Genomic DNA, 70,745 nt, shown 5'->3' on the forward strand with positions numbered 1-70,745 from the left:
TCAACTTCAGAACCAATGTAAATGTTTCCCCATCCTATCCTAAGTTTTCTGATTATAAGATTTTTTACTGTTTGCTAATGTAAACAATTAAGGCATTCATTGTGGATCGCATTCTTGCACAATTCCTGAGGATTTTACAGGTAACTGGTTCATTAGTTTTTCTGAACTTATTTTCAACTTTCGTGCTTACTTTTATTCGCGGACTTCAAATACGACAACCTCTGAGGTTATAACAACGTCAAGAAGGAGCCTTCCCAACTCACCTGATTAGCCCCGAAATTCCCGTTGAGTCGTTTTGCTGTTCTCATCTCACTCAGAGGCCTCTTCAGAAAATGGTTTAGGGAACCTCCAACTACTCCGTTTATCTGTGAATTGTAACAAAAGCAATCGCCAGAAATTCAATTAATGGATGTTTGTTCATTTGTAATGTTATTGACTTGCTCAAATCTTCCTTTTGGTTACGCATATTATAAAAATTGCACAAATAACTGTTATGACGTTGCCTTCAGTGAACGGATCAATCAATAATTGGTTGTCAAGGCAGAGGAGTTGTAATCATTTATGCAGAAAAATCAGCAGGAAGTACCGGAATGTAGACAGTGTCAAAAGTGTGGCAGAGCTCTGAGACTTTCGACGGACATACATATTTCTTCTTATGCTAACATAAAGTTGGTAATGTTAATATAATTATACCCTGGGAATATTAGATTGTTAAGTAAAGTACTTTTTTTATTAACATTTTTGTGTTTTGGGGTGACCGAGCCCTTAATGCCTACGAAAGGTTCCCTAAGTGTTTTCATCCACCAGCTAAAACATATGTGATAAACATAAACACCAAATTCCAGAGATGGTAAAGGGCAGACATGATACAGTTACTGTCAGTAGACACATACTTTCTATTTGAAACGAAGTCTGCTCAAAATGAATGCTATGCATCAACTTCTGATATTTCCATTCACATACAAATTACCGTTTCAAACATGAAAGGGTGAGCAAATGATCACACTTGTCGGTATAGCAGCTTTCGGGACCATTTGAATCTAAGACGGCGACTGGCGAACCGACAAATAGTAGTCTAAAACAGCTGCAAAACCCTTCCACACTCCCCACCCAAAACACACACACACACACAAATCACCCCACCCGCAAACCCTACCTCTAAACCCCATTCATACCCCATGAGAAAAAATAGATCAAAGAGGACGATCTACTTTTTACTGGGCACACATTCATCTGTCCAAAGCCTTTTCAAAAGCAGAGGATTAGTTGAGGACTATATGCTGCAAAAATAATGTCCTCGCTGATTCTTCCAAAAATTTCATTCTGGCTCGAGCTGTTCCTGATCACGGGAAGTCGGGCTCATTACGCTGTTGGCTTTACGCTCCATTGACATGCAGGCGCCGCCACGGTCTAGGTAATATTACCTAGACCATGGGCGCCCCTAACCATTTTCTAGAACTTCACGAGCAAGGTGAGAGAAGTGAGGGGTCACAGTGAGGCCCATAAAACCGGTGGAGTCAATAAAAGGAGAAAGCGAGAACTTTGAAAGACCACTGGAAAAGGACTGAAAATAGGCCAACGAAATTATTTTCTGTTGAGATCAAAAGGATATTGTAGTCTTCATATGCACCAAAAACTTAATTTAAAAAGGTGAAACGCAAACATGGTGCTCAATGAATGCATACAGTTAACCAATATTATTTTTTCTATTGCGTTTTAACCTTTTATTCACTATATCCCACAAGGGGACGGGAGACGTTCTGTTTCAAAGCTTAAAAACGTCGCTTATGTAAATCTACTTTGTGGGTTTTTCTTAATGCCAAATTGGGGAGGCTTGTTAATTATCTGGTATCCAATCATTAATTTCTACTCTCCTGCCCTGTTCTCCTCTGGCAAGCTTTCTGGTATTTCTTAGTTTCTAAGCACCCTTTAGATATTTAATCAGTCAGCCTATTTCTAGCTGTTTAAAGCCAAGTTTCAGCGAGGTAAAATAACGAGATTTAAGAACATGCAGTAGACGTTTCAGAAGACCTGAACGCCTTGTAACGCTCGATTGTTTTAGTGTGACGTCATACTATTAGGTATTAGCTAATTTTGTGTCATTTTAACTGAAACTATAACAAATTCTCACCTCATCCCCCGGTCAGAAAGTTCTCCTAATTTCTCGATAAATTTCCTCCCTTACATTTTTCCCAACTGAGTCAGAAGGATCACTGATCGAGAGCTATTTCCCTCGTAAGCCGTAACTCACCTTGAAATAAGTGAACAAAGACGTGTACAGTTGGATAGGATGTCTCAAAACGGTGAACCAGAGTGAGTCCCTGTGAAGGATCTTCTGTAGTTCGTAAGCGTCCATCCTCGTGTGCAAACCAAACATGTTCACCATACCAGACGGAGGCAGTAGCCATTTCGGATACTTGAAAAGTCATTGAAATACAGATTAGCGGCCTCTCTCTCTCAAATACATAGCTGATCCCTTCTTTAAATACTAACAATTCATGTGATATTCGGTAACGTCAAAGAGTAAAAGGAGTCCTCTTGATGACAGATCTGGTATGAGAATGGCTCTAAGCTACATGAAACGAAGCAATTACAGTTATGACTAATGTGGTAGCTTTTTTTGCATTTATTCCGGAGTTACTTTTTATCCACTGGCTAATTTTCAAAAGGATACCGAATCTTTTTGCCATTTATTGCCACAGCTACATATAATGGTAAACGCAACACCCATCTGTAGTGGATAGTATCACTCATAGTTTCAGAAAGTCTTAGCCCACCCACGCTCGCCCCCCACCCTCAGGATACGCAGACTAGGCTAATTAGAAAAAAACATACTTTTTGTGATTCTTTAATGATTACCCATAGTCAAAGTGGAAACAAATCATCATTTGCCGATAATGTTATGTAGGCTTCTATATTATACGATTGTTGGCGTACGCTGGTGCCCGGCGTTACCACCTCCCTTATCCTCCCTACCCCATATCTACCTGGGGCGGACAAAAAGGTTTGTAGAAGGAGGGTGGATGTGTCCCCTACCTCCCGTTCCCTACCTACACCGCCCCACCCAGGGGGGATAAACTGGTTTGCAGGGGGTGGATGGCTGTGTCATGTCTCCCCTGCTGCCACTCGGGGAGGACAAACAAAAAAAATCCACTTGGATTTTATCAATATAGATATTCAGACGCCAATTAGTTGATTTTTTTTTATTTCAACACTTTCAGCTGACTGCACTCGTGTGGAAAGTAATCATCAGAAATCACTATAGTTAAGTGTGACTCTGTGTTTTGCATTATCCAAGATTTATTTCATAGCAATGCATGGCAGCATTCGATACTTTTTCCCACCTTAGCTATTGAAAATTTCTCCATCTTCATCTACAGGTTAGAAAAAAAAAGAATAGTCAAATTGGAAAGGAATTGTTCACAAGACTGAATGCTGATCTTACTCATAATCAATAATTTTTTTTTTCTTTAGCTTAAGAAAGAGCGCAAGTATTTTACTCGTTCATATGAATTAAGGAGGTTCCTTATTTGAATTCTTTTTTGAGTTGCGAATATTTCCGTATTACGGTAAAGTGGTTTTCTGTTATCGGTGAGATAAGCATTAAGAAATTAGTTCCAAAAAATCAATCTAAACGGTAGTTTCGTTCGTTTGCCAATGTTTAATACTATATAAGTGGAATCTTTAAAATTTAACAGAAATTTAGATTATGTAATCTGAAAATGGAACTTGGTGTTCTTCAAGTTGCTTCCTACGTTTATTACCCAACTTTCTAAGGAAATTAATTTCCAAAAAGCTGAATGTTCTGTTTGTTTAGCAATGTAGTACTAAAAGATCTACTATTTCGAAAAAGGTTATCTGGTCCAAAAATCTTATTCTAGACGAATACACGAAAAAGACAGAAGTTTCATGCCAACTACCGTAACTCATTAAGGTTGTTCACTACGCTGTATTGCTATAATATCGTCTTCTAACACTCACTTGCAAAATTTCTGCCCTGAATCGGGCTGGACTGCCAGCATAGACGCCCTCATATGGAACAGCGACAAAAATCGGGTCTTCTTCTCTCCAACGGCTGGCAAGATGTGAACCATTAACTTGCTCGTCACTTGATTTTCCCAAAGCCATTTCATGATCCGCTTTGACCTTTCCAGTCAACTCTGCGTCGGAGAACTGGCCACAGGTTATAGTTTCGTGTCTCTGGTTGTGAGTGCAGGCATACCTAAAAAAAAGAAAAAAAAATCGTAGGGTAATCAAGCAGCTATGCTGTCTGGGACAAAAAGCTAGGTGTCGGTCATCTGACTAAATTTCATAAGTCTAAGAAGGCAAGTGCTCTAGGCACTAATTTCCTACGTTTTAAGAAAGCATTGAGTGTTACTTTTAAATTCTATGAAGAAAGGGGATCTCAGAGCTATTAAAAGTGTAAAAAATTTAAGCATTGAATCTATAACTGAAATAATATTTTGGGGGTCTAAATAGTCTGGGGATATAGGCCTACTGGGCCACTCCTTCTGAAACTGTGTTATCAAGCACCGATAAAACAGGAAGGACCTCAGCCCAAGAACTCTAAAGAGAAAAAATGCTGCCCACATGAAATGTTTATTCACTCTTATATGAATTGCGTATGAATCAGTAAGGGTGTTCTCTTTTCCAGTAATCCAGTTTGGTTTATTTAAAGTGATATCTTATGTAATGGCAAATATATCCTGTGTAAACAATCTCACTAGAAACTAACATACACTTTTTAAATTAAACTGTTTACGTCGAAAATCACATAAAGCCGCCAAAGAGCAGCCAGACTAAACCATGATAATACTAACCTCATTGGAAATGAACGAACTAATTAATTCAGTTGAGCTTAGGTTACAATCCATGTCCTGTTTCCCCCCTTTATTCTCTCTTTCCGTTTTCCTTCTCCCCATTCCATGATCTAATGATCTACTCGACTGAGCTTGACTTATATTGATTTATTTGTTTGTTATCTAGTGACGCCACGACCCAATGATCCAGTGATTCGGTCTCACCTGAAGAGGATGTTCTGCATCGTCGAAGACGCACACTTGTGAGTTTTCAGGTACATAATATTAAATAGCGGCTGACATTTCAGGCTGGCGGAGTCCGTCTGGATTTTGCTGTTAATGAAAAGATATACTTTAACCATGAGATTAATGATCCCATTTATGGCCTGTGTTGAGTGAGACAAAGGATCAAATGGCTGCTCTTTATTGATGAATATGAAGAACGAAAATTATCTGTAATAAAGTGTTAATCGAATGCACATAATAAGGGCTTGGACTGGCTCTCTCTCTCTCTTTACGATGTGCCTACCGATACCAACATTATCACAAATGACATTACTTCGTAAAATCAAAATGGGCAACGTGTGATATTTCTTTGCTTTAGTACTATCTCTTACATTACCTCCTCATTCCGACTGAGATGAAAGAAACAAAGTTGGGCTTTAATGAACACAGTAAGCATATATGGCCACAAACAGCTTTTTATAGCATTAATAAGATATTACACATATTACAGACCTACCAACCTTCCCGCATTTAGAAAAAATCTTCCTCACTTTATTTGTTTAAGTTCGTAATTGTTACTAATTCTTATTTTTCAGTCAATATAGTTATTTCCTCAGTAAGGTTACCAAGCTAGTTCTGATCTTATATCACAGTAGCTGATGAAGAAAGGGTGTCCAGTGTAGTCAATAAGAACTTCACCTCTCAGAGAGCCAGTCTTAATATTGAAGGGACACTAGAATCACTTATTCCCTGTAAAACGAATGAGTTCGCCCATAAGGTTTGCTATGAGTATAAACCAAACAGTGAATTACTTGTGAAAGCTATAAGTCAGCAACATATGCTTATACTCTAATGTTAAAAAATTAAATCACTCTATAATATTCTACCCATAAAATACATGCAATAATATGTACAACAGGCTATAAACAGCCATTTTCTCGTATGGACATAAATATGTATTTGTATTTTTCTTTGATTTTGGTGCATTTATTCATGAAATTGTGCATTTATGTCCTTAGTAGATAGATAAAATGCAATATACTGTGAATTATTGAATGAATGTTATTAAAATACTGACATTCTGCCTTGGATTTAGGAATCTCCCGTTTTGTGTGTGTGTGTGTGTGTGTGTGTGTAAATCTGCAGCATTTTTGTTATCATCTCCAATAAAAGTTTCAGGTAGGGTTAACAGGTCTAATATTATGAATGGTATTCCTGGAATATGAAACGAGTTGCATACGTTACTATTTATTAAAGATGAGAGAAGCAGATATAATGATTTACAATTTCATTTAAAGAACACATTAAAGATTAAGCGAAGCAAAATCATATTTAGGAGCATAGTCGAACAGGTTTTAAATCAAAGTAAACAAAAGTTAGTCTAACGCATGCATCACATTCTCTTGTATTGCTCATAATTAATTTCCACTGTTCTACCAGAGAACGAAAATGTGAGACAACTTCAATAGTGATTGGTAGCTATTTCGAGATCTGTTGCAAAACTAGGCCTAGAAAACCCGGAATTCCTTATCATTTTCTGGGACGTATTTTTATCAGAAATATACACATGGTAAATTCATTGTCAGTTTTAACTGAAGGGTGGTGATTAATACAATGATTCTGATTATAAGAAGGACCGAGGAGCCAAGTTCCAAATCGCCTCATACATCACTCACCTCCACCTTCTCCTCCCTCCATCCACCCTTCACTGGGACCCATTGTTGTTGAGAGTAATTTCTTAAATAGAAGTATCAGGAACTACGGAATATTCAAAGATAATGAGCAATATAGAGTTATTCATACATTCAGTTTGTCTTACAGAACTTACTGATTCGTTAAATTCTTGATAACAAGGAAAATGGTCTAGCAACTGCATACCTGAATGCCTTCGAAACGAAGTGATGTGAAATGGTGCCATCAACTTTCCTCCCACGCAAGTGAAAGAACGGGTCCTGGGCAGAATCGCTTTCTTTCATGAGATATTCGGTTTCCATCCATAAGAAGAACGAACCCAGTGCTAAAATGAAAATTATCACCATGCCGCGGCGCTTCCTCGCGTTTCGGTACGTTTTTCCTAAGTCCACAATAACTTCAGTGATGCAAATTCCCATTCTGCATTCCTTTACATAGAAATGTGAAGAGTTCAAGTGTCACAGTGTCCTACAGGATCGCAGAGCTCTGAGCTAAGAGATTGCATTTGATGGCTACAAATAAAATTTGTTTGGATCAACTCTCTCCATCATTACTTTTCGTAATCTACTTTGAGTTTTAAAACTGTTTTCAAAGATGAATGACACGCAAGGCTTTTTCAGATCAACATAATTCGAGCAAAGTGGAGGCGACGGTGAGACGCTTAAACTCGCACTGTGGTCGTCACGATAAGGGAAGGTTACACTCATATGTCCTAATTATTCTCTCCACATCTGTGTAATTTGGAATCATTTGAATCGGCGAATGTATGAAATTTGGATTATTTGGCCCGGTGCTGTGGTAGAGGAGCCATTCACCGACCATATGGCAATGAAAATAAATTCATTTTCAGGGGAAAAATCACGCTTAGATATGCGTACAAATGTTACAGAAACTATCTCACAGTAATTTATTTTTTCAAATAAATTAACTAAAAGTTAATTATTTAAAATTCGTTAAAATTAGCATTTATTTTGGTAAGGCCATTTAAGGTTGCATGGCAACGCCTATAGGTATCCAAAATATCGGCAATGACGTTATATTACTCGCTGATAAGGTTAGCACGTCAGGCTATATATTAGACCCATCTCTGTCGGCAAGTTCTTAATTTTCATTATTGTAGCTGCAAGCCAATAAATCTTTATACTGCTTCCGGTAATGTCTCGTGCTACTATAACCTTCAGAGTTTATTTTGGCAGGTCCTTCCAACTCCTTGTGGCCCACCATTATTTCCATCATAAGCTCCATTAATCAGAGTTTATCGATTCTTTATTCAGCTCAGCGCCCAGACTTATGAGCTACTTCAAAGAAATGACTTTGATTTCTTGTTATGTCATAAGTTCTCTCGCCTGTTAATTCTTTAGGTAATTTACTGAACAATATAGTTACAGTGTGTTTATAAGTCCCCCTTGCCAATAGTTCTGTTACATTTCAGTGTTTTTAGTCTGATTTCATCTATGATTACAAGTATAGTTACGTAATATGACTCAGGTCTCCCAAGCATTTTGCACCAATAGTCAGAAAAATATGTTAGTCTGTTGCAAGTATCCATGGATACATTAAACATAATTGTAATGTATTGAGAAAACACTACTCTCTCATTCTACTATGTTGAACCTTCTGGGAGTTGTTGTAGAAAAATCTCCCGCCATCCACAACTGGGAAGCCAGCATAAGCATGGGTCTCCTTACTTGTAATGATATACCATAATAAAGTACGTGAATGACCACCCTGTCTTCTTAGGACCTAAGTACTAAAAGACAAGAATGCAACAGTGGCGACGAGGAAGAATCCAGTGTACGAAGAGGTATGTCACATTGAAGGAGAGTTAGTGTACCAACGACAGCCGGCCGTATCTAGCCTAGCATACCAGTTTAGGCCTGGCCAACGTCCAGACTCCAGTATTCGAGTAGCCTGAATTCAGCTGTATTTGTTGGGGACTACCGAAGTTCCATACCCTGTCAGGAAGGATGGCAGCAGCAAGGAGACCGACAATTCCCGAGTTTAACCCAGATAAGTTGGAATTATCTTGTTGGCTGGATCTATTTTAACATGAATTGTGAAGTAAATGAAGTAACAGAGGCGACAGCAAAAAGGGCTTTGTTGCTTTTTCTTCAGTTGGAGTAGAGACATTTCCACGATCTGTAAGTTAACAGCACCGAAATTGCCGTCTGCAGTTCCATTTGATGACCTAGTAAATCAAACTAAAGTCGCATTTTATAACAAAACCAAGTTATCATAGAGCATTGTGTGATTTTCCTACAGAGGAAAGAAGCAAAAGTAGTGAGTCCGTGAAGGAATATTATGCAGAATAAAATGTTAGCTCAACAGTGTGAATTTAATAGTGATTTTTGACCGAAGGTTGAAGGAACAATTATTGGTTGGTATTGATAATGAAGTATATTTTAAGGTTTTATTAGCTGATCCTTTTGAGTTTAAATCAATCTCCTCTCGTGAATTACTTGCCAAGGTTACCAATTTAGAAACTGCTTATGTTACTGAATGTAGTCCTACTTCAAGTCTTTTATAGATAATAGGCCTGCAGGTAAATGTTAACAAGGTTAGGCATAAGGTAATTAGGCCTAGGCCTAATTCTAGTGCAGACTCTAAAGGGAGAGGTAAAAGTGATTATTGTAAAGTTCAAAGTAAATGTATTCATTGTGGGCGCGATAACCATTTAGCTAATAATTGTAGATTTAAGAATGCTAAATGTTATTCCTGTGGCAAGGAAGGCCATGTTAGTACAGTGTGTCCCAATAAAAAGGCTAGAAATAAATCTAGGAATGTTAATACAGTGCATGATGTAGAGGAGTCTACTAGTAAGGATATTCCTGTTAATGAAAGTTTCCATGATACTTATGATTTATTGAAACTTTTTGATGTTAATGTGAATTCTATTGATTTTGTCGATGATTATGAGGAACCATATAGAGAAATTTTAAGGTTAAATGGGTTTCCCCTAGAGTTTGAATTAGACACTGGCAGTGGTGCATCCACTATTTCACGGCCATGATGCTACATAAATTGAATTTAACCCCATTACCAACAAGGAAACGCTTAGCAAATTATGATTTAAAGCTGAAATGCAAGTGTACGGTGAAAATAAATTGTGATGTTTGTGTTTTAAAGGCCAAATGGTCCAGGGACAAAAGTTTTTTGTTGTAGATAATGATTTAAATTTAGCAGGCAGGTCTTTGATGAAGAAATTGAAATACCAGTGGGTACAAATTGATAATGTGTGTGATGATAAATTTAAAGGTCCTCTTATTACCCCAAGTAGTGCATCTAGCCTAAGCTTGATTGTGTGAAAAAATGGGTTCAATGAGTATCAGGTGGTGGAAGGATCACCCATTACAAATTATGAATGTCAATTAATGTTAAAAGAAAAATGCTGTGCCTAAGTATTTTAAAGCTAGATCTGTTCCTTATCATTATAAATGTAAAATTGAGAATAGTTTGAAAGAACTAGAAAGTAAAAATATAGTGAGCAAGGTCGAGCATGCTGGAGATTGGGCCAGTCCTATTGTTCCTGTAATGAAGCCTAATGGTGAAATAAGGATTTGTGTAGATTTTAAGTATCTCAATACCCAAACCAGTGTTAATACCTTCCATTACCGAGATTGGATGATATTTTGGCAAATGTAGGTTCTTGTCAGTATATTTCGAAATTGGATTTGAAAAAATGCATATTTACAGGTATCTGTGAGTGAAAATTTTCAACAATATTTGATTATGAATACTCATTTGGGATTATATAAGTTTCATAGATTGCCTTTTGGGTTGTCGTCAGCACCAGGTATATTTCAGAGGTTTATCTCTGAATTATTGGCAAATATTGAGGGTGTTCATGTAATTTTTTAGATGACATATTGATTGTCGGAGCTACCAAGGAGGAACATGACAAGAGTTTATGTAAGGTTTATCAATTTTCGCAACAGAGAAATGTTAAATTGAATAAAGATAAATGTATTATTGGTTCTAGGGAAGTACCTTATTTAGGAGGAATACATTTTAAGTTGTGATGGAATTAAACCTGACCCAAAGAAAATAGAGGCAATTTTGGAAGCTCCAACCCCCCTCACTCGTTCAGTCTTTAAAATCATTTTTGGGGCTATGTACTTATTACAATAGGTTTGTACCTCAGTTCAGCTCTATTTTTAATGTCCTTTATATAATTTAACCCAAAAGAATGTGGAGTTTCATTGGGCAGCAGTTCATGAAGAAGCTTTTCAGAGTATTAAGGAAGCTTTGGGAAGAGCTGATATTTTGGATAATTTTAACCCCAATGCTACCATGATTTTAGAAGTTGATGCTAGCCCCTGAAGGAGTGGGAGCTGTTCTTAAGCAAGAATATAAGGATAGAATTTCTACTATTTCTTTCAAAAGTAGAAAATTATCTAATGCTGAGTGTAATTATTCTCAAATTGATAGAGAGGCTCTATCCATTATTTTTGGAGTCAAGAAGTTTTCTGATTATCTTTTGGGTAGGAATTCGTTTATCAGGACGGACCATAAACCCTTGACTCATCTATTACCCTAGTAAGTCTATTCCACAATTATCTAATGCTCGTATTCAAGGTGGGCTTTATTTGCTATAGGTTTTGATTTTAAAATTGAACACATTAAGGGAGTGCATAATACAGTGGCAGATGCTCTTAGTAGGCTACCATTGTGTAGAGATGATGCTGATTTTCATGTACCAGGAGAATATGTAAATTTGATTAATATTTTGGATAAGAATTCTTTTGATGTTACAATGGTAAAAGAATGTATAGAAAGAGACACTGTTTTATGCAGAGTACGAGATTATGTAAGGAAGGGGTTCCCAAGGAAAAGGTGATGGAAATTAGTATGTTACCTTTCTATAAATTGAGAAATGATCTTTCTTTGCATGACAATGTATTACTCTATAGGATCGTATTTTGGTTCCTGAGATGTTGAGAAAGCGTGTTATGGAAATGCTTCACGAGGGCCACCAGGGTATTGTTGCCATGAAAGCTGAAGCAAGGTCTTTTGTATATTGGCCCAACATGGACCAAGATTTAGAACAAATAACTTCCAACTGTGCATTATGCATAACAAATCTCAAACATAAGGGCATTTCACCTTTATCTTGGCCGTCAGTAGATAGACCTTGGTCCCGCTTGCATGTAGATTATTGTGGACCCATTGACAACAGGCAATATTTGATTATTATTGATTCCTTTTCTAAATTTTATTGATGTCTATGCTTGCAAGAATATAACTTCAGAGGGTACCATACAATGTTTAAGGTCATGTTTTGCTAATTATGGTATTCCTGACCACAATTGTATCTGATAATGCAACTTGTTTATGTCTAGGGAGACTCAGAATTTCTTTCAGAAAAATGGTGTTAGACATTGTTCAGGAGCACCATATAATCCAAGTACAAACGGGCTTGCAGAACGGGCTGTCCGAATATTCAAAACTAATTTCAAAAAGTTTGATTGTAATTTGCCTGTAAAAACCAGAATGGCCAAATTTTGTATACCTATAGACGTACAGTACAGTCCTTCTACTGGCTGCTCCCCAGCTGAATTATTGTTTGGAAGGAAATTTAAGGGGTGGTGGGCGTCCATTAGATGTTATAATGCTTAAACAAAGAGATGAGTGTTATGTTCATGAGTCTAAATTCAGAGTTGGCGATGCAGTATATGCCAAGAATTTTGGTAAAGGACCAGAATGGGTGGAAGCTAAGATTATCAAAGTTCTTGGTGAAAGAAATTATTTGGTTTCTGTAGAGGTTAATGGTATTTTGACTTGGAAGCGTCACCTTTCACAGTTATTTGAGAGAAAAATGTATAATACTAGAGTAACTGATGAACCGTCACTATTAGAAGATACAATGATTCCTTATGTTTCCTGTAGTTTCTTCTCCCCGTAATGTACAAGGATTAGAAGAAACAAATAAACACTATTCAGAACTCGGGTATGATTTGTAATCCCAATGTAGAAGTAGTAGGATCAGAGAACAGTATTGTGATACTGGTGCCATTGTAAGAAAATCTACCAGAGTAAGTAAGAAACCTAGGAGACTCATTGAACAAATTTAAATTTTTGTCTGTTAACCTAAGGGGGGAGGAGTGTAATGTATTGAGAAACACTACTCTCTCATTCTACTATGTTGAACCTTCTGCTGAGTTGTTGTAGAAATCTCCCGCCATCCACAAACTGGGAAGCCAGCATAAGCATGGGTCCTCCCTTACTTGTTAATTGATATACCATAATAAAGTACGTGAATGACCACCCTGTCTTCTTAGACCTAAGTACTAAAAGGGACAAGAATGCAACAATAATCTTGGAATATTTTTGGCCTCAAGAGGAACATTCCTCTCCTAAACATGTTCTGCAAAAACTTCAAAGGCATCATTGCATTGCAAGAAACGTTCCTCTGGCCACATGATCTTGTCATCTGCGATTCAATACATGAAGACTTCAGAACCTTCTCGACTTCATCGATGCAAATTACAGATCAAATCGTACGGTCGCCCAAAAGGGGGCCTTTCTTTCCTGTGGTACAAATCGTTAGACAACATGGTAAATGTGAAGACCTACAAGGAGTGGCAGATTGCTGGGGCTTCAGGTGACTGTAGGGGACTCTAAAATCCTAATAATTAATGTTTATATGCCCTGGGAAAATAATAATTTTTATCAATACAGCATGATTCTAGATGAGTTACACAGTATTATTCACGAATATCATGCTGATCGTATTTGTTTATAATCGGGGACCTTAATTCTCATCCCACAAAACAATTTTATAATGAACTCACTCGCTTCTGTCAAAATAATGCTCTCCATAGCGATGTAGTGCTCCTCCCTCCCTCCTCTTATTCATATGTACAAAATAGAGTTGACGCAATTACAACCTCCTGGTTGGACTATTGCATCACATCACAACTTCATGATTCTATTTATCACCTTCAGTATTCGCTACGATCTTGCAACGGGCTCCGATTACATCCCATTACAGGTGTCTTTCAGTACCCCATCCCTACCTTCCATGAACCCCCTAACCGACCGCCCACCAGCTGAACTGGGATTTTAAAAACCAACAGAAAACCAGATACTTTTGAGCGACCACGGAAACCAGGTTGCGGTCAATAGTTCAACCAGCAGACGCCTTACCTTGTACTAACACAAATTGTAGAAATGACCACCACAGGAGGAATCTGAATGAATTCTGTTCGAATATAATTTCCGCTATGCTTGCTTCTTTGGGCAGGGCTACCTTTAGATTTCGCCAAGGTAATTCTCGTTATATACCTGGATGGAATGACTTGGTTAAAGATCTGTTTACATATTCACGAGAAATGTTTTTACTGTGGAGACAAAATGGTACCCAGAGGGAAGGACACTCTGCATTACTAATGAGACAGGCGAGAGCGCAGTTCAAACTTGCTCTTAAGCACTGCAGATTAAATGAAAAACAACTAAGAGCCGATGCAATGTCTAGAAGCTTAGAATCCGGTGATTACCCCCGTCTTTGGAAAGATATCCAGTCCTTACATCTCAAAACTATAAAGCTGTCAAAGAGAGTAGGGGAAGCAGTCGGTGACGAGGCTATTGCAAGTATGTGGGGAGATCACATCAGCAATATCCAGAATTGCATAAATGATCAAGACTCCCGAAGGGATGTAGATAACCTCCTTACTGATAACATTCAATTTCATATGCAGAATGTGTTACGCCAGGTAACATAGGCGATGCTATAAACAGCCTGCCTAACAATAAATCGCCCGGCTGTGATGGTCTTCCCTCGGAAGCTTTCAAATTCTGCCATCCGATAATTTACATTTTGCTAGCTGCCTTATTCGATGCGTGCATAATTCACCAATTTCTTCCAGACTCCCTACTCTTAGTTCACTTGATACCATTAATCAAAAACAAGCTAAAGGATGCAGCTGAACTGATTGCAATCACAACGATTGCGTCGAAGATACTTGAGATGGTTCTTCTAGAGACTTCTCCCCTTTCTACACACCACTGACAACCAGTTCGGATTTAAAGCAAACTACTCAACCGACACCTGCATCTACGTACTGAAAGAATTGCTGAACTATTACCTATCATCAGCCTATCCTGTTTTCCTATGTTTCGTGGACGTGAGAAGAGTATTTGACAGAGTAACTACCTGAAGCTCTTCCTGAAACTACATAAAAGAGGCACACCCCTATATCTAATTGGCATTTTATATTGCTGGTTCTCCACACAGCAATTATGTGCCAAGTGGAGTAACGTATTGCCCCACACCTTCGGCTCCCTAAACGGGCTTCGGCAAGAGGGGCATTCTCTCTCCATACCTGTTTAATACGTACACAGATGCCGTGAATGTCAAACTGAACCAGGATCCATACAGAGAGAACTGAACTCACTCCTAATCGGATGCACCGTCAATGGAACAATTATAAACAACCTCTGTTACGCCGACGATATGGTTCTGATTTCCCCTTCTGTGCAAGGTCTCCAACGACTCATCGACACTTGCCGCCAGTATGCAGAGGAATTTGATATCTTAATACAACGAAACCAAGATCCAGAGCATGTCGCTGCTCCCGAGATCGCTTAAGCAAATTGCTGAACCACAAATTTTCCTCGGAAATCATCGGCTGGAATTCGTGCACGAATTTCCGTATTTGGGTCACATTATCGCGGACGACCAATAAGATACGGAATACTTGGTATAGATGCGTCGTAAACTATGTGCAACTGGCAACATGATTGCAAGGAGGTTTGCCTTCTGTCACGAGACTTGAAACTGCTGCTCTTCGGCTCGTATTGCTACAGCATCTATGGGTGTTCCCTGTGGACGAACTACACCAGGGAGACTACATGACATTTTAAGACGCCTCACAAACACTCCTCGCTACCACTCCGCCACACAGATGTTTACAGAAAACCACTTGGACAATTTAAAAATCATTGTAAGGCGAAAAATTTTCAGTCTGATCACCCTATTGCGAAACAGCAGTTCTTCGCTCATACAAAGTATCCTAAGTAGAGAGGCAAGAAGATCTAAATTGTGGGGACGATGGGAAAATGAGGCGTTTGTTCCCTAAAAGACTCTTAATCTCTGTTTTTGCAAAATGTCATCTTCAGAATCTGTCACTTTTATTGTATTGCTATGATTATTGTCATTACTGGTATTTTCCTTTTTTCATTGTTACTGTGATTATAATCATTGTAGTTTTTGCATTCAATTTTTTAACTATTCTCAATCTTAGTACGAGTATGACCATTAGTTTGATACCTTCTTTTATACTACCTCAGCAAATATTGATATTGCCGATTAATCTTTTTTCATCATGTTATCTTCTGTATCTAGACTATGTTATATTCCATGTAAATGGCCAGCTGAAAATAAAAAATTATTATTATTATTATTATTATTATTATTATTATTATTATTATTATTTTATTATTATTATTAATTATTAGTTATTATTATTATTATTATTATTTCAGGTTCAATTGAGAGAGAGAGAGAGAGAGAGAGAGAGAGAGTTCTTTGTGACAGATTTCGGAGCACTAATTAAGCCAAAATAATGTAGGTTTTCTGAGTAATTACTAAATTTACGTTTAGTATTCTATAATTGAAGACATTCAGTTTAAAGGCTATAGGCTATACTGCATTAAAAAAAATGGGATGGCCCCCAGGGCCATGTCCAGAGTTTTTTTTATGGGGGGCTCGTTTTTCCCAAAATTGGACCTTTTCTTTTATAATTGTTATTGCATATATAGGTATATACAAGATGAAATACTTGGAAATTTTATTTTAGTTATATTAAGAAGAAAAATTGGGTATGCGGTCTATGCCCTTTTACCCGATTAGATGTTTAAAGTACTGACTTTGGTTAACAGAATTTTACTTATGTTAAAAGTTTGCACTGAAATTCAAGAATATTTCTTCAGTTTTACTGATTGATTCATTTATTATGTTAGCAATAACATGCATATTACTTTATTTGTTGTTATATATATTATTTATTACTGTGTAAGTACAGTTCAATGAAAAGGATAGTCACAGAAAATCTGGACTTCCAGAAATTTTTTGGGGGGGGTTGTTTGTTCGAACGCCCCCTGGCACCCTCCCCTTCGGTACAGGCCTGTCCATTCCCGTCTAGTATCTAGACCAAAGATCAAGACGGCAAAGGCCTTCCCCCACTCCCACCGCCGCCCCCACAAGAAAAAAAAAAAACGGCGAATTCCGTCAGTCTACGGATTGTTGTAGGTGGCGGCGTTCACTTTGTTCAAAAAGGCAACCTGGGAGTCGACCGAAGACGAGGTGGAGGAGGAAGGTGACGTTTGACAGATCATGGCAGCTTCCTCCCCCGAAAGTGATCTCGGAAGCATAGAATGCTTTCAGAATTACACAGCTCCGGAAGTGTTCGTGCAAGGGCTAGCTGGTCAGATTAATCAGCAAGATGTCGAGGCCATTATTAGGGCGCAGAAGCAGATGTGAGTACCATTACCGTATGCTACCTTGGGTAAAAGTGCTCTAGGCTCAGTACCTTAATGGTCCTTCTACCTATTCACGTTCATGTACTAGGCTATTTAATTTTAGTGTACCTATACGGCTACCCAAAATAAGCTAACAGTGAGTGTACGTGTTAGCTAGATGAGGTGTTTGATAGCAGTAATCCACTGAAATTGTAACAGTTTGGTGTATGATAGCTACTACTAGGTAGGTATAGCTAGGTAGGTAGGTACTACCTACGTATCATAGGCTGCTACCTTACCTACCTAGCTAGTTCATCGTTTCTCGGGCTACCTAGCTAATGGGTAGGCTAGCATAGGTACTAATGATATTTGATGTCTCGCTAACCTAGGCCGGTAAAACTTTACGTTAGTTACGCTGCCTGATTTCTGCTAGGGACAGGTTCCTCATACATAGGTACTAATAACCTTTCCTATAATGCTAGGTCCTGACCTAACCATTTCTTACCTACAAATCCAATTAGGGTAAATGACCGAACGGCGACATTGTATAGGACGGTAATGTGTAGTCTGCTACTCCGACATCAATTGCTTAAACTAAGGTTACAAATTTACATCAATAACCTAACCTGCACTTAGGTACTCTGGGAACGGTGGCTCTAATAGCCAGTGATAGCATAACCAACGCGATTAGGGTAAAAAAACCCATGGTACAGGGGTGGACCATGTACAATCAATGTGTACAACCCCAAAAAAAGTACATTATAACGCGTCCTGACATCTGAGATGGGCATCAGATGCGACTTGTTGTTGGTGAGAAATGTAACTAAAGACCTCTACTCCGATGTCAGGACGCGTTATAATACTTTTTTGGGGGTTATACACATTGATCGTACATGGTCCACCCCTGTACCATGCGGTTTTTTACCCTATATGGTAACCACGCAATCATACGCATGGCAGAGTTGTGCCAGTATTTATGTGTGTGTGTAGGAATGTTGGAAAGTGATGACACACCCATAGGATAGGTATACAATTACTCAAGTTTGTCATGGACATGTTCCTCAGCCATTAGCCAACACCCCATCCAAATCTCCCATCACTCCCGTGCAGGCACTCCCGCTTTCGTACTTACCCAAAAAAGTACTATGTACTTCCTATAAGACTATTAACATATCTACACAGACATAGCGGCCACCTCTCTCGGAACACAGCCACTTAGAGAAAAAGCACTCGAATTATGCCATTACAGTGGGCCCCCCATATTCGCGGACTCATGGATTCTCAGATTTCTCCCTGGATCATATGTACCCATTACATATTCGCCAGGCATTTGCCTATTTGAGATATTTTTCTATGAGAAATATCCAGAAATTCCTGTTTTTTTTTATTTTATCAATTTCATCATAAAATGCACTTTTTGTGATAAAACTATTAAAAAACCAGGTATAAAAATTTTTAGTGGGTTTTTCTTGAGTTTTACCCACCAAAATGGCCGTTTTCAGTGTTTTTATAAGGGTTCCAACTATTCGCAGATTGTAACTATCCATGGGGGGTTTTGGTACACATCCTTGCGAATATGGGAGGGACCACTGTATTTTGTAATTTAGCAGGAAACACTTACTTCGAGAGGAGCGCAGATGTTTTGGTATGCTTTCTGGATAGACCACAACTCTTGACTGATGCTCATGGCAATGAATTCAAGTACTTTTTCGGTCATTTACTCTATGTATACCAAGCTATGTAGGTACCTAATATAATCATCACAACCTAACCAAAGGTGCTGAGTCCTTACCTGAGTCCAACCTCCTAACCTAACCTTAACCACTGTAAGCTAAAGGGTAATATACAGGGATGCTGTGTTTTTTCTCATTAGAAGGACTTTTATCCCCCCCCTCCCCCTAGCATTCCCCCATCCTGTGTTGAGATGTGGTCCCATTAATTATAAAGGAAAAGTACAGAAATTTATCTCAACCTTCCTTGCAGTCTGGGTCTGGTTAAACTGAACACTTCTACCGTGGCTTGGTTACCCAGTCACCAATTGGAATATGAACCTCATTTTGTTTATGTTTATGTCTTTTGTTTATGTTTATGGTATTTACCATCTTTTGCTTGTAGATTCATTTCCAAGGGGCCTAGTAGTCTTCAGTTTTACCCTGGGTCCTAGCTGGAAAGAGGCATCCCATATTTCCCTTGTAGCATTTTACATACAGTTAAGAGGTAGTCTATGGCTAGAAGGTACACATGCCCCTCATGTCTTGCTTCCATCAAGTCATTTAAGTTAGATGAGATATTTATCAAGGAAAGGGATCTTAATGGACAGAACTTACCATTAACCATTAAATCGCGAAATATTTTGATGATAAGCGGAGAACTTTAACCTTATATTCCTAAACCCCTCCATTATAAAAACTGCCAGAGTTGTGGACTCTGAAAAAATGCCACAACAATCCTGAATGTGCATTTTGTGGATCAAGTGACCACACAACCAAGTGAAAAAGCAGGACTCCAAAATACTTTATAAGCTGCAGTCAAATCCATCATGCAGGATCTAAAGTTTGCACATACTGTATGTACAACTCACAACAAATATGCAAGAGGGAACAGTAATGACCATCAAGGAAGCAAAATTGTTATGGAAAGTTGAGGGTTTTAATAACCCATCTAGATAATCAACATACAAAAGGGCACCTGATGAAAATATTGGAAGAAGTTACTTGGAAAATAATTGTAAAGTACTGCAGTGGAAAATAATAATAGGTAAGGGAGTCCCCACCTTGAGATGCGCCGTAAGCCGGAAATTGTCAAAAATCCTAAGAAAACCTTACTTTTATTGTAGTGTCTTACCGAACAATTATAGAGCCGTGATTTCCACGAGCGGCAGGATACTAAATTCAAATTTAGCGCGTCGGCGTCGCCAACACTGGTGGTGATGACGTCATCTCCCTCCACTCGCGGGAGAACCAGGTACAACTGCCCAGGTGAATTCAATTCTTTTCCTGCCGGCGTCCGGTGAACATCGGTGGTCGGTGCGGTTGGATAACTTTGCTTCGCTTTTTTCTTGTGGATTTGATCTTCGGAATTGGTGAAGTACTCTTTTTTGGCGTTGTTGTTATTTTGCTTTTTATTTAGGCGTTGCCATGTCGGATTCTAGTCCGTCGGGAGTTAGGTTTTGCATCTCAGGATGTAAAACTAGATTATCCAAGCTAGAGTATGATTCTCACACTAAATGTGTTAAGTGTAGGGGACAGGTTTGTTCAGCAGATCGAACATGTAACGAGTGTAGTGATTGGACTGATTCTCAATGGAAGTTTTTTAGTTCATACTCGGAGAAATTAGCTAAAGACAGAATTAGAAAGCAGCGCCTTAGGGAAAGTAGACTTAGCTCTGCTTCGTCTTGCGATGCATCTGTTCCTTCTGTTTCTCCTCAAATTGTTATGTCTCCTTTGTAACTACAACTCCTATTCCTCCTACTAATCCCACTTCTCCGGCTTCCCGTGTAGTTTCTTCCGACACCATTGCCAGTCTGGAATCGAGGTTAGATCAGAAATTTTCGGTACTAGCGAATACGGTTTTGCAACTTGGTAATTCAGTTAAGACGTTTTTGGAGAAAGCGGCCTCAGGTGTAAGAGTGTAGTTGAGGGTGCGTCTGTCTGTCCTGACACGTCTCCTAGACAAAGGTCACTGTCCAGCTCCCCCGCACCGGGGAGAAGACATACCGGAAGTCCAAGGGAGTCGATCGGGATTTGCCCACAGACAGGCGCCTCTCTTGTTGAGCCTGTTGCGCCTCAACAGGGCTCGGTTAAGCGTTGGAAAGGTGTTGCGGTCAGACGCCTTTCAAATGATTCAAGCGATTCGTCTCCGGTCGCACGGCGCTCTTGGCGAGATTCGCCCGTTTCGCGTCCCTTAAAGAGGCGTTCAGGCGCCGATTCTTCGCCTCCTCCAGTCAAGCGGTATAAGGAGCCTGAGAGTAGGGTTACGCCTCGGCCGTTTAGCGGCCTCGTTCGTCGCCTCAATCTGTGCCTTTTTCGGCTCCATCTACTAGTAGAGATTGTGGTTTTAGCGCTGTAGCTAGCAGTTCTAAGGGTGTTTCTTTAGGCGCTTTTTCGTCTGTTACGCCTGATGCGCCTGTTTCGCCTCGAATTTCGGCGGCTCCGAGCGAGGCGCAAGTAGTTTTTCCGCCTCCTGCTGAACATTTAGGCTCTTCCAAGCCTACGTTAACTGTTTTTTGATTCGTCTCTGGCGCCTTTGCGCAAGCAGTTAGAGATGTAACCAACTGGATGAATGAGTCCAAGGGTGGTTCGAAACCTTCAGATCCGGTTGTAGTTCCGTCTACTTCTTCGGCGGTATCGGAGAATGAAGAAGAAGTAGAGGAGGAGGATTCACATCACCTCTCGTGTTATTCACGTCTCCTTAGATTTCTTCTGGTATCTTATCCAGATTATTTTGAGAAAGCGGCTCCGCGCTCCCCAACTTCGACTTTTTTGATGAGGAGGAAAAAGGAAAACTGTCAGACCCTCTCCTCCCAAAACTTGTTCTATCTAAAGCGGTTAGACATTCGTTGAAAGAGACGGAGAAATGGATGTCTATGAAAAGAGACTTAGGGAAGGCTCTTTTTGCTTACCCTCCCTCTAAGTTGCTTCGTAAGAGGTATAGGTTTTATGTAACTGGGGAAGCTCCTTCTCTGGGAGTTTCTGCCTCCTCCCAGGGAGACTTCTCCAGTTTAATCGACTCCTCTAGAAGATCTGCTTTCGCCGCAGCGAAAGTTTTCTTTACAGCGACCTGAGTTGGACCACGTTGTAAAGAATCAATTTAAACTTTTGGAAGTCTTTAGCTTCCTTGATTGGACTATTGGCGCTTTAGCGGCCAAGATCGAAGACTGTCCTTCTCTTTCCCAGGAGTTAGCGGAGGATTGGATTGGTGTTCTGTCCTGTGCGGAAAACAAAATCCATTAGGGATGGATGTGATGAGTTAGCTTCGCTCATCGCCTTTGGTACCCTTAAGAAAAGGCAACTTTGGTGCTCCTTTGCTTCTAAAAGGGTTACGTCCCAACAGAAGTCTGCTCTCTTGTTTGCTCCTTTTGTGAAAGATAACCTCTTTCCAGACGATGTAGTGTTGTCAATTTCGTCTGCGCTAGATAAAGAAATCTACTTCGGATTTACTGGCACAGTCTACTAAGAGACCTAAAGCTCCTGTGGAGACTGTTCCTTCGGTTTCTCCTCTGGCCCAAGCGCCTTTTCGAGGGAGAAAACCCAAGCGCTTCTTTCGGCCGAAATCGAATTTGCGACCTCAGTCTAAGGCCTCGGCCAAGGTTAACAAACCTTCCAAATGAAAGCTCGGTTCTTCATGCACCAGTGGGAGCCAGGCTGGCTCTGTTTTGGGAGGAATGGGAAAACGAGGAGCAGAAGCCTGGGTAGTGCAAGTACTCAAGTTCGGCTATCGTATCCTCTCGTTTCACCTCCCTCGCTCTCACCTGTGCCAATTCCATTCCAGGCATACTCTCCGGGCTCAGACAAATTTCTGGCGCTAGCCGCAGAAGTGGAAGCGCTTGTTCTCAAAGAAGCGATAGAACAGATAGAAGGGGATTTTCCTCCAGGCTTTTACAATCGCCTTTTTGTAGTTCCCAAGTCATCAGGGGGCTGGAGGCCGGTTTTGGATGTGAGCGCCCTGAACTTGCATGTCCAGAAAACAAAATTTCATATGGAGACCACTCGGTCGGTTCTGGAGTCCATCAGACAGGGGGATTGGATGGTCTCTCTGGACATGCAAGACGCTTATTTTCACATTCCGATACATCGCGAATCTCGGAAGTACCTGAGGTTTCATGTTCGAAGCAAGGTGTTTCAGTTTCGGGCGCTTTGCTTCGGACTAGCGACCGCCTCCCTCAGTTTTCCCTTCACAGGGTTCTATCCCCGAATAGGAAGCTGGCTACCACATGATTAGGAGTAAGAAATCTCCCTCTATCTGGACGATTGGCTTTCTTCCGGTCGGAATCAGAGAGTCGGTGCATGAAGGACCTTGGAACAAACTCTGGATCTTGCCAGAAAGTTAGGAATTCTGGTCAACAAACAGAAGTCCCAGTTGGTTCCATCTCAGAGCATCCTTTATTTGGGGATGATTCTGAATGCTCAAGTTTTTTTCGGGCTTTTCTGTCCCCGAAGAGGGTTCAAGGCTGTCTGGAGACAGTTCAGGAGTTCTTGGACAAAAAGGTAAGTTCTGCCAATCAGTGGATGAGGCTCCTGGGCAAATTGACGTCAGTGGAGAAATTTGTGACGTTGAGAAGACTGCACATGAGACCTCTGCAGTTTTTCCTGAGAGCCTCTTGGTGCAGGAAGACACAACCAGACTCGATTACCTTTCCTGTCACAGATCAAATAAAAGAGGACCTAAGGTGGTGGCTCTCTCGAGCAAGGTTGGAAGAAGGGTTAGATTTACGACCCATCCTCCCGAACCTACAGTTCTTTTCCGACGCATCGGACACAGGTTGGGGAGCCCTACTGGGAAATCAACGGACTTCAGGAGCTTGGTCGGAGAAGGAGAAGAAGTTCCACATAAATGTAAAGGAACTGTTAGCAATTTTCTTAGGGCTCAGACAGTTTCGGAGCTTAGTAGAATGGCGAGTAGTGGCAGTGCATTCCGACAACTCCACGGCTCTCTCGTACGTGCGGAACAGGGGGGGACTCAGTCTTTCTCCCTCCTGTACGAAGTAGCCAAGGATCTCCTCCTGTGGTCAAACGAAGCGAAGGTTATTCTAGTCCCGAGATTTGTTCCGGGAAAGATGAACGTCCTGGCGGACGAGTTAAGTTCGTCAACAGCAAGTATGTTACCTCTGGAGTGGACTTTGGACAACAAGATTTTGTCAGAAAACTTTGGCGCCTTTGGGGACGACCGTCATAGACCTGTTCGCGACATCGAGGAACAACCGTCTCCTCTCTTTTGTTTCTCCAGTCCCAGATCCTCTAGCTTGGTCGTGGACGCATGCTGTTGGATTGGTCGGGTCGGAAGCTTATGCATTCCCTCCGTTCGGTCTAATAAGAGAGGTGCTGAACAAGTTCATGTCGCACAGCAATGTAACGCTAACGTTAATCGCTCCCTTTTGGCCCAGGAAAGAGTGGTTCCCGGACCTTCTCCAGTTGTTAGTAGGGACTTCCCCAGACTTCTTCCTCCAGAGAAGTGGCTTCTCAAACAACCTCACTTCAAGAGGTTCCACCAAAACTTGTCCGCTCTAGCTCTTGACAGGGTGGTTCAGACTGTCCGGAATCTTGTCAGAGCGAAAGGATTTTCAAGAAGAGCTGCAGAAGCTATCGCTCGTTGTAGGAGAGAGTCTTCTAACAAACTCTATCAAGGGAAGTGGAGAATCTTCAGAGAGTGGTGTAGAAGTGCTAAAAGTCTCTACTTCTGCGACCCCTCTTTAACAGAAATAGCAGATTTTCTTCTATTTCTTAGGAACTCTAAGAAACTGGCTCCTCGACGATCAGAGGATATAGAGCCATGCTCTCTTCGGTTTTTCGACATCGAGGTTTGGATATTTCCTCCAATTCAGATCTGTCGGACCTCATTAGGTCTTTCGAAACCACTAAGCTCCGCAAGATACAGTGGCTTGGAACTTAGATGTGGTGCTTAAGTTCCTCATGGGGGCCACCGTTTGAGCCTTTGAAGTCGGCTTCACTCAGGAACTTGACTAAGAAGGCACTCTTTCTTATTGCACTAGCTTCTGCTCAAGCGTGTCAGCGAATTGCACGCTATAGACAAAAGAGTCGGTTTCTCTCAAGGGCAATGCTGTTATTTTCGGTATCTTTGACCTTTCTAGCCAAAATGAGAATCCTTCTAATCCTTGGCCGAGGAGTTTTGTGGTAAGGAACTTATCTGATTTGGTTGGACATGAGGAGGAAGAAAGGCTCTTATGTCCAGTCAGGGCTATTAAGCAGTATCTGTTTGCCACTAAGGGTATCAGAGGACAATCTTCTAAGCTCTGGACCTCGGTTCAAAATCCCTCTCGTCCTCTTTCTAAGAATGCTATATCGTTCTTTATTAGAGAGCTTATCAGGGAAGCTCACTCGCAGTCCGAGAACGACAATCTTTCCGTTCTGAGAGTTAAAGCTCAACGAGGTTAGAGCAGTGGGCAACTTCTTTAGCATTCAGAAAGAATTTATCTTTAGCTTCGATTCTTCAGAGCACGTTCTGGAGATCGAATTCGGTTTTTGCGAGTCATTATCTCAAAGAGATAGAAACGGTTTTCGAGAATTGTAAAACGTTAGGTCCGGTGGCGGTTTCTGGCATGGTGTTGGGAGAAACGGCACAGGGGTCGTCACCTCTATGCTAACTTTTCACCTTGAATAGGTTGTCGAGTTCAAGGGAAGCTGGGGGTACTGAGTTACCTGGGATACTCACCAGTCTGTTAGGTCAGATTTTACAATGGTTGGGTATATATGTTTTTAAATCTGGTGTTGGTGACAAATGTTTTGTATGATTGAATTTCTGGTCTTAGCCCAGGGCAAGGGCAATCTTTGTTGTTACTATCCTCCGTCAGTCAGCCTTGACTCGCTTGAACTACGGAAGGATTCCACTCCTGTAGAGGCTAACTTTGGTCAAATTCCAATTCCTCTACAATAGTAAGAAGAGCACCGACCAGAGGCAGTAACAGTCTGCTGTAGCTCTCTTACAAGGTAAGGTACAACAGACACCTTGAGTGTTTACTGGTATTGCAATAAATGTAACCATTTAAAAATTACTAGTGTTCCATGAATCCCACCTTCCCATAAATGTGTAATCAGCTCTATAATTGTTCGGTAAGACACTACAATAAAAATGAAATTTTCATTATTAAAATGAAGTTTTATTGTATACTTACCGAACAATTATGATTACCCACCCTCCTCCTCCCCTTAGGTGGACGGACGGGCAGAAAGAATTGGATTCACCTGGGCAGTTGTACCTGGTTCTCCCGCGAGTGGAGGGAGATGACGTCATCACCACCAGTGTTGGCGACGCCGACGCGCTAAATTTGAATTTAGTATCCTGCCGCTCGTGGAAATCACGGCTCTATAATTGTTCGGTAAGTATACAATAAAACTTCATTTTAATAATGAAAATTTCATTTTCATACAATCAACTTACCTGTCAGATATATACATAGCTAAGACTCCGTCGTCCCCGACAGAAATTCAAATTTCGCGCCACTCGCTACAGGTAGGTCAGGTGATCTACCGGCCTGCCCTGGGTGGCAGGACTAGGAACCATCCCCGTTTTCTATCATATTTTCTCTAGTCGACCGGTTGGTATCAACATTGTTGTTATTACCTCCTGACTTAGATTCATTTTTCAACATTTGATCAACGTTTTTCGGCTTTTTGGTGACGTATTTGGATCGTGTTTTGGCATTCGCTACTGTGGACTGTTTTTGGAATAACTCTTTTGGATTTTTCTCAGTATGTCTGATTCTAATGTGAGTGTGAGAATGTGTGTGAATGTAGGCTGCAGGGTGAGGATACCGAAAGCTTCGGTTGATCCTCACACTGTATGCCGTAAATGTAGGGGGTTTCAGTGTTTCTGCTATTAACACTTGTAAGGAATGCGAGGGTTTGAATGCAGAAGATGGAAGACTTTGACTTTCTTATTTGAAGAAGTTAGAGAGGGATAGAGTTAGACGACTGAAAGGTGTGGATTCAAGCCTATTGAGCTTCTTTCACGGATAATTTCTAACCCTACTACTGTAGATTCTCCATATAAATCTCATTCTCAGAGTGTCTTTTTTTCGGATTCGGCATCGGAAATCGCCAATCTGAAAGCGACTATTCGAGACATGAAGTCCAAGATGGCGGACTCGAAAGTAAGGCTAGTGATAGTGAACATTTTAGTGAAGTGAGTCCTATCAGTGTTGTGGAGGGGGCGTTTGATCGTCCCTGCGGCGCTCCCAGGCCTAGACTCTTCCAAGCTCACATGCCCAGAGGAGAAGGAAAGTCGAAAGCCTTAAGGAGGTCGTGGGGAATCCCCAACGGTCAGACGTCCCTTCAGCTAGCTCTGCTTCATGGCAGCCAGCTCAAGGGCGCTATAGAAAAAAGCGTCAATTCCGAGTGTTTCTCGTCCTCTCCCTCTCCCTCACCTAAACGAGGGTGGAAGGAGTCGAACTTATCGAGACCGCTGAAGCGTCATATGAAGCAAGACATTGATTCAAGCCCAGAGCGCTTCTCGGATGACGCCCCGTCTGCTATTAAGAAGGCGAAGGTGGCGTCAGCGTCACCTGACGCTTATGAGGAAGTACCCCATCATGCTTCTTCCCCGAGTGATGACGAGAGGCGTCATGCACTAGACGTAGGAGAAGCGTCAAGAAAGATAATTATGGCAGTTTCAGGAACAAACTGTCATCTCTTGTGGGAGTTTTAGCGCCCCGTCGGAAGGAACGTGACGCTTCCAATTAAGAAGTCTCGTCCTCTCGCACCTGCTCGAAGAACGGGGGCTGACGAGAGAGAGAATCGAAAGACGTCTTTTAGAAGTGAAGCGTCTTTTCAAGCGGATCTTAGACGTGACGCTCCGTCCAAGATTGTGACGCCGAGTAGGAAGCCCTTAGAGAGCGAAGCGTCTTCCAGACTTCGAAGGCGTCATCAAGACTCAACAAGAGACGTCATACATGACGCTCGGAGAGCGGGAAGCGTCATACAAAGACGTCTTCTAAAGCGTCAAGAGAAGCCGCAGGTTGTGACGCCTTCCAAGTCGATCAGAAAGGGGAAAAGGAAAGACTTTCATTCCCTTAGCCCCTCTCCTATCAGGAGTTTGTCTCCTCCAGAGGAAGAAAGCTCTGAAAGGAGAACGGAATATCAGAATTATCACGAGTTGGAAGAAAACTCGGATGATGACGATCATGGAAGAGAGGGCTTGTCTAACTATAAAGTGTTGACTACCCTGCTTCTGGAGGAATACGGAGACGAGTTGACTCCGGCTGCTCCTCCTTCTCCGCGCTCGCTCTTTTCGAGTGCGAAGGCGAAGAAGCCTTCGTCTTTTCTGAAGATGAAGCCCACCATCTCGATGAAGCGGGCTTTAAACGCCTTAGACTCCTGGATGAAGTCGAAGAATTTAGTTTCTGCCAAGAAAGAACCTAGCACTTCTATGCAGCCCTTTCGAGGTGGTCCGATCTCCAGACCTACCGCAAGAAGGAAGGCTCCAGAGAAGAGAGGTAGGTCCGCCTTTCGTCCCTTTAAAAAGGGAAAATGAAACATTTCTCCTCCAAACACCAGTAGGTGCCAGGCTCCTGGGATTCGTGGAGGCCTGGACACTGATAGACGCAGACGCGTCTTCACTAAATATCATAAGGAAGGGATATCGTATCCCTTTCCTGAATACTCCGCCCCTAACGTCAATACCAAGGGAACTATCAGCCAAGTACAAGGACCCTGTGCTGAAGGATACTCTTCGATCGATGGTGGAACAAATGTGGGACAAGAGTGCAATAGAACTAGTACTGGATCAAAACTCCCCGGGGTTTTACAATCGCCTTTTTCTAGTGGCGAAAGCCTCGGGAGGCTGGAGACCAGTACTAGACGTCAGCTCTCTGAACAATTTGTTCAGAAGGAGAAGTTCTCCATGGAGACTTCTGCTTCAGTCCTAGCGTCATTACGACAAGGAGATTGGATGGTGTCTCTAGATCTCCAGGACGCCTACTTTCACGTCCCGATCCACCCTTCATCGAAGAAGTACCTCCGTTTCATGACGGGGGGAAGGATCTTTCAGTTCAGAGCCATTGTGTTTCGGCCTGTCCACAGCTCCTCAGGTCTTCACAAGCCTGATGAGGAATGTGGCGAGATTTCTTCATCTCAAAGGAGTGAATGTCTCTATGTACCTAGACGACTGGCTCATCAGGGCCAGATCGGAGAGACAGTGTTTGGAGGACCTAAAGTTAACTCTGGATTTGACCAAGGCGTTGGGATTGCTTGTGAACCTCGAGAAGTCTCAGCTGACCCCCAGACAAGACCTAGTCTATCTGGGGATTCGGATGGATTCTCGGGGTTTTCGAGTTTTTCCTTTCGCAAGAGAGAACCGCAAAAGGTTTGAGGATAATCTCTCTCTTCCTTACAGAGAGGCAACCAAACGTCCAGCAGAGGGAATGGTTTGATCCCCTTTTTTTTCTGGGGACGCTTTCCTCGCTGGAACAATTCTTCCCTCTCGGAAGACTTCATATCCGTCCCACTTCAATTCTTCCTCAAGAAGTCTTGGAGCTGGAAAAACGGACAGCTGTCGGACGTTTTTCCCATTCCAGTGGAGATGAAGGCACACCTACAGTGGTGGTTGCTACCTCTGGAAGAGAACAAAGGGATCTCTCTAAGAACACAGAACCCAGACCTAGTGTTGTTCTCCGACGCGTCGGAGACGGGTTGGGGAGCGACATTAGGCTCAGAGGAAGTGTCAGGCACCTGGGAACCAGCACAGGTTGTCCTGGCACATAAACTGCAAAAGAGCTCTTCGCCGTACACCTGGCCTTGAAGAGCCTAGAACCTCGGGTGAGAGACAAGGTAGTGCAAGTAAACGTGGACAACACCACCGCACTTGCCTACATTCGGAAACAGGGAGGGACACACTCCTCGTTCCTTTACGAACTAACGAGGGACCTATTACTTTGGACGTCTCACAGGAACATCTCCCTGCTGACAAGGTTCGTACAGGGAGTAAGGAATGTGAGGGCGGACAGGCTCAGCAGGAGGAACCAGGTCCTTCATACAGAATGGACTCTGCACGAGGAAGTGTGTCTCGATCTCTGGTCTCTGTGGGGAACTCCTCATGTGGATCTCTTCGCAACATACATTTCAAAAAGGCTCCCAGTGTTTTGCTCGGTCGTGGAAGACCCAAGAGCAATTATGGTAGACGCCTTCCTGCTAAACTGGTCTCGAGTGGACGTTTTACGCGTTTTCCCCCATTCAAAATCCTGGGGTTTAGTATTGAAAAAGTTTGTGGCGTCAAAAGAGACGAGGATGACTTTAATAGCCCCCTTTTTGGAGCCCTTTTTGGCGCCCAGGAATGGTTCACGGAGGTGGTAGAGTGGATCGTAGACTTTCCAAGATCCCTACCAGAAAGGACGGATCTTCTCAAACAAAAACCACACTTCAAAGAGGTACCCTCCACAAAACCTCCCCGCTCTCGCTCTGACTGCCTTTCGACTATCGAAAGACTTGTCAGAGCGAGAGGTTTTTCTCGCGAAGTGGCAAGCGCGATCGCGAGAGCTCGCAGAACCTCCACTACGAAAGTATACCAGTCGAAGTGGGAGGTCTTTAGAAGGTGGTGTAGAGCCAAGAAGTTGTCCTCCTCCTCTACCTCTATAGCGGAAATTGCTGATTTCTTGCTATTCCTGAGAGTAAAATCTATCTATCCGTATCCACAATAAAGGGATACAGAAGTATGCTCTCGGCTGTATTCAGGAACAGAGGTTTAGATCTGGCAAATAACAAAGATCTCCACGATCTCATAAGATCTTTTGAGACTTCAAAGTCTAACGGAACCAGTACCTTCCGAACTGGAACTTGGACGTAGTCCTCAAATATCTGTCTTCGGATAGATTCGAGCCTCCGCATCTGGCATCATTTAGAGACATAACTAGAAAATGCCTATTTCTTTTATCGTTAGCGACGGCAAAAAGAATTAGTGAGTTACAAGCTCTGCATGGGGGGGGGATAAAGTAGGATTCAAGGGAGACTCGGCGATTTGCTCGTTTAAGACCCTGTTTTTAGCGAAAAACGAGAATCCCACGAATCCCTGGGCCTAGGTCATTCGAAGTCAAAGGAATGATTCAGTCTCGTAGGCAGAGAAAAGCAGAGAGGTCTCTATGCCCTGTTAGAGCTCTGAAGTTCTATCTTCAGAGGAAGCGTCAGTTGGGAGGCTCTAGACAAGGTCTTTGGTGCGCGGTAAAAGACCCCACAAGACTGATGTCCAAGAATGCTCTAGCGTTCTTTGTAAGAAACGTCATTACGGACGCTCATAAGGTCTGTCCTGACGAACAATTCAAACTACTGAGGGTAAAAGCTCATGAAGTAAGAGCGGTTGCGACGTCTCTCTCGTTTTATAAGAATATGTCGCTTAAAAACATTATAGATACGACCATATTGGAGATGCACTCAGTATTTGCATCTCATTACTTGAAAGACGTGCGTGTGACGTAGAGAAGTGCTTTTCTCTAGGTCCTATCGTATCGGCAGATACGATTCTGGGTACGGGAGCCGACACCAATCCTTAAAAATGTATATACTGTTCTTCTGTTTGGATATGGTCGAGAATCTCTTCGAACAATGGAGGATTCAGGCTCGCACGGGCGGCCGTCTATGTTGTTCATAAGAGAAATTCTCGTCATATCCAATTAGTTGAGTATAATTTTTTTTGAAAAATTATGTATGTGTGCGTAGTGGTTTTTGAGTACGGTTGTTGTGACGAGTTCGGGGATAACTCGTAACAATCCTTAGTTCTAACACATGGTTTAGGATCAGGTGGTCGGGATTGGTTTTGTGTCTCCTTCATAAGGTGTATTGTCATATAAGTGGATCAGCACCCATTGACAAAGTCCTTTTAGGCTCTGATGAGTAAGTGGGTAAGACCCCATCGGCAGACCCACAAGACTCTGGCCATAGAGCACATATCTCGCTAAAGTTTCTTGAGGTGATGCAGACTACTGGGCAAACACCCACCAAGTCTACCACCTATCAGGTAGGAACAAGGTTTTTTTTATTTATACCTACAACATATGTTGTTTACCTGTCTATTCCATATAGTAGCTGTCTCTTACCCTCCACCGAAGGGTGCCAATCAGCTATGTATATATCTGACAGGTAAGTTGATTGTATGAAAATGATATTGTTATGTTACAATAAAGTTTCATACATACTTACCTGGCAGATATATACAATTAAAGGCCCACCCAGCCTCCCCGCAGGAGACAGGTGGAAGAGAGAAAATATGATAGAAAACGGGGATGGTTCCTAGTCCTGCCACCCAGGGCAGGCCGGTAGATCACCTGACCTACCTGTAGCGAGTGGCGCGAAATTTGAATTTCTGTCGGGGACGACGGAGTCTTAGCTATGTATATATCTGCCAGGTAAGTATGTATGAAACTTTATTGTAACATAACAATATCATTTTTAATGCTTGGGTGTATTAAAAACTATGTAAACTGCATTTTTATTGCATTTTTCATAAGGAAAAGAAAACTTCAAATATTGATTAATTTGAATTTTTGGAGTCCTATTTCTTCCATCAGATTGGTGTCATAAGCGTCGTAAACCTAGGAATAATTTCTGATGAATATAATTGAAAAGTGTCATAACCTCGAAACATCGTAAGTTGGGGACTGCCTGACTGCAGTCACCCAAGAATCTGTTATGTTTAGAGAAAATTGTATGACATTACCTTCACTGTACTTGACATCTTGTGTGGCATTACCTGCACTGTACTTGACGTCTTCGGGCAAAATGTCAAATAATGTTCATTAATACTCTAGACAAAGGAAAGTGACCAAGAACACAATCTTGTTCAGGCCTCAAGAGATTATCAGTGGCATATAAGTCATTATGCAAGGATCACAGCTCATTACATGAAGATTTTACTTTCAGTAGGAACAAATTGCAAATGAAGGGTAATTTGGACTTTTTAGGTATACAGTGCCCCCCGCCCCCCCCCCATATTCGTGTTCTCCGAATTCGCGGACTCACACATTCATGGATTTCTCTTTGGAACATTTCCCCCTGTTATTCGCGAGAAGTTCACCTTTTCACAATATTTTTCTGAGTACGTAATATCCACAAATTCCAGTTTTCATACATTCAACTTACCTGTCAGATATATACATAGCTATACGACTCCGTCGTTCCCGACAGAATTTCAAATTTCGCGGCACTCGCATACAGGTAGGTCAGGTGATCTACCGCCCTGCTCTGGGTGGCAGGGCTAGGAACTATTCCCGTTTTCTAATCATAATCTCTCTGTCGCGGCTGTATCAACATTGTTGTTACTTCCTCCTGACTAGAATTCGTTTTTCGCAAAGCTTTTGATCATCTCTCGCTGATATTTGGTGACGTACTTGGATCGTTGTTTGGCATTCGCTATCGTGGACTGTTTTTTGGACTTGGTTTTTGGAATTTGTGAATATGTCTGATTCTAGTGTTAGTTTCAGAGTGTGTGTGAATGAGGGCTGTAAGGTGAGGATTCCGAAAGCTTCGGTAGATCCTCACACTAGTTGTAGGGGGTGTAGAATGGTTGAATGTTCGATTGAGAATACGTGTAATGAGTGTGAGAATCTGAATGCACAAGAGTGGAAGAATCTAACTTCTTACTTGAAGAAGTTAGAGAGAGATAGAGAGAGGAAGGCGGCTTATAAAACCCGCAGTATGTCTGCCTCTCATGATTTACTGTCTAGCTCTGTAGCTTCTTCCTATGATGATAATAACCATTCTGTTTCAGCCCGTTCACATCTTGCTAATCCCTCTAGTTCTGCTTCGGAAATAGCAGAACTTAGAGCTTCCCTTCAGAAAATGCAGGAAAAAGTCGCAGCATTGGAAGGTAAGGAAAGTGAATGTGGCAGTGATATTAGTGTCCCCAGTGTAGTGGAGGGGGCGTCTGGTCGTCTCTGCGACGCTCCCAGGCCTAGACCTCTTCCAAGCTCCCTGGCCCGGAGGAGAAGGAAAGTCGAAAGCCGTACGGGGGTTGTGGAGAATCCCCAACGATCAGGCGTCCCTTCGGCAGAATCGATCGTATCGACTGCCAAAGACCGCTATAGGAAAAGCATCCTTCGAGAGTGCTTTTCGTCGTCGAGTTCGCCTTCGCCGAGAAGAGGATGGAAGGAGTCGAATCTTTCCGTCCTTTGAAGAGGAGTAAGAAAGAGCACGAGCTCAATTCGAGTCCCGAGCGCTTCTCAGAAGGAGGAGCACCTTCGGTAATAAAGAGAGCGAGAATACAGTCAGACTCTGGGTCTGGAAGAGATCCTAGAGCGCCTTCCAGATCTCCCTCTCCTTATGCGGAAGATTCCTCAACCAAGAAAATTTTGAAAAATATGCAAGAGCAATTAGCCTTGTTAGTAGGAACTCGTTATAAGGAGCCTACTCGTAAGAAGGATGATAGGCTTCCTATTAAAAGATCTAAATACCTATCTCCTGCCAGGCGCGACGCATCCTTCAGGGAGTTGTCGCACAGGCGGCCATCTCTGGGGGGGGCGGTGCGCTAGACAGGAGAGAGGTAAGAAAAGAAGCTACTCCTGTCAAGAGTAGGGCGCCAACCAGAAAGCCAGACTCCGAGTAGGCGCAACGAGCCAGTACAAGATTCAAGATCTTCAATCAAGCGCCAAGAGTTACCTGAAGAGGAAGATCCTGTTAGGAGTAGAGCACTTGTGAGAACGGAAAAGCGCCTACTAAACATCAGACACATGCTAAGGATCAAGAGTATTCGGAACGGCGTACTCCTACAAGACACCAGGAGTCGTCGGGCCTAGATACTCCTCCCAGGCGCCAGGAGTATTCTGAACTAAATACTCCTCCCAGGCGCCAGGAGTATTCGGAAGCTTATACTCCTCTCAGGCGCCAGGAGTACTCTGCACTTAATACTCCTCCCAGGCGCCAGGAGTATTCGGAACTTAATACTCCTACCACACGCCAGGAGTATTCTGAACAAAATGCGCCTTCTAAAAGCCAGGAGTATTCGAGGCGCTTTGCGCTGCCAGGCGCCAGGGAGTATTCCAGGCGCGTTACTCCTCCCAGGCGCCAGGAGTATTCCGAAGCTTATACTCCTCCCAGGCGCCAGGAGTTATCGGATTCGGAACTTAATACTCCTACCACGCGACAGGAGTATTCTGAACAAAATGCGCCTGATAAAAACCAGCCAGAGTATTCGAGGCGCTTTGCGCCTGCCAGGCGCCAGGAGTATTCCAGGCGCGTTACTCCTCCCAGGCGCCAGGAGTATTCCGAAGCTAATACTCCTCCCAGGCGCCAGGAGTACTCGGAACTTAATACTCCTACAACGCGCCAGGAGGATTCTAAACAAAATGCGCCTACTGAAAGCCAGGAGTATTCGAGGCGCTTTGCGCCTGCCAGGCGCCAGGAGTATTCCAAGCACGTTACTCCTCCCAGGCGAGATACTCCTACTGTACACCAGGCGCATTCCTCGGAAGAGCCTGACACTCGTAAGAGAGTAAGAGAAGAGTCAGTAGAAAGAAGAGAACCTTCTCCTTCCGAGCCTATCAACCCAGAAGATGCCTCGGAGGACGAAATGAAGGAAGGATCTTCTAATTATAAAGTTCTTTCGTCCCTTTTGTTGGAGGAATATGGAGACTCTTTGACGCCAGCTGCTCCCCCTTCGCCACGCTCGCAGTTTTCAAGCACGAAAGCACTCAAGTCTTCCTCTTTCCTTAAAATGAAGCCTGCCATTTCTATGAGGAGAGCTCTACAATCTCTTGACTCCTGGTTCAAGAAGAAGAAGGAGTTAGGAAGGACGGTCTTTTGTATGCCTCCCGCTAAACTACAGGGAGGAGAGGAATTTGGTATGAAACGGGAGAGGATATGGGACTATCTCTGTCCGTTTCAGCTGAGTCAGACTTCTCGAGTTTGGTGGATTCGTCGAGAAGGCACGCCTTGAATGCAGCGAAGGTTACATGGGGGCTTTCGGAAACGGATCACCTCATCAAGGGACTTTTTCATACTTTAGAAGTTTTTAACTTCTTAGATTGGTCCCTTGGGGTTCTGGCCAAGAAATCTCAAGAAAATGAACAACTCGACCCAGAAACCCTGAATTGCATCCTCGCCTGTATTGATAAGGCTGTTCAGGATGGATCGGCTGAGGTATGCTCCCTATATGGTGCATTCTTGGGCAGTTTTAAAAGAAAAGGGGCGGTGCACAGTGCTTTCCTCACGAAGGCCGTCTCTCATTCACAGAGAGCCGCATTATTGTTTGCGCCTCTCTCTGAAAACCTTTTTCCCTCACAGTTGGTGAAGGACATCGCGCATTCTCTGACGGAAAAGGCCACCCAGGATCTACCTTAGACAATCAAGGAACAGAATAGGCCTGTGGCTAGTGAGGAAAAGAAAGTGGCTCGCCCAGCTCAGAAACAGCCCTTTCGAGGAGGTCTTCCAACTAGACCGATCGCCAGAAGGAAGTCAACCGATAAGAGGGGCAGGTCTTCCTTCCGTTCCTTTAAGAAAGGGAAGTGAAAATTCTCGTCCTCCAAGACACCCGTAGGAGCCAGGCTACATTATTTGCGAAAGCCTGGGAAGACATAGGAGCCAACACTTGGACGATGTCGATTATCAAGAAGGGGTATCGCATCCCATTCAAGGACATTCCTCCCTTGACAACATCTCCGAGGGAATTGTCCGCCAGATACAGGGACCCTATTCTGAGGGATACTCTTCGTCAGATGGTGGAACAGATGTGGGACAAAAGAGCAATAGAACTGGTGCTGGATTGCAACTCCCCGGGGTTTTTTACAATCGATTGTTTCTTGTAACAAAAAAGCCTCGGGGGATGGAGACCGGTACTGGACGTAAGTGCGCTGAACAAATTCGTCGAACAACAGAAGTTCAGCATGGAAACGTCTGCCTCAGTCCTTGCAGCACTGCGGCAAGGGGATTGGATGGTGTCCTTAGACCTTCAGGACGCATACTTCCACATCCCGATCCACCATTCGTCGAGGAAGTACCTTCGATTTATGTTCGAAGGAAGAAATTATCAGTTCAGGGCCCTGTGTTTCGGCCTGTCCACGGCTCCTCAAGTCTTCACAGACGTGATGAAAAATGTAGCAAGGCACTTACATTTGAAAGGGATAAATGTCTCCCTGTACCTGGGACGACTGGCTCATCAGAGCCAGATCTCAAAAGCAGTGTTTGGAGGACCTGCGAACAACACTGGAATTGACAAAGTCTTTGGGATTGATCGTGAACCTCGAGAGTCTCAGATGATCCCCAGCCAGAACGTGGTTTATCTGGGGATTCAGATGGATTCTCGGGGTTTTTTTTCGAGTTTTTCCATCTCAAGAGAGAATAAAGAAAGGCTGTGCCACAGTATCGAACTTTCTAGGGAAGGAGCGCACTTCAGCGAGGGAATGGCTGAGCCTTCTGGGAACCCTTTCCTCGCTCGAACAGTTCTTTCTCCTAGGAAGATTACATCTTCGACCGCTTCAGTTCTTCCTAAGAAGAAGTTGGAGTTGGAAGACAGGTCAGCTCTCGGACACGTTTCCAATCTCGGAAGAGATAAAACATCATTTGAAGTGGTGGTTGGTTCCATTAAAGGAAAACAAAGGAGTGTCCCTGCAAGTACGGAACCCAAGCCTGACATTGTTTTCAGACGCCTCGGAGGCGGGCTGGGGTGCAACATTGGGACCCAGAGAAGTGTCAGGCACCTGGTCGGCAGAACAGGTGTCATGGCACATAAATTGCAAAGAGCTCTTAGCGATTCACCTAGCACTAAAGAGCTTCGAACTTAGTCAGAGGAAAAGTCGTGCAGATAATTCAGACAATACGACAGCTCTGGCTTATGTCAAGAAGCAAGGAGGGACGCACTCTTTTGCTCTGTACGAGCTGGCACGGGATCTACTGATTTGGGCGAACAAAGGGAAGGTAATTCTCCTAACAAGGTTTGTTCAAGGGGAGAGGAATGTGAGAGCGGACAGATGAGCAGGAGATTCCAGGTCCTTCCTACAGAGTGGACACTCCACTCAGAAGTCTGTCAGAGCCTTTGGCTCCTTTGGGGGAAGCCTCAAATAGATCTTTTCGCCACGTTCCTCTCCAAACGGATAGATACATTTTGTGCCCTGGTGGAGGATCCCCGGGGCTTATGCAACAGACGCCTTTCTCCTGGACTGGTCAGGAATAGACGTTTACGCTTTTCCCCCGTTCAAGATACTGGGGGAAGTAGTCAGAAAATTCGTGGCATCCGAAGGAACCAAGATGACTTTGATCGCTCCGTATTGGCCAGCTCAAATTTGGTTCACAGAGGTGATGGAATGGACAGTGGACTTCCCCAGATCTCTTCCAAACAGAATAGATCTGCTCAAACAACCCCACTTCGAGAGGTACCATCAAAATCTACCCGCTCTTGCTCTGACTGCCTTTCGACTATCGAAAGACTTGTCAGAGCGAGATTTTCTCGCCAGGCAGCAAACGCAATTGCTAGAGCCCGCAGATCATCTACGAGGCGAGTGTACCAATCGAAGTGGGAAGTTTTCAGAAACTGGTGTAGGTCGAAGAAGCTGTCCTCTTCCAGTACCTCTGTGACCGAGATTGCAGATTTCCTTCTGTTCTTAGACAAAAGTCGCAGCTCTCAGTACCAACTATTAAGGGGTACAGGAGTATGCTCTCAGCAGTCTTTAGAAAACAGAGGATTAGATCTAACGAATGATAAGGATTTGCACGACCTCATTCGGTCATTCGAAACATCTAAATCACTTGTACCTAAGGTTCCAAGCTGGAACTTAGATGTGGTTCTTAAATTTCTTTCATCAGATGAATTCGAACCACTTCACACTGCTTCGTTCCGTAATATCACTAGAAAGTGTTTGTTTCCTGATCTCTCTTGCAACGGCAAAAAGAATCAGTGAGTTGCACGCCCTTGAATCAAGAGTTGGCTTCAAAGGAGGAGACTCCGCAATTTGTTCATTTCAGTCCCTTTTTCTGGCCAAAAATGAAAACCCTTCGAATCCCTGGCCCAGGAGCTTCGAAGTGGAAAGGACTTTTCTAGTTTGGTGGGCAGAGAGGCAGAAAGATCCCTTTGCCCCAGTTAGAGCTCTAAAATTTTATCTGGACAGGAAGAAGCAGTTGGGGGGTTGGGGGGTTTCGCAGAAAGGTCTTTGGTGCTCAGTGAAAGACCCCAAGAGAGCAATGTCCAAGAACGCTTTAGCCTTCTTTGTTAGAAGAATGTTATCACGGAAGCTCATAAGAAGTGTCCAGATGATTCTTTTAATCTCTAAGAGTGGGAGCCCACGAAGTTAGAGCAATCGCAACTTCGGTGGCGTTCCAAAGAAATATGTCACTAAAGAACATTTTGGGACACAACTTATTGGAGATGCAACTCTGTGTTTGCATCCCATTATTTAAAAGACGTGCGAGTTACGTATGATAAATGTTTTTCGTTAGGTCCGTTGTGTCAGCACAAACGGTTCTGGGTAAAGGAGAAAGCACCAATCCTTAAAATTATGTACGTAACCCTCTTGTCGGATGTGTTCTCGGGTTTTCGGTGTATGGGAGTGTCAGTAGTCGCACAGGCGGCCTTCACTTCTCTTCATTTGAAAATCGAGTGACATCTGGACTATTAGAGGGGTACAAAAATTTTGTTATTTTTGTATGTATGAGTTTCGAGTTTGTGGTTGTTTGCAATGAGTTTGGGGATAACTCTAGGCAATCTTAGAACTAACACGGGTTAGGCGCGGGTGATAGGGATTGGTTGTGTGCTCCTTAAATTAGTGCGTGTTGTCATATAAGCGGATGTGCTCCCATTGACAAACGCCAGTTAGGATTCTGTCGAGTAAGTGGAAGAGACCCCATCGACAGATCCACAAGAACTCTTGGCCACAGATCACTATCTCGCTAAGGCTCTTGAGATGAAGCAGACTCCTGGGCAGTAGCCACGAAGTCTTCCATCTAAAAAGGTAGGAACTAAGGTTTATTAATACCTACAACATATGTTGTTTACCTGTCTAGTCAGTTAGTTAGCTGTCTCTTGCCCTCCACCAAAGGGTGTCAATCAGCTATGTATATATCTGACAGGTAAGTTGAATGTATGAAAATGACATTGTTATGATACAATAAAGTTTCATACATACTTACCTGGCAGATATATACAATTGAAGACCCACCCAGCCTCCCGCAGGAGACAGGTGGAAGAGAGATTATGATTAGAAAACGGGAATAGTTCCTAGCCCTGCCACCCAGAGCAGGGCGGTAGATCACCTGACCTACCTGTAGCGAGTGCCGCGAAATTTGAAATTCTGTCGGGAACGACGGAGTCGATAGCTATGTATATATCTGCCAGGTAAGTATGTATGAAACTTTATTGTATCATAACAATGTCATTTTTTTTATCAATTTCATCATAAAATGCACTTTTTCGTGATAAAACTATTAAAAAACCAGGTATAAACATTTTTAGGGTTTTTTTCTTGAGTTTTAACTAACAAAATAGGCCGTTTTAAGCATTTTTATAAGGGCTCCAACTATTTGTGGGGAGGGTATGATACCCATCCCCCACGAATGAGTGAGGGACCACTGTAGAAATGTGGACTTTTTCATCATAATCCAACCTGTAACCAACCCCCTTTTGTCCCAGTAGTTGAGTGGATGGTATCACCCACCACCTCATGCTCATAACTAGCTAACAACTGTACCTCATTACAAAGTTTCAACAACTAGGCCAGCTTTCAACAAAGGTATGTTTATATAGAATGCTACAGGTCTGTATAGCAAGGAAAAATGTAAATTAGTATCCTGAACTTTAGAATTTATATGTATTGAATATAGGTGTTTATCAGCAAAGTTTGAGAATTAATAATATATTATTCCCCTGTAATCATAGGGGATGGGTATCAGATAACCCACCCCCCCCCCCCCAAGAATAGTTGAAACCCCCATAAAAACACTTAAAACTGCCTATTTTGTTAGTTGAAACCCAAGAATAACCCACTAAAAAATTTTTATATACTTTTTTTTAATAGTTTTATCACAAAAAGTGCATTTTATGATGAAACTAATAAGAAGATACAGTAATTTGTGGATATTTCTTATAGAAAAATACTGCGAATTTTCCCATGTATAAGTCCTGTAGAGGAATCTGTGATACGGGGGTTTGACTGTACAACATAGAGGAGTAAGTAATTGAAAAAATACTGCTCTTGAGAAATATGGTTCATATACATCAATGATACATATAAGTACATATTAATGTTTTGAAAATATTTTTATTTTAAGATTCACATACTTTAATATATGAAATAGCTTTCAGTTTACAAGGGTCACTTAATTTGTATCCTGCATTAAAATAAAGGACTGTTTTTGTGAATGCTTGTTCCCTGTTACAGCTGTAAACAAAATGATAGAGGTAATGTTATTTTATTCTAGTGTTGTAAGAAAAATTATGAAGATTTGGTCATTTTTATTTCATTAGATGATGGTAAAACTTCAGATGCTTATCCTTATACGTATCTGACAGAGATTATTCTTTCAGGCTCCAGAGATTTGAAAAGACGAATGAAATGCTGAGTAATTGCAATGCTTTATCAGCAACAAGGTTTGCTCTGGCACAGAAAGAATTCAAAAAGCACACAGCTCTCCTCGTTGAAATGAAAAAGGATCTTGACCATATCTTCAAGCGTATCAGAAACATCAAGACTAAACTATCTAATCAGTACCCAAGTGCTTTTACTGGTATGTCCTTAATTCTCAGTGTTACATTGTATTGTAAATTGTTTTTGTGTTGAAATGAGAAGGCAATACATTTGTCTATTAATCATAATTTTTCTTTGTGCACTGTAGAATTGTACTTTTCTTACATATGTATATATCGTTAGTTTTGAAATTCATTGTGTGAACTCTCATGTTGTAAAATATGATTTTGTATATGAAACTTACCAAGTATAATTACATAGCTAAAAGTTTAAAGGTACCAGCAGCTAAATTCTGAAATTTGCTGTGCGATTCTTTTGTTTTAAAAGTGAAGGTAAATGGCCCCAAACAACTTTCAGTAAAGAGGAACAACTGAGCAGAGAAGCAATATGTTTATGCTGGCTCTCGGCGACAGTCAAGAGCAGTAGCGATGTTTTGAAATTTTCATCATTGAATTTTGTGGAATTATTTTGCAAATTGGTGAAATACTTATGTTTGTTTCAATAGCCTTTCAGCGATGAGATATACAGGATTTCCTCTTGAATTGTGACAAAGTGACGATTATAGATAAGGCCTTGCTTTTCAAAAGAGTTTGAAGATTGACACAATTTTGACGATTATTCATTATTGCAATACATACTAGACTTACTTCAACAAAGTATGATTTGCACACTAAATGTACATCTTGCAGGGGACAAGTATGTTTAGCGAGTTTGACTTGTAATGAGTACAGGTAGTTGTCGACTTACGACCACAATTGGTTCCGACCAACCAGTCGTAAATCGATTTGGACGTAAGTCGGTCAATGTTAATTTACCTAAAGAATATTAGGCTAGCCTAGCCTACCCTACCCTAGGGTAATAAGTACCATCTTTACATCTAGGGTAGCCTAGCCTACACTACACAGCATACTTTATACATCTGTGGCATAGTCATTATCAATTTCAGCAAATTCTCTAGGTTCAATGCACATTTGCTTATAATAATTCAGTACAAAGAGAAATTGAGTAACATTTAACATGTTAGCCTCGCATATATATACGATGATGATGTTATCATGTACGTACTTATATCATACATATATTTATGAATACAGTAGCATAGCCTACAGTTTACTACTGCATATTATACAGTATAGTTCAGTAATTTATTAGCCAATTTTGGATGTTCAATGCATTCTGACTATGATATCACAGAAAAGGAAAATTGGCCACAAAATGGGAATCAGATTCGGACCGACATCGGCATTACTTACCTTTATTGAGCAATGTCAGGCTGCTTTATTTAATTAATTTTGCAATCTTTTTATTTTTCTTTAGACACTATCATATTTCATAGTTATTATGAATTCTTTAAATTTTTATACCATTTAAGCCGTCTTTCTACACATCGCATCGTGTCATGGGTTACGTACTTTTGTGAAGTTAAAGTCAAAAGTTAAAGTCAAACCTGTTTCTCTACACATCATACTGTTTCTTATTGCTACGTTTGTCAGGTTTGATTCAAACACTGCTTGCTACAGTACAGTTGGTTTATTGTGGAAAACATACAAAAATATAAAATACAGATGCAAAAAAAAAACATACGTATTTTATAAAAAAATACAATGGAAAACTAGTAGTACATCAAATTAAAAACTTATTGACTGCTGGCATCACTGGTGCTTGGTTGTGGGTCGTCGGCATCATCAGCTGGGGCAACGCTCGGTGTGGTGGATGGAGTTGTTCGTTTTAAAAACTTGGTTAGCTTGGTCTGAATTGCTTGCTTCTTTTTTTCGTCATAAATTTCACGATATGGACGAAACGCATCGTGTACCATCCATTCAATCTTCGCAAACCTTTCAATGTTTGGGTCCATTTCTTCGAAATGTGCAAGGAGTTTATTCAGTTGGGCTAAACCTTCTGATAATCTCTTAGCGGTTAATTTCCTTTCTGGCAACTCTTCTTCCTTCTCTGCTTCTCTTCTTCCTTCTCTGCTTCTCTTCTTTCTTCTTCCGCCACTCTTTCTTCTTCCAATTCCATCAGCTTTTCATTCATAAGTTATTGGGAATCTAGGTCTAACAACTCCTCAATATCTTCCATATCACACTCCAAAAAAAGCTCTTTCGTCAGTTTCACTATTTTTTCCCGTATTAATTCTAGTTCTGGTTCACTCTCTAATCCAGCAAAAGTATTCTCATAATGTTTTAACACACTTTTTCCAAATGCCATTCATACACTTCTCCTTCACAGCTTCCCAGGTGGCAGACAGATTCTTAATACACTGAAGAATATTATGATCTTTCCAAAATTCTCGCAGGGTTAGTTCTGGGTTGGCATCCATAGCAGATATGGCTTGGGCAAAAGTGGTTCAGAGATAGTTAGCCTTAAATGCAGCAATCGAACCTTGGTCCATAGGTTGAAGAATTGGAGTGGTGGCAAAAAAATCACTTTCACATCGGGATTAAGATCATCTAAGTGAAGTGGATGTTCAGGTGCATTATCCAGCAGCAGTAAAATCTTGAAAGGAATATTTTCCTCAAAACAGTATTCACGCACTTGAGGAATGAAACAGTTAAGGAACCAGTCTTCAAAAAGTGGCTGAGTCATCCATGCCTTATGATTAGAGCAAAAGTAAACAGGCAAAGCGTGCTTGTTTACATTCTTGAATGCTCGTGGGTTTTCAGAGTGGTAAATTAGGAAAGGCTTCAGCATATGAATCCTGCGATATTCCCACCAAGCAACAGAGTCAGCCTAACCTTAAATGCTTTAAAACCTGGCATGCTTTTGGCTTCTTTGTGGATGTAAGTGTGTGCTGGCATTCGTTTCCAGAACAACCCAGTTTCACAAAAGTGACTTACCGAACAGTTACATAGCTTATAGTTTCTTACCTACGGCAGTCGAAATTCAAATTGTTGGCGCCAGCGGCATTGCTATCTTAAGTATAGGTGATACAAGACCCGCCCACATCCGGGAACCCTGGGTACTGCTAGCCTTCTACCGTCAATTTTCGTTTCTGCCGCTCACGGGGTAACACCTGTGAGATTTTCGCTGCAGTCTCCTGCGTCGCCATTTTGGATTTTGGTTTTGGTTTGGTGATGTACAAGTTTTTGGTTTTTTCTTGCCAGTTAGCTATCTCTATTCAGTTTTTCGTCATTATTGCTAATTATGTCAGATTCTAGTTCATCTGCTGTAAGGTTTTGCAGCGCTGGCTGCAAAACAAGATTAGCTAAGTTATGTCACGATCCGCACTCTTAAGTGCACTAAATGCAGAGGACAAAATTGTAATGGTATGGATGTGACATGTGATGAATGTAAAGAATTGGATGAACCAGGGATGGAAGGCGGTTAGATCGCATGCTGAGAAAATGGAGAAAGATAGGAAGAGGAAGGCAGCTCTTAGGGCTAGTAGTAAGAATAGGTTAGAAACTACTCCTGTTCCTTCGGAGACAAATAAGTCTTCTCTTGCCTCTCCTTTATTAGAGAATATTTCTCCAATTAATAGTCCTCCTACTTCTCCTTTGATTACCCCTGTTCAAGTTGCCCATGTTTCCGAACCCAACACCATTGCCTTGCTTGAGTCTAAGATGGATAAAAAGTTCGAAGTGTTAGCTGAATCAGTTATGAAGTTAGGAATGTCTTTTAAAGCTTTTGTAGATAGTACAGTGAAATCTAGTGCAGTGCAAAGTGTTAATGTTGCGCCTGAGGAGGCGGTTGTCCGTTCCCCCTCGACTCCCAGACGAAGGTCACTGTCCCGCTCCCCCGCAACCGGGAGAAGACATACCGGAGGTCGGAAGGAGGCTGGGGGAGTTTGCCCACGGTCAGCCGTCGACTCCGACGACTCGCGGGTGTCGTCCAAAAAGATGTGGAAAGGTGTTAGTGTTTGTGATTCTCGTCTGTCTTCTGATTCGGAAGTGCAATCGCCAGTGCGCAAAAGGCGAAGTGATTTGGTGTCTCAACCGTTAAAAAGACATTCGATTCTTGCGGGTGATTCGTCACAGACTCCTGTTAAGAAGTCTAAGAGGCATTGGAGTCCTCAACCTTCGTGTAGTTTTGCTCCGGATGTGATATTTAGTGAATCTCCTCCGCAGTCGCATTGTTCGGCTAAAAGCAATGGCTCTCGGACTAAACTTCGTGATAATTCACGATCGCTCGACTCTCCCAAGCGAGTCTCGGTCGCAGTTTCGGCTCGGTCGCCTCATTCGACTCCGTATTACTGTCCAGAGAAGCGTATTCGCTCGTCTTTGTTCGACTCCCCTCGCCGTGAGTCGATAGGAATTTCGACTGGTTGTTCGCCTGTGTCGACTCGTGGTGCGGAGACTTCACCTGTTAGAAAGAATCGTTCTTCGACTGAAAGACCATCGACTTCTACAGTGTTAGACGATTCTACCTTAGCTCCATTTAAGAAGCATTTCCAGGATCTTATGAGTTTGTTGAAATCCTCCACCGGGGTAGAACATAAGCCTGATTTCGACTCTGCTTCCGTGCAGTCTGAAGAGGAAGCTTTGGATCAAGATGACAAGGATTCGTCGGCTTATTCGAGTCTTCTTAAATTTTTCCTGTCCAACTTATCCAGATTACTTTGAACCTGCTTCTCCGTCTTCACCGCCTTCAATGTTCGTTAAAGATAGGAAGACAGCGTATTCGTGTCTACGTAAACTGGTTCTTTCTCAGTCCTCGAAGCAGGCCCTCAAGGAGTCAACGGAGTGGCTTTCTAAGAAGAGGGAAACAGGTAAGGCTTCGTTTGCTTTCCACCTTCTAAGCTTCAGAGTAAAGCGTATCGCTTCTACGCAACTGGAGAAGTTCCTTCTTTGGGAGTGTCTGCCTCCTCCCAGGGAGACTTCTCCGGTTTAGTGGACTCACACCGAAGAGCAGCTTTTTCGTCAGCTAAAATTTTGTTTTCTTCTTCAGAGCTGGACCATTTGGTGAAGAATATTTTTAAAGTAATTTGAAGGTATTTAGTTTTGGACTGGACTATTGCCTCTTTAGCTCGCAAGATTGAAGACTGTCAGTCTTTAGAAGAAGATTTTGCCTACAGACTGGTTAGGAGTTCTGTCCTGTGCGGATAAGGCTGTTAGAGATGGTTCAGGAGAATTAGCAGCCCTTTTCACAATGGGAGTGATGAAGAAGAGAGAAAGGTGGTGTTCTTCGTGTCTAAAGGAGTCACTAATAACCAGAAGTCGGCTCTCATGTTTGCTCCTCTCTGTAAATCTCATCTTTCCCTGAAGAAACCATTCAACAAATTCTATCGGATTTAGAAAAGAAATCTACTAATGATCTCCTTCTTCAGTCTTCCAGACGTCCGAAAGAGCCTACTCCGACAGGAGCTAAGTCTTCTCCTCTTCAGAAGCATCCCTTTCGAGGGAATAAACCTAAGTGGCAACGACCCAGGACTAATTTGCGTCCACAGTACAAGTCCTCAAAGAAACCTCCCCCCAAACCTTCGGACAAGTGAGAAGCCATTCCTTCACGTGCAAGTAGGGGCAAGACTCCATCTTTTTTGGGAAGAATGGAGTCGAAGAGGTGCAGAGCAATGGGTAGTTCAAGTTCTTCGAGAGGGATACTCGATTCCTTTTGTTTTAGATCCTCCTCTCTCCGATACACCAATCAGCTTAACAGCATATTCTCCAGGATCAGAGAGAGCTTTGGCTTTAGCAGCAGAGGTCAATGCACTCATCAAGAAGGGAGCAATAGAGGAAGTCCTCGACAGTTCTCAGGGATTCTACAACAGACTCTTTGTAGTTCCCAAAGCCTCGGGAGGTTGGAGGCCAGTGCTAGATGTAAGCGCGTTGAACCTTTTTGTGCTGAAGACAAAGTTCAATATGGAAACAAATCATTCTGTGATGTCGGCACTTCGCCCAGGCGATTGGATGGTGTCCCTGGACATGAAGGACGCCTACTTTCATGTCCCAATTCACCAGAGTTCAAAGAAGTTCCTGAGATTTGTGTTCGAAGGGAGGACGTATCAATTCAGAGCCCTTTGTTTCGGCCTTTCGACGGCCCCTCAAGTATTTACTCGTGTTCTTGCTCCATTGGGGAAATGGCTGCATATGTTGGGCATAAATGCAGCATTTTACCTGGACGACTGGCTTCTCAGATCGGGTTCGAGGACACAGTGCGTGAAGGATTTACGGAAGACACTGTCATTAGCGAGTCAATTGGGAATTCTCATCAACCTGGAGAAGTCTCAATTAGTGCCGTCCCAGAAGATCCCCTATTTGGGGATGATTCTGGACTCTCAGACTTTTCGGGTTTTTCTGTCCCCGAAAAGAATAGAATCTTGCCTCAAAAAAGTGAGCCAATTCCTGAACCGTCAGTCCTCCTCCGCCTTGGAATGAATGAGTCTTCTAGGGACGTTATCATCAGTAGAGACGTTTGTAAAGTTGGGTCGTCTTCACATGAGATCTCTCCAGTTTTATCTCAAAGCGAGTTGGTGTCGGAAGTCTCAACCAGACACATATTCGTTCCCAGTGTCGGAAGAGATCAAGAACGACTTGAGATGGTGGATGTCGAGGGAAAGATTGCAAGAGGGTCTCTCCCTGACATTAAGGAACCCAGACGTAGAATTATACTCCGACGCATCGGACAGAGGTTGGGGAGCTCTCCTAGGGACCAAAAAGATCTCAGGATTATGGTCAGAGAAAGAGAGGTTGAATCACATCAACATGAAGGAGTTGAAGGCGATTTGGTTCGGTCTGCAAGCATTCGCTCCTTTGGTCGTGGGAAAGAGTGTGGCAGTATACTCCGACAACACCACCGCTCTATCTTATATCAGGAATCAGGGAGGAACCCATTCATTCTCCCTCAACAAAGTCGCAGAAGATCTCCTTCTCTGGTCTCAAGATCAGGATATTTCCCTCTTCGTTCCGAGGTTTGTACAGGGGAAGTTAAATGTACTGGCGGACGAACTCAGTCGAGTAAAACAAAGTTCTTCCCACGGAGTGGACATTGCAAGACAAAATTTGTCAGGAACTGTGGAAACTTTGGGGAAGACCTTCAGTGGATCTGTTTGCCACGTCGAGGAACAATCGACTTCCGATCTTTTGTTCCCCAGTTCCAGATCCTCTTGCTTGGAAGACCGACGCAATGCTTCAGGATTGGACGGGTCTAGACGTTTACGCTTTCCCCCTTTCCCCATTTGGAATGATCAGAGAGGTGTTGAACAAGTTCCTCTCACATCAAAATGTGTCAATGACGTTGGTAGCACCATTCTGGCCCAGGAAAGAGTGGTTTCCAGACCTTCTCAAGTTGGTTATAGACCATCCCAGACTTCTTCCTCAGTATCCTCGGCTACTCAAACAGCCCCACTTCGACAGGTATCATCAGAATTTGTCCGCTCTGTCACTGACAGGGTTCAGACTGTCCGGAAACTCGTCAGAGCTAAGGGGTTTTCTCGTAGAGCGGCAGAGGCTATTGCTAACTGTCGAAGAAGCTCTTCTGCCAAGCTTTACCAATCGAAGTGGGGAGTCTTTAGGACGTGGTGCAGAAGACATAATTTCTCGTCTTCTAAAACCTCTGTGACAGAAATAGCTGATTTTTTGCTGTACCTTAAAGAAGTTAAGAACTTGTCGGTATCGACAATTAAAGGGTACAGAGCTATGCTGTCCTCAGTGTTTAAGCATAGAGGGCTTGACATCTCCTCTATTGGAGATTTAATTAAATCTTTTAATACAGTAAAAGTATCCAAGAAGGATAGTGTGGACTGGAACTTGGACGTAGTTTTAACTTTTCTGATGTCTTCACGATTCGAGCCACTTCGTGAAGCGTCTTTGAGAGATGTAACGAGGAAGGCACTTTTTCTCTTCGCTTTGGCTACAGCAGGAAGAGTGAGTGAGTTACAAGCCATCCACAAAGAGGTGGGGTTCAAAAATCGTAATGCGGTTTGTTCTTTTGTTAACGAATTTTTAGCAAAGAACGAATCTCCCTCTAACCCATGGCCTAAATCTTTTGTACTTAAGGGATTATCTAATATAGTGGGTCCGATGGACGAAGAATATTTACTATGTCCTGTCAGAGCTCTGAAATGTTACCTGTCAAGGACACAATCCGTTAAGAGGTAATTCCGACCGACTTTGGTGTTCGGTTAAGAATTCTGCAAAACCCCTCTCCAAGAACGCTATTTCGTTCTTTTTGAGAAGTCTGATACTGGAGTCACACTCTCAAGTCCAAGATCAGACTAAATGTGCTTAAGGTGAAAGCACATGAAATACATGCAGTGGCGACATCCTTAAGCTTCAAGCACAATATGTCGCTTTCCTCGATTCTTCAATCTACGTTTTGGAGATCGAGATCTGTGTTCGCCTCATTTTACCTGAAGAATGTAGAGGCTACCTATGATAGTTGTTGTAAATTGGGTCCTTTGTCGGTAGCGGACATGGTGTTGGGAAAGGAAACATAGGGGAACTTTCTATCCTCTACTGTCTCCTCGCCTTGTTATAGGTTGTTGAGTCGTGGGCAGACTGGAGGCTCATAGTACTTTGGAGAACCTCCAGATCTTATTTATTACTTTTGAGTATGTCATTATTTTTGGTATAGGTGATGGTCTGTTGTTTTTTTTTTTTATCTGGTTTTTGAAGCCCAGGGCAAGGGCATTATCTGTTTTTTAATATTTTGTCAACCAACGGTCTTGTCCATGGTTACAAAATCCCACTAAGTAGGAACGACCCTGGCCTATACTGCCACGTCTCCTACGAGTAATGAGAGCGCCAACCAGAGGCAGTATTCTACTGCAGCTGCTCTCTCACAAGGTAGGGTACTGCAACATTTGCTGTTTAATGTGGTCTTACTGTCATTTTTATGTAGTCCATCTACCCTCCTTCCGGGTAGTTTGGATTCAGCTATGTAACTGTTCGGTAAGTCACTTATGTGAAAATGATATTTTCATGATAAAATAAAGTTTCACATATACTTACCAAACAGTTACATAATCAAAGCCCACCCACCTCCCCACAGATGGACGTGGCGGCTAAACGAAAATTGACGGTAGAAGGCTAGCAGTACCCAGGGTTCCCGGATGTGGGCGGGTCTTGTATCACCTATACTTAAGATAGCAACGCCGCTGGCGCCAACAATTTGAATTTCGACTGCCGTAGGTAAGAAACTATAAGCTATGTAACTGTTCGGTAAGTATATGTGAAACTTTATTTTATCATGAAAATATCATTTTCATCTACATTAAAAATCTGCTCTAGAAGATATCGTTCATCTCTAATTATTTTATCCAGATTTTTGACAAACTTGCTAGCTCCTTCCTCATCTGCACTCGCTGCTTCTCCAGTCACTCGAACATTATGCAGTTGGAATCTGTTCTTGAACCTCTTGAACCAGCCAACACTTGCCAAAAATTCTTGATTTTAGTCTTCTCCAGAACGTTCCTTCAAAGCTGAAACAGACTTCTAGCCTTCGTCTGCACGGTAAAAAGGCTTAACGGTGTTCATTTTTTAATTTGATCTTCCATCCAGACATTCAACAATTTTTTCATTTCATGGATAGGCCTGGTACGTTGCTTTGTAATCACAGTCAATCGCATGGGTGCAGATCCTTTCACAGCTTCAAGAATCCTTTCTTTGTCCTTCAGAATCGTAGACACAGTAGAGTGCGATAACTTCGTATCACGTGCGAAACATTAACTTTCTTTCCTCCTTGAAACTGTTTTATCACCGTCCTTTTTGTGTCCAGGTCAATGACCTTTCTTTCCTTCTTGGCAGGCTGAGGAGTAGATAGAAACAATTTCCTCTTGGCAGACATTTTCGAAAATTATCTAAAGCACAAGATATATGTAAACAGACACTGAGGATGCGCATGGTAGCGGGATGCTGTTTACACTGAGTGAGCAGCGGCATCACAGCGAGCCGCGTGTGTGGAGAAGCAGAAGCTGGGGGGAAAACTGTCGTACACCATTTTCTAGTTACGAGTGGTCGTAAAATCTATCAGACGAAATTCGCATAGGTCGTAAGTCGACAACTACCTGTATAAGGATTGGGGAAGTAAGGATTGAAAAATCTCACTCTCATTGGAATAAACTAGAGAAAAACAGAAAGAGAAAAGCGACTGCTAGGGAAAAGTTTAACTAGTCAGGAATCAGTTAATTCTTGAGTCACTTGTTGTTTCTCTCTCTGCTTTGTCCCCCATTAATAGTACTGCCTCTCTTCCAACTAACCCCAGACCCAGTTCCCGCACTCCCAAACCCAATGCCACTGCCATTTTTTAGAAAAAATTTGACATGTTAGTGAATACAGTAGCTCAAATTGGGGCCTCTGTAAAAGCTTTTGTGGAAAAGGAAAGCGTTGTGAGTGATTTAGAAGTGACATTGGAGGAGCTGGCTACTCGGCCAGTTCTCCAAGCAAAGGTCCTTAGTTTACTCCCCTGCACCAGGAAGAAGCAATACAGGAAACCCTAAAGGGAGGTCAGTGGGGTCTGCCCCCAGGTAGTCGGTCCTTCAGTTTCACCGACCATAAATGCCCTAGTGTTGACAGATAATCAGTGGAAAGGCATGTTTCATGAAATGCACTGTCATTCAGCTAGTTCTGATGATTCGAGTCCAGAACAAAGGCACCAATGGCACGACAGTGGTAAATCAAGACCATTGAAAAGGTCAGCAGAAGTACCTTGCATCCCTCAGGTGCCTTGTAAGAGAGTGAGAGAAGCTGCTCCCTCGTGTAGTTTTTGGGACAGCCCAGAGTATTTTTTCAATCATAGTTCAGGTGAACGTCAAGAGATAGCGAGACGAAAACGTGCGGTAACACCTTTAGATTCAAGTAATGGAGTTTCTTCAGATCGTCCCCTAGTGTCTAAGCGCCAGCTGGCGCCACAGCAGAACACTGACTGATCGCCCATTTCCACCTGAGCAATCTTATACTCTTGAGCATCCACTTGCACCCGAACATCTACCTTCTTCCGAGTGCCCACTTGTGGCCTCTCACCCTCTCACTCATGGACAGTCTTTGGTGCCAGAGCTTCCCATCATAAACCAGGATTAGGGCCTTCTCATACACCAAGACAGTGTCAGTCCTCACTTTTGGATGATTACTCGGAGTCAGCTAGATGCTCCTCTGTACCTTTGAATAGAGCTTCTCTTGTTGAGTATCAATCATTGAATACTGGGTTCGTAGCTCCAGCACCTTTACAGCAACCCTCAGGGCTGTTAGATCCTGATCTCGCTCAGATTAAACAGTGCTTGGACAACATATTGTGTTGTTTAAAGAAGCCACCCATGACTGCAGGGGACTTAGCAACACGTCTCTGGGATCATCAGTCGAGGAAGAGGAGGAAGAGGGAGTGGAAAAAGACACTCCTTCTATAGCTCACTCAGCTTTATTGCGCTGCTTACTACAGAGCTACCTAACTTACTTCTCTCCTGCAACCCTTCATCTCCAGCGTTGATCTTCAGTTGAGCAGTCGTCCTGCAGAATCTGCTCATGTACTCAGATGGTACTTTCTATTCCAGCTAGGAAGGCTCTCAAAGAAGTGGAAAAATAGATGTCAGAGGAGAAAGAATTGGGTAAATTCAACTTTAGTTATCCACCATCTCGTCTTTTGAAAAGAAGATACTCATTCTATGTGATAGGAGAAGTTCTTCCTTGGGTGTGGTTGCCTCTTCTCTAGGGAACTTCTCCAGTCTGATCAACTTGGCCCGCAGGTCAGCCTTTTCTGCAGCCAAGACCATGTTCTCATCAGCTGAGCTGAACCATTTTCTTAGTAATCTTTTTAAAGTCTTGGAAACTTGAGTTTCCTTGATGGACTACAGTCTGTCTGGCTCACAGAATCCAGAAATTTCCCCACTTACCAGCTGAATTATTGTCAGATCTCCGTAACATACTTCTATGTGCAGATGAAGGAGTTAGGTGGCTTGAGGGAGCTGGCTGGTTTCTACACCATTGGAGTATCAAAGAGGAGGGGCTAATGGCATTCTTACACCATGAAAGGAGTGACATCAGTTCAGAGATTGGCCCTTCTGTTTTTGCCTCTCATGAGAGAAGGTCTGTTCCCACAGGCTGTAGTGGATGGGATTTCTTGTAAACTACAGAAGAAGTCTACACAGGATTTACTTACCAAATCATCCAGATGACCTAAGGAAACATGTTTCAGTCTTTAAGTCTTCGTCTCCCTTGCAGCCCTATCCTTTTCGAGGAGGGGTTCAAAGACCTTCTGCCAGAACTCAAGCCAACGTACTGTTCTCGTCGAGGTTCATTAAGATGTCCATGACAAAACCCCCAACTAAAAAGTGAGCACAGTGTCCTTTGTATAAAAATAGGTGCCAGCCTCCAACAGTATTTGGAGAAGTGGGACCAGAGAGGAGCGGAGCAGTGGGTGTTAGAATTATTAAGACACTGCTATGATGTTCCGTTTCTGGAAACTCCTCCCTTAACCAAGAGGCCAGTCACCTTAATCGCTTACTCTGAGAATTCACAGCAATTTTTGGCTGTCGAGGAGGAAGTGTCCTTACTTCTCGAGAACCAGCCCGAAAAGAGTGTACTGGAGACTCAGAGGTCTGGAAAAACTAAGTCCTATTAATAATAATAATAACTTCTCAAGAGAGAAGCAGTAGATGTAGTCCCAGATCAAGATTCGGAAGGGTTCTTCAATCACCTCTTCATAGCGCCGAAGTCATCAGGGGGGATGGAGATCATTGCTGGATGTAAGTGCCCCGAATGTATACATCCAAAAGACTAAATTCAAAATGGAAACAACACATTTGATTTTAGCATCCATCCATCAAGAGGATTGGATGGTATCAACAGATCTTCAAGATGCTTACTTCCACATACCAATCCATCTGAATTCACGAAAGTTCTCAAGATTTGTATTTTGGGATCAAGTGTTTCAGTTTCGGGCACTATGCTCCAGGCTGTCAACCGCCCCACAAGTCTTCACATGCATCCTTGCTCCCTTAGCAGGTTGACTCCGTCTACTGGGGGTCAACATAGTATTCTACTTGGAACAATAAAAGGAGGACCTTCAGAAAACTCTTCTGCTGGCACAGGAGCTAGGATTAGTAATAAATCACCAAAAATCACAGATGATTCCTTCAGGAGATGGTTTATTTGGGAATGACTCACAACTCTCTTTGTTTTCTGGCTTTTCCCTCCCCGATAACAGTGCGAGTCATGTCTACAGACTTTTCCTTCCCCAACAACAGTGGAGTCATGTCTGCAGAAAATAGACGAATAACTGAACCTTCAGTAGTCTTGCACAGCCAATGGGTGAATGAGTCTCCTGGGAACATTGGTCTCAATAGAGCAGTTTGTCTCCCTAGGGAGACTTCATCTAAGAGTTCTTCAGTTCTACCTAAGAGACAAATGGGACAGGAAAAGACATCCCAACTCATTCAAGTTTCTGGTCACCCCGGAAATCAAGAAATACCTGCGTTGGTGAAAATCAAGAGACAGGTTGCTAGAAGGGATGTCTCTTTCTCCTCAGAGCCCAGACCTAAACTTTTATTTTGATGCATCAAATCTGGGCTGGGGAGCTCTCTTAGGAAACAAGGAAATTTCTGGGAAGTGGCATAAAAACGTCAAGGAGTTGAAAGCACTACAATTGGGCCAGATGGCATTTTCCTCGGTAGTGTCCAGAGGGACAGTTGCAGTCCACTGGGAAAACACAACTGCTCTATCCTACTTAAGCAAACAAGGAGGAACACACTTTCTTTCTCTGTGAGGTGGCGAGAGACCTCCTTGTATGGGCTAAACAAAATCAGACCGTTCATCACCAGATTTGTTCAGGGGAAGATGAATGTCTTGGCAGACCAGTTGAGCCTCCAGAACCAAGTGATTCAGATGGATTTGACTTTAGACCCACTGGTATGTGTAGACCTATGGAAACTTTGGAGAACATCGATGTTGGACCTTTTCACGAATTTGAAAAACTTTTGACTTGCGCTTTTTCGCTGCCCAAGTCTGGATCCTCGAGCATGGGCAACAGATGCCTTGCTACTTGGTTGGTCTGACAAGTTCCTCTACGCATTTCCCCCATTCGCAGTGATCAGGGGAGTATTGTCCAAGACTTCTACCGCAAAAGAGAATGCTTCTCAGACAGCCTCATTTCAACTATACTTTCATTGAAATTGTTGTCTCTGGCTCCGACAGGGTACAAGCTATCGAGAGGCTCCTCAGAGCAAAAAGGTTTTTGAGGGAAACTTCAAAGACTGTTTCCAAATGCAGATGTAAGTCGTCAACTGATGTATACTACCAAAGCAAGTGGACATTATTCCAAAACTGTTGCAAAAGCAATAGAATCTCTTCTACTGTAACGTCTTTAATAGTGATTGCCGATTTCCTTTTATTTGTTAAGGAAACAAAAGGATTATCTTCTTCTGCCATAAAATGATACAGAACGATGCTTGCCTCGGTGTTCAGGGACAGAGGCATCGATTTATGTGGAAATCAAGATATTTGTGACGTAATTTGATCCTTTGTTACTAAGAAGAGAAACATGTAACTTGTCTCATTGAATTAGACATAGTGCTAAAGTGGTTCTCTATTTCTCAGTTTGAACCCCTAGATTTGGCATCTTTTCGTAATTTGACAAAGAAAATTCTCTGCTTAGCGGCGCTTGCAACAACCAAAAGAGGTAGCGAAGTACAAGATATAAACTAAAGAGTTGCTTTTTGGGCAGATGACACAGTATGTTCTCTTACATTGGGTTTTCTTGCCAAAAACAAGAATACTGCTAAACCATGACCTTGATCTTGTAGAATTAAGACTTCATTAACTTTCAAATACAATCTTTCCCTTACTTCCATTCTTAAAACGACTTACTGGAAGTGCAAGCCGATATTTGTTTTTTTTTATCTTCAGGACGTGGAAACGACTTATGAGATTGCAGTACTTTGGGGCCTTTATCGTTGGTTGGCATGGTATTGGGAGAAGGAGTGTAGGAAGTGTCTTCCTTATCACATTTTGCCTTGTTTCTTATGTTGTGTTCTTGGTAGGTCTGGGGGCACAGTGTACCTGAGTACCCACCAGTTTTTGCAGTTGGGGTAGGGGTAATTTTAGTATATACTATATACATATAAGTGTAGGTGAAGGTATTATTTTCTCAGGTTGCTGTATTGTCAGTGCTGCTCCCTGGGCAGAGGCATCTGTTTGTTAGTCCTCACTAGCGTTTGGAAATACCTTACGCTATGAGGCTCCCACTTATGTAGCAGGAGACCCGTGGCTATACTGCCCCGTCTCTAATGGTTAACATGAGCGCGATACGAAATGCAGTATTATGATGATGCGGACTTTTAACATTGTTTGGGAATAGAATAGTCCATGTAAACCACCTCCTGTCAATGTGAGAATCAGTTATGTAATTACTTGGTATTATGCAAAATGGTATTTTTACAATAAAATTAGATTTTGTATATACTTACCAAGTAATTACAGAATGGGAGCCTGCCCGCCTCCCCACACATGGACGTTTACATAACAAATCAGTTCTCTCTGTTCAGTAATTCTTCTCTTTCCAGAAAGTGGGTAAGGCCATTTACCTTCACTTTTAAAACAAATTAATCACTACCGCAAATTTCAGAATTTAGCTGCCGGTACTCTTAAACTTGGCTATGTAGTTACTTGGTAAGTACAGGCAGCCCCCGTTTAACGGCAGGGGTTCCATTCCTGGGGGCCCGACGCTAAGCGAAATTCCCTCTAACCGAAATTCAAAAGTCTACGGGCGTCACAATCCCCTTTACGGTGCCCTAGACTTGTTGATTACGCCTTAGTCAGAGTTACAGCCAGATATTTTGCCTTAATATGTAATAACTCTTTAATGAAAATGTGGAATTTCATTTGCCTAATCATTTACAATGGTCTGCCTGGTAGTTCTACAAATTTTTAATGTCAGATTCAATGAGAGAGAGAGAGAGAGAGAGAATGTTTCCTCCATCTCTTCAAACGAGAATGATAAAAGTATCGTTAGTACTGTTATAATCGTTGCTTAAACGCTGCACCCATAACCAACTGAATGATAACAGTTGTTTTGCTACAACAACTGAACCGAACAGAACGACGTTTTGCTTGCATTTCAGCCATCGTACAATAGTAACAAATTACTTATTTCTGTTACAAATGACATTACTTAAGTAGAATAGGAAATATATATATTGTCATGTTATACGTACATTTATTCGCTATGGAGAAAATACCGGCACGGAAATATAGTATAGAGTATGTACTGCTAAATTTAAGCTGCATTTGTAGCCGAAGCTGAGAAACAATGTTCACACTGCTAATGACTATAAATTATCGTTCATCAGCAACATGATGAAACTCGACTGCAAATAATAGTGGAGAAAATGTATTTAAAAAAAATATACTCACTAGGAAAGAACACATTTTACTTTTGTTTTCACGCTCCCCACTACCCCGTGTAATAGCCATGATTCCCATGACAAAATTACTGCAGAAGATGCATGCCGAAGTAGCTCCAGGACTCATGCAGAAGAGTGCACTACTAGAAACAGCACACAGTGAGAAAAGTGATGGACTTCTAAGGAGGGGGGATGTAACATGGAACCCCACACTAAAAAAAACCACCCAGTCAAATAAGATGACTGTGATAGACAAAAATGACTAATTTTTTAATCAATTTGTATTTTCCAAAGCTAACAAACCTGAGGTCTTAACAATAGAATATTTCCAAGCGCTAGCTGGTAACCGGTTAAAAAATTCAAAGATTGTAAGCAAGGAATATGTGAGATCTGGCAACTCCTGTAAGTACGAGGTGATATTCGGTCAGAGACCACACACAGCCTCGTGACGTATTTAGTCTTTCCCCAACCCAGGAACTATAACAAAGAGAGGGGCGGCTAGAGGTGGGCAGTAAACGTTAAGACCTCAGGTTTGTTAGTTATGAAAAATACAAATTGATTAAAAAATTTGTTATTTGTTCATATGTGGAACAAACCTTCGGTCTTAACAATAGGATAGACTTATACTTGGTGGGAGGTACAAGTATCCTAAACCGGCTGGGAGTTAAGCCACCTGATCACCCCTCATAGAAGAATGAGTTCTAGGGAAGGTGGTCTCATGCCTGTGAGTAGATAGATAAACAGATATCTAACCACTCAGCCGTCTGGGTTGAAGTACAATGTTATATGAGCAGATTCATTGCAACCAAGGAACCAAAGAAAATTCTGACTGTTCAAGTAACAAACCATATACCCACAGGGGTTTGTTAGTAATATATTTTGCCTTCTCAACTTGGAATAAAAGTTTCTTCATTTCAGCAGGTAAATTATAAAGCAGCTGTCGGAAGTTCATTTATTACCTAACACTTGTAGTCATTCTACCATTGAAAAGGATTTGAATGTCACCAGGGGTACATAAAGGTAGTATTAATTTATACCTGAATACAGGTTTATGAAAGAAGGGTGATGATTTTCCATTGGTTGCTCAATCCTGGTAGCTCTCCTTTGGCTGTGGGTTTTGCTGACCGATGTTGACCTTTATTTTTTGGCACCATGGAGTTCTGCTCGTTGCTCAAGGACGAGGTTGGCTGTGTCGTTGTCACAGAGCACCAGCAGAGCCCCTCAGTGCCAACCAGTCAAGGTTTGCATCAGTCAACCAGACTCACAGCCACTAGGAGAGCTCCTGGGATTATGACTGACCAATGAAAAATCACCCCCTTTTTTTGTAAATGTCAGGTGACATTCAAATCCTTCTCAACGGTAGAACAACTACCAAATTCCCTGATAATGAAAAAACTTGGGACAGCTGCTTTATAATTTACATGCTGAAATGAAGATACTTAATGCCAAGTTGAGAAGATATAAGCTCAACAGCATACAGAATATTGTTCTTTTCTATTTTCTGCAAAGTTAATCTCAAAGGTCTCTTTCCAAGATGATGATGATGATAATAATAGCAAAAGTTAAATGTGAATAAAGAAGAGAAAGGCAAGAGATTTACTATATGTAGTAAGATACTTTGAAAACAATCAGTATAGTACTGGCATTACAAATTCATTGCCCAGACAATTATACATTCCAAATTTATTTGTACATACCCTGGATTAAACATTATCTACACTTCTTTTATTCATTTCATTCACCTCACTCATATTTAACAGACATTACAAATATCAAAAACATATGTTACATATGTTATAACCTCAACTAAAGTAATGGTCAGACCCTCTCCAAGGGACTGTTGAACAAACTTAGTGAGAATTGTTCTTACAGCCGAGTTTCATTGTAGTAGGCATCTCTCCGTTAGCCATCATAACAACCCCTGCACTTTACACAGAGAGTGATTACTTAAAGAATGTTCTCTCAAATTAGAGTCAATAAAATCATTATCTAAACTAATTGCCAAGTTTTCCTCGTTCTGTACCCAAATCTAGAATGACTTCTCTAGATCCTTAATATTATTTTACATATTTTGATTCCTCTGATTCTTCTGTTGACATAGGTTCTTTGCATGTAGGAGCTCATAGGGGCCTCTTTTTTTTTCAGTTCCTTATAATGAAGTACAGTTGTTTGTAATAAGGGAATCTATTATTACTTTCATCTCTTACAGCTGCCCAGGAAAAAGTATTTAAGGAAGCTGATGAAGATGAGGAAGGAGAATCAAGTAATCGTAACCAGGTAGAGTCTTCAGAAAATAACAAGCGAACATCTGTGTCTGGGGAAAGTGCTCAGAGTGGGCATTCAAGTAAGTCTGAACAAGTCGAAGAGATGGAACAGTCAAGCGATGGCAGTAGAGCAGATACAGAGAGACAAATGAAGAAAACTGCTAGTAGTTCTTCTGACAGTAGTAGCAGTGCAAAGCTATCAAGCTCTTCTTCCTTCGATAATTGATTATGATGTACATTACTGATATAATACATTTTTATTATTTATTTGTTTGTACCTGATAATATTTAAGGTACTGTTTGAACAGTTACGTTAGTGTTGTAGATGGAATTTGTTAATAAAAGATGTTTAAATTTTTTTTTTTTATCCCATTATTGCCTGTATGAAAGATAACAGGTATGGTGAAATCTTACTAGTTTTAGGGTACACGTTTTGTATTATTATTGAAGAGTTCTCTCAAACTTTTGAGGTAATTTTTTTTAACTCATAGGAAGCCCCATCCTATGAGTTAAGAAAATTTTTCTCAGAAGAATGCACTAATTATTATCAATGAACAATCTGCTTACAAAGTTATTAATACTTTACTATTAAAGTAATAACAACAAGAGATAATCCTTAAAGAAATACGAGGAATCGAACCAAAATTCTTAAGAATGATTGTTAAATAAAGAATATGACTCCGGCGCTTGGCTATGTGCCAAAAATTTTATAATCTAATCTAATAAAGAATATGAGAGCCAAAAAAGTAAAACAATTTTGTACAAAATACCATTGCAGATGAAAATTGATTCATTTAGAAATTATAAAAGATAGCAAAGGGAGATCATTAGATTTAGCAACGTCCTAATTTTCGGTCCAAGTGAATATATGAACAGTAGTACATATATGGAATTGGAAATTAGAATTAGAATCTCAGCCAACAGCCATACCACAAAGCTATTTATTTGCTGTCAGGTTGCTCATGAGCTTTTCCATCACTTTCACCCCAAAATTGTAATTATATAGAGTAGAAAGTTTCTAAATATTTTTACATAAGTACCTTGGCAACACTCAAATTTAAGCACAGAATTATCTCTCCCCATCATGTCTCAATATTTATAAATTATCTTCTCTCTAAATTTGCTGCCAACAACTTTAATTTCTTCTGTAACTTCAACCAAGTTTCTCTCTCTCTCTGATCATTACCTGCATAATCAGACTCGTTAGAAGATTATTCTTAACACTACCTTGTAGAGGGATAGTGCCATCCATGCTCCTCATTTGTGCACTATAGATATTACTGGAGGGTATTCGCAGTATCCCTTTGGTTTCTGTAATAGTTGCCACCACGTTTATGCTGTCTACTTTACCTCTGTCCCTGCCTTTCTTCAGTGTTTCTATCCGGCAGCTTCAGTTATTACTTTTTTAGTGCAGCTGTGGGTTTTTCTCCCAATTTTGCCTGTATATTTTTGTACCTGATTTCCTTTGTTTTCTGGATCTTTCTTTTTCTGTCCAATCACTGTACCTCCCTGTATTAACCTTAAGTACTGAATGATCAAATGTACTTCAGTTCTTGCTTGATAGCCATAATTTTATAAATCAATCGGTCATTCTTGCAACCATGGGATTTTCCTCCAGTTTCACCATAAGATCAATGTACATCATCTTTTTCAAGAAAACTCTATCTTGTTATCCATCTACTTAACTCCAGTGATGGGATTCAAATATTTTATCAGCTGGTTCTATCACAAAAAGCATGTCATATTTGCTCTACTGAGATTCAAATGTTGATCTTGGATTCTAGCAAGTAGAATTATCAATTACAGGCAGTCTCCAGTTTACATGGGGTTTCCATTCTGCAACGTCCAAAATCGTAAAAAATCCTAAGGAAACTGTAGTTTAAGTGATTTAGATATATTAAAAACTATGTAAACTATTTTTATTGCATTTTTCATAAAAAAAAAAAAAAAACTTCAATTCTTTATTGTTTTGCCTTTTTGAAGTCATTTCTTACGTTGGATTGGTGTCGTTACCCCAAAACTTGCGTTCTAAACCTGGAAATAATTGCTGATAAGTACAATTAGGACACGTTGTAACCTTAGAATGTTGTAAGCCAGAAACTGTCATAAACCAGGGACTGCCTGTATAATTATTTCCCACATAAAATTTATAAATACTAATGGTAAAGCATAATTTTAATTATGAGTATATTACTAAAGTATATAGAGCGCCTCAGTGGTGTGATTGGTATGGTCTTGGCCTGCCACCTTCGTGGCCGCGCGTTCAATTCTCGGACATTCCACTTATGGGTTAGAGATGTGTATTTCTGGTGATAGAAGTTCAATCTCGATGTGGTTTGGAAGTCACATAAAGCTGTTGGTCCCATTGCTGAATAACCACTGGTTCCATGCAATGTAAAAACACCATACAAACAAAACAAACTAAAGTATATAGGTAATGAACTTAACATGAAAGTATATCTATGTACTAGTATAACACCCGGTATTTGCGCACCCTGGATTCGCAGGACTCATGTACTCGTGGATTTCTCTCTGGAACATATACAGGTGGTCCCTATCGGCAGGGGTTCCGTTCCTGGCTGAATGCCATAAAGTGAAAATTGCCATTAAGCAAAGCATGAAAGTCTAAGGGAGTTAAACATACTTGCGACGTTTTTGGCGCTGATAAGCAGTTATCGGCTCCACAGGAGTGCCAGAAATGTCTCGGCGCCATAAGTATGCTTTACTCCCTTAGGCTTTCATTCGCTTAATGGCAATTTTTGCTTTCTGGTGCGCCATAACGGACAGGTGGCTTATGGTGCCGATAACTGAATGTGGTGCCATAAGAAACCTTATTTTTTAATTAATAGTTTTGAAAACTGCCATAAAACCGAAGCCGCCAATAACCGGCGACCACCTGTACCCCCATTATTGACGGAAAATTCACCTAGTCGCAATATTTTTCTATGAGAAATACAGTGGTACCTTGACCTACGAGTTTAATTTGTTCCGTGACAGAGCTTGTAGCCCAATTTGCTTGCATATCAAATCAATTTTCCCCACTGAAAATAATTAAAATGCCCTTAATTGTTCCAACCCTCAATGTGCCACCCCATATTTTTGTTTCATGTTATGAAATAAGGAAAATGCGTTTCTTAATAACAAATATTGCATAAAAATATAATAGTAAGGGTATGTATAGATATAATAAGGTTTTATACCGTATAGGTAGTGTTCAAGTTACGATAATTTGTCTTATGATAATCCGATTTTACGATAGCCTAAGGGAGGGAGAGACCAAATCACAATAGTATAAGTTTATCCCATCTTCTAGTTAAATAAGTTCAAAAACAGCAAAAGAGAATTATGAAAGTATTGTTTTAACGTTATGCTAGTTGCGTAAATATGTACAGCCAAGAACAACCGAACAAGAAACAACTTTTTTTGCTAAGTACAACCGAATTGGATAACAACATCCATTTGCCTTGTATTTCAACCATCGTACGATAGTAAACAATTACTGTAGTTATATTATAAATGACGTTATGTAGAATAGGACTGAAATGTTTTATGAAATAACTTTATTTGCTATAGATAAAAGATCAACAAGGAAATATACTGTTAAATTTAAACCAAATTGTAGCTGGGGCTGAGAAAAGTGTTCAAGCTGCTAATGACCATTATCATGCATCGGCAGCAAGGATAAAACTCCTGTAAACTTATGCCATCAAACACAACTGTAGATAAAATTGAGAGAAAATAATTTTATAATCACAGCTACTGGGCTTGAAAGAACGCATTTTACTATTGGTACACATCCCCCGCGAATACAGGGGAATACAGTGCACTTGCTTGAAAGCTGTGCTTTTATCAATCATCTTTACTATGTATACATACATATATTACTGTACATATATAGATTTTATATTCGGACTTGTGTAACGGGATTTTACTGAGTTGTGAACATGGATGTCACCATATATATATATATATATATTATAATATATATATATATATATAGTATATATATATATGTATACTATATATGCTGGGTCTGTTACAACAGTATTCCATCTAATAAAAGGAGCCCATAAAAACAAAATATATATAGAGAAAAATAGTATATTCTCTCTTCAGGTAGAAGAGAGAGACAGCAGTCTCTAAAATATAGTATTTTTCTCTCTATATATTTTTGTGTTTTTATGGGCTCCTTTTATTATATATATATATATATATATATATATATATAGATATATATATATATATATATATATATATATATATATATATATATATTATATATCTACAACTGTAGATAAAATTGAGAGAAAATAATTTTATAATCAGCTACTGGGCTTGAAAGAACACATTTTACTATTGTTTCCACACTGATAAGATAAATCATGAAAAGCTCATATGACGATGAAATAAAGTGAAAATAGAGAACACTCATGTAATTTTTTTTTACTCAATAAACATGGTGCTAACACAATCTGTTAACGAAAAAAAAAAATTAGTTCACAGTCACAATAATATGTATTCAAGTTACATTTTGACTTAAAAACGTGTCGTATAACGAAAAATGACCTTGTCTCATATAAGTCAATATCTAGATATTGCTTATGCTAATAAGAAGCAAGTAAATTCACTCGGAATTGCGTTAATACGTATGGCAAAATAAACTCGTATTCGCCATCTGCTGATTTCCAAACCAAAACATTGATCGATATTTTATAATAATATAATATGAGAATACATACTATATTATTGGATGCAGTGAAGTAATGTATATTTTTTTTTAAGATTCGTGGAAAACATGCATATTTACTTTTTCTTCTTTGCTTATCTTAATTTTTGTCACTACACCATCTACATAGCAGGGGCATTTCAAGCTCATGCCTCAATTTTTTGCTCGCATAACAAAGCAAATATTCTCGTACCTCGGAAAACTCGTACATTAATTCACTCATATATAGGTCAAAGTACCACTGTAACCACAAATTCTTGTTTTTTTCTTTTAATTTCATCATATAATGCACTTTTGTGACAAAACTATTTAAAAAAAACCAGGTACGTGCAACATTTTTAGTGGGTTTTTCTTTAGTTTTAACTAACAAACTATGCAGTGTTATGCATTTTTATAGAGGTTTCAACTATTCGCAGATTCTAGCTATTCATGGGGGCGTCTGGTACACATCCCCCGCGAATACAGGGGAATACAGTGCACTTGCTTGAAAGCTGCGCTTTTATCAATCATCTTTACTATGTATACATACATATATTACTGTACATGTATAGATTTTATATTCGGACTTGTGTAACGGGATTTTACTGAGTTGTGAACATGGATGTCACCATATATATATATATATATATATATATATATATATATATATATATATATATATATATATATATATATATATATATATAATATATATATATATATATATATATATATATGTGTGTGTGTGTGTGTGTGTGTATGTATATATATATATATATATATATATATATATATATATATATATATATATATATATATATATATATTATATATATGTATATATATATATATATATATATATATGACTGGTAAAAATGTTCTGTTACAACAGAATTCCATTCTAATACAAGGAGCCCATAAAAACACCAAAATATGTAGAGAGAAAAATACTATATTTCAGAGACTGCTGTCTCTCTCTCTTCAGGTAGAAGAGAGAGACAGCAGTCTCTAAAATATAGTATTTTTCTCTCTATATATTTTTGTGTTTTTATGGCTCCTTTTATTATATATATATATAATATATTATATATATATATATATATATATATATATATATAATATATATAAAGTCTAATAACTAAATTAATATTTTCCATTTATCTCCCATAAGATTGCAGAGTGTTTCAGAACCCCTACAAACCTTCATGATCATATCGAGTCCTTGGTGTTAGACGCTTATGTGTTGGCAAACAACTTAAGCTTTATTTTTTAAAATCCTACTGCCAGGAATGAGGCAAATCGACAGGACGCTGTGACACATGAGGTCGTCTTCGTGATTAAAACTCCCCTTCAGGCTTCATTCATTGGCAGAAATCAATTATATACTAATGAAGCGATAAAAAATGCATTTTCATGCTTCAGAAAACATGTTGAAAAACTACTTAAGTTTCCTAAATAAAACTTGAATTTCTAAAATATTTATATAATTGAGGGCCTCAGAACCACAAGGTGGTAAACGTCACTTTTTAAAAAATGAGTAAATTGCCCTCAAAGTCTAGCATTCATTACTCTGCTTCTAAGAAAGATATTGATTCAAAACTAAGTTCCTTATGAAAGCCCTACCCTTTATGAATTTTTTGTGAAAAAAAAAAAAAAATTGTGGGGTGCGCTTGTGCGCTAGCATTCAAAATGTACGCCTAACCCCTCACATTTGTGTATATTTTATTCATAACCAGCACTTAAACCATAATTAAATGTGTAAAAGGATAATAAAGTGTTATTATATTCGTGTTATAACAGCAATAGATGTAATAATAAAAATAATAATAATAATAATAATAATAATAATATTAAAAAATATATAATATAAAATAATATCAATAATATTGGTAATACAGTACTACTGGTTAATAGTATTAATAATAATAATAACGATAATAAAATGTGTACTCACCATGAAAATACTTTCGTGGTATAACAATCATGGATGTTATACTGATGATGATGATGATGAAAATAGGAGTATTGATAATAATATTATTAATGATAATAGCAAATAACAATGATAATACGGTAATGTTAGTAATAATGATGTTGACCATGATAACATTCCATCATCATAATGTTTAGCCATTAAAATAATCATCACCAATATTATAATAATAATCAAACACAAAAAAATTATAGAAAAATTATACTACTGCACTCACTACTACTTCTCTAAGAAAAGCACATATTTTAATCTGTACTCACCATGAAACTACTGTACATCCGCTAAAGAACTTGAAAATAAGGGGATGTGGGGAGGGTGGGGGACTAATTGTCATAATCGAGATTGTAAACTGTGCGGGTAATTGGCCGACACTTACGGGCGCCTTATGGGGAAAAATGCTGATTGGCTCAGAACTGACTACCCGCTTAGTGACGCGCGATCTGATTGGCTCACTCTTGAGCTACCAACGTGCTTCCTTGTGGTTCTAACTGAGCTCTTATGAGGCTGTAAACCTCCGCGCGACACCACGTGCATTCATGTAGACAAAATCGACAATCCCTTCTTGAGCAGTAGGAATTATCGATTTTGTCTACATGACCTTTTTGAAACTCCTGAATAGCATAGAAATGCAACAAATAGACAGAGGAAACGGTGCCAAATCTACTGGTATGCCTAACTCGATACTGGTGGGGGTGGCGTTTACAACTCTGTGGTTCTGAGGCCCTCAATTACCAAATATATTTTAAGTAGTATTCAGTGTCATGCATATCTGATGTTATCAAATTGTATCAATAATATCTACTAAAAATCTTTATTGCAATATATATTCTACTCAAAATAAAAAATGCCTTTTCATTTCTTATACTTCAGAGCATGCCAATATATTGACTGATTGCAATGAACTCACTAAAGAAAATCATGTTAAAAAACTGTGTAAATTACGCGAATAAAAGTTAAACCTCATCTTTATTTATATTACAGAATATATTTTTGTTTAAGCTGTATTCAGAGTCATATTTAGCTACATCTGAAGTTCTCAATTATATCAAGAATACAGAAAATCTTGAATCCAAAACCAAGGCAGCTGTGGGCAATGAACTAAGCCCTTGAACAACATTTATAGGCTGCCGACGCACTTGACACATTCTGACTCATTGCGCAGCGCAGCTCCACTGCGCACGTTGTGAGTTTGCCAAGTACATGGCGTGTGTTTAACTGAATGCCGTAACTCGCCATTGCTAGTTACAACTTGCGTGATCAAATGCCATAAATCGAAAGGCCATTACGAAATTGTTGCGTGGCGCCATGACATGGCAACTTTTGACAGTAGTCATGGAAAAAGGCGACTATCCAAGGCAGCCTTGCATAGTCGCCATCCCTGGCGCAAAGTCGTCAAACTCGGGGACTTGGTTACGATTTATGCCGATTTATGGCCGATTGGTTGTAATGAGAGCGTAGTGGGGTCGTAATGTACAAAAATTCTCCAAGAAAAATTCGGCCGTTACGATATACGCGGTTTTGAAATCGCCAATGTGTTACCCAGGCTTAAATTTAAAATTAAGAATGAATGGTATAATAGAGATAAAGACCACTATGGATAAGCATAATGTTATTAGTGTCATATTTTCTTATACTTTATAAGATCAGTCTGACCTGAAACATGACGGAAGTATAAACATGAAGAATAAATACATCGGTAATGTTTTTATTAAAAGACTTACAGAAAATTATAAACAGAGCTGCTAGACTAATTAAAGGTGTTGCTCCACTGGACAGGATTATCCTGTCTTAATTGATTTGCACTGGCTTCCCGGTTAAGGCCGGAATAATATTAAAGTTATGTGTTTTGACCCATCAAGTTGTTAAGACCGGCTCTCCTCGGTATTGGAGGGACCTACTACAGTTTGTACAGACGGCCAACGAAGAATTGGCGTGGTTTCTTAATTCATTGTTCGTTAAGGAAATATTGCCGTATGCAAGTGCCAGATTATTTACGTAACAATAAATAACATTTCCTTTCAAAGGTGCTATACTTGAAATAAATTACATTAGAATTGAGTAGACTTATTCAACGTATTAAAGATAATTATTTTGCAAAGTAAGGAAAATATATACCGATGGGTCCACGATTTCTAATTTTATTCTCAACTCTAGCTTCGCGACAGCATACCGAAGATTTTGAAGTTGGCTTTGCTGCCGCTCGAGTCTTTCAATGTATCGTACTGCACTGGGGTGTTGTCATTTCGTCTCCTACAGCCGATAAATAATACATCAAGGCGTTAACATTCTTTGAAAACGATGTTTAATTAAACTAATTTTGTCCTTTGATCAATAAAATAATTTGCATGACACATTTAGTGGGCCTAAACTGGACTTCTGATTTTCCCACATGATTAGTCTAGGTCTATACTCTCTCGGATACGTAATATTAATGAATATTTAAATCGACAATATATATATATATATATATATATATATATATATATATATATATATATATATTATCTGCTTTATTTGACTATTCCCGTTATTCTTGTTTTATTGGCCATGTTCGCCTTTCTTCTTATCCTTTTCATAATTGCTTAACATAATTAACTCTGACTAAGCTATTCAAAGTCAAAAAGCAATCATAAAAAAATCAAACGAATATAATTCAATCTTATTTTTTATCGATGTCCTCGCCTTCCTTGGATCCCAGTCGGAGACAGTATGTTCGTTCGTTCGTTCGTTCGGCCACCTCTCTGTGTGTGTCCAGAAGAGCGCCTTCACCTTGGAATTCTTGAGCATTTGAACTTGGAGATCTCTGGAGATGTTGTTATCCTCGACGGAGCCACAGCTCCGTCGAATCCTGCCCCAGAGATCTTCTCCGCTCAAATTGCTACAGAGGAAGAGTGAGAAAAGACTATTCTACTTACGAGAACAGAGGAGAAAGGCTTCTACAATCCTCAGGAATCCCAAAAGGAAATCGCCCTTCAAGACACGAAGGAAGGAAGACGAAGGACGAACGAACGAACACACTGTCTCCGTCTGTCTTCAAGGAAGGAAGGAAGACTTCGAAATCCACAAGAGAAGAATCGAAGCTTCCGTCAGCTTCTCAAAACAACCATCAGCATCAAGCGTCTTTGACTCAGCCTCTCGACAACAGGGTCTGCCGTCAAGGGCTAAGAGAAAGTGGATGAAGATTGCATGAAGGTCTGAAGAGTGAGAATAGGACTACTTACGAGAACAGAGGAGAAAGGCTTCCCAAATCCTCAAGAATCCCAAAATGAACTCGCCCTTCAAGACACACGGGGAGGAGGACGAAGGACGAACGAACACAGTCTCCGTCTGCCTCCAAGGAAGGAGAAAGACTTCGAAAGAATCTGAAGCCACAGAGATCTTCACTGCTCAAATTGCTAAAGAATCCCAATTGCCTCCGTCTGTCTCCAAGGAAGGAAGAAGACTTCGAAATCCACAAGAGAAGAATCGAAGCTTCCGTCAGCTTCTCAAACCAACCATCAGCACCAAGCGTCTTTGATTCAGCCTCTCGACAACAGAGCCTTCCGCCAAGGACTGAGGGAAAGAGGAGGAAAGAAGCAAGAAGGTCTGCAAAGGACGGCACAAGGAGACGAGGACCAAAAGGAGGACTGGACACAGGAAGAAGATTGGATACAGGAAGAAGACTGGACACAGAAAGAAGATTGGATACAGGAAGAAGACTGGACACAGAAAGAAGATTGGATACAGGAAGAAGACTGGACACAGGAAGAAGACTGGACACAGGAAGAAGACTAGATACAGGAAGAAGACTGGACACAGGAAGAAGACTGGACACAGGAAGAAGACTAGATACAGGAAGAAGACTGGACACAGGAAGAAGACTGGACACAGGAAGAAGACTAGATACAGGAAGAAGACTGGACACAGGAAGAAGACTAGATACAGGAAGAAGACTGGACACAGGAAGAAGACTAGATACAGGAAGAAGACTGGACACAGGAAGAAGACTGGACACAGGAAGCAGATTAGATACAGAAGACT

The 70,745-nt window shown here is 41.0% G+C and overlaps 2 protein-coding genes across 2 annotated transcripts in view; one reads left to right on the top strand and one right to left on the bottom strand.

The window, feature by feature from the left end:
• LOC135221427 (galactose-3-O-sulfotransferase 2-like) overlaps nucleotides 1-7,377 on the bottom strand; it is a 13,596-nt gene extending 6,219 nt beyond the window's left edge. Inside the window, exons 1-5 of the mRNA XM_064259197.1 lie at nucleotides 6,903-7,377; nucleotides 5,025-5,132; nucleotides 3,982-4,222; nucleotides 2,252-2,416; nucleotides 264-365 (exon numbers count right to left, since the gene is read on the bottom strand). Of these exons, the coding sequence (XP_064115267.1) occupies nucleotides 264-365; nucleotides 2,252-2,416; nucleotides 3,982-4,222; nucleotides 5,025-5,132; nucleotides 6,903-7,135 (849 nt within the window). The 5' untranslated portion in view covers nucleotides 7,136-7,377. The remainder of the gene's footprint in view (nucleotides 1-263; nucleotides 366-2,251; nucleotides 2,417-3,981; nucleotides 4,223-5,024; nucleotides 5,133-6,902) is intronic.
• A 9,509-nt stretch (nucleotides 7,378-16,886) lies between these two features.
• Nucleotides 16,887-60,381, top strand: LOC135220580 (kxDL motif-containing protein CG10681-like). Its single transcript, XM_064257827.1, has 3 exons — nucleotides 16,887-17,192; nucleotides 41,337-41,536; nucleotides 59,973-60,381. The coding sequence occupies exons 1-3, from the start codon at nucleotides 17,050-17,052 to the stop codon at nucleotides 60,251-60,253; spliced, it is 624 nt and encodes a 207-aa protein (XP_064113897.1). The 5' UTR covers nucleotides 16,887-17,049; the 3' UTR covers nucleotides 60,254-60,381.
• Nucleotides 60,382-70,745: the final 10,364 nt, after the last annotated feature.

This window comes from Macrobrachium nipponense, chromosome 2, assembly GCF_015104395.2.
Source record: "Macrobrachium nipponense isolate FS-2020 chromosome 2, ASM1510439v2, whole genome shotgun sequence".
Classification (NCBI taxonomy): Eukaryota; Metazoa; Arthropoda; class Malacostraca; order Decapoda; family Palaemonidae; genus Macrobrachium; species Macrobrachium nipponense.

Coding starts and splice junctions, on each gene's coding strand:
- LOC135220580 (XM_064257827.1), top strand. CDS start 17,050: ATGGCAGCTTCCTCCCCCGAAAGTGATCTCGGAAGCATAGAATGCTTT. Junction 17,193..41,336: donor ATTAGGGCGCAGAAGCAGAT/GTGAGTACCATT, acceptor TTATTCTTTCAG/GCTCCAGAGATTTGAAAAGA. Junction 41,537..59,972: donor GTACCCAAGTGCTTTTACTG/GTATGTCCTTAA, acceptor CATCTCTTACAG/CTGCCCAGGAAAAAGTATTT.